This window comes from Dendrobium catenatum, unplaced genomic scaffold, assembly GCF_001605985.2.
Source record: "Dendrobium catenatum unplaced genomic scaffold, ASM160598v2 fragScaff_scaffold_621, whole genome shotgun sequence".
Classification (NCBI taxonomy): Eukaryota; Viridiplantae; Streptophyta; class Magnoliopsida; order Asparagales; family Orchidaceae; genus Dendrobium; species Dendrobium catenatum.
In genome coordinates, this window is record NW_021319083.1 from 10,139,410 (window position 1) to 10,211,498 (window position 72,089).

General features: G+C 33.6%; 3 protein-coding genes across 16 annotated transcripts; 2 read left to right on the top strand and 1 right to left on the bottom strand.

The window, feature by feature from the left end:
• Positions 1 to 30,103: 30,103 nt before the first annotated feature.
• LOC110111770 (tRNA pseudouridine synthase A 1) lies at positions 30,104 to 57,203 on the top strand. Of its 12 annotated transcripts, none has more exons than XM_028695137.1 (6): positions 30,104 to 30,260; positions 30,346 to 30,445; positions 50,384 to 50,523; positions 50,768 to 51,130; positions 51,263 to 51,325; positions 56,713 to 57,203. In XM_028695137.1, the coding sequence occupies exons 1-6, from the start codon at positions 30,192 to 30,194 to the stop codon at positions 56,950 to 56,952; spliced, it is 975 nt and encodes a 324-aa protein (XP_028550970.1). In that variant the 5' UTR covers positions 30,104 to 30,191; the 3' UTR covers positions 56,953 to 57,203. The 12 variants fall into 12 exon arrangements, with proteins under 12 accessions (XP_028550970.1, XP_020699431.1, XP_028550971.1 ...); XM_020843772.2 differs by having other exon boundaries at positions 56,716 to 57,203; XM_028695138.1 differs by having other exon boundaries at positions 51,263 to 51,313.
• Positions 40,201 to 44,265, top strand: LOC110111771. Of its 3 annotated transcripts, XR_003700830.1 has the most exons (4): positions 40,201 to 43,531; positions 43,636 to 43,707; positions 43,963 to 44,103; positions 44,202 to 44,265. XR_003700830.1 is itself a non-coding variant. In XM_028695141.1 (3 exons), the coding sequence occupies exons 1-3, from the start codon at positions 43,213 to 43,215 to the stop codon at positions 43,980 to 43,982; spliced, it is 420 nt and encodes a 139-aa protein (XP_028550974.1). In that variant the 5' UTR covers positions 40,201 to 43,212; the 3' UTR covers positions 43,983 to 44,104. The 3 variants fall into 3 exon arrangements, 1 of the variants encoding a protein (XP_028550974.1); XR_003700829.1 differs by having other exon boundaries at positions 40,201 to 43,707; XM_028695141.1 differs by lacking the exon at positions 44,202 to 44,265 and having other exon boundaries at positions 43,627 to 43,707; positions 43,963 to 44,104.
• Positions 57,204 to 59,437: 2,234 nt separating the features above from the next.
• LOC110111773 lies at positions 59,438 to 60,832 on the bottom strand. Its single transcript, XM_020843778.1, has 2 exons — positions 60,049 to 60,832; positions 59,438 to 59,505 (listed from the first exon to the last, which is right to left on the bottom strand). Exons 1-2 carry the CDS (start codon positions 60,830 to 60,832, stop codon positions 59,438 to 59,440), a joined length of 852 nt encoding a protein of 283 aa, XP_020699437.1.
• Positions 60,833 to 72,089: the final 11,257 nt, after the last annotated feature.

Genomic DNA, 72,089 nt, shown 5'->3' on the forward strand with positions numbered 1-72,089 from the left:
CTAGATGAAAGGGCTATTTTTTTACTAATAATACAAGATGATCTTTCGATCGTACTGGATAATTAGTTGTGTATAATTAAAAATTAGGTCTTCTTTTAGAGGCTCTCTATTTAAGCAATTATATTAACCCTTTAGTTAATCATTTACTGTGAAGGAGATCTGAAAGGGAGCTTTGAGAAGGAAAAGGGAGAGCTTGAGAGAGAGAGAGAGAGAGAGAGAGAGAGAGATCTTAGTGAGGGGTAGTTGTGAGGGATTCACAAAGGTTGCTCCAAGCAAGGTGTTCATTATCCTCTTCAAGTTGCTTCTTTTATAAATTGGTACTCTAGAACATGCCTAGAAAATATGCAACTGACAAAACCATGAATTCAATATCATTTTGTTAGATTTTGAAGTGACATAAAATTTCTCCAAAATACATTTTAAACCAAGGGGTTTCAGGATGGATTTGACAATGAGTTTTGTAGTTTTGAGTTTGTAATGGGTTTAGTCATTAAATTGAAATTAGATTTTATTTAGATAATAAGTTGGAAGGATTTATGATTTAAAATGCTCAAATCATTGATAATCAGGGATGATCATTAAATATTGAGAAGATGATTAGCTTACTATCATTGATACAATCAATTAATGGATTTAAAGCTTAATTTTGATTTAGGTTTTGAGTTGATCAGTGATTATCAATGATTGAAAGAATTTTAGTTTAATTTTAATCATTTCACTTACAATCATTTGGTGAATGTTAAGTGATAGATTAGATAATCACATGGCAGTCAGGGGTGATTATCAAGTGATGATTTATGCATGTTAATGTTCAACAAAATATGCTAATGCACATTATAGAGTTTAATTTAGAATTTAAAGTATGGTTCAATAATTGTTGACTAGAGAAAAAATTTGTTTTTAAATCATTGACATCTTCTAAAAATGAGGACAACAAGTGCTTCTACCAAATTTTCCTCCCCGAGTTGATCCTCCTCTCTACTAGGATCTCCTAGTTTTTTCCAACTCCTCAGTTGGATGACTTTATGTTGATCCTTACATTTTCCCTTAGGGTTTACTTCAATGGTTATAGTAAAGGCCCCTAAGGGTCATTATTGATTGAATTTTCTAGCTACCCCAATAAAATTTTTATATTATATTACATCAAGGATTGGCATTAATCCCATGTTTTTTTTTCTTTAGTCATGATATTTGCAAGAGGTTGTACCCTAGTGTATGATTTTTTTCTAATGATACTCTTCTAGTTAATAAGATTAGAGAAAGAATTAAAGGTATACTTGAATTATGGAAGTCAAACTTCGAGTCTAAAGGCTTTTATTTGAGTAGATCTAAAACTAAATGTATGGAATATAATTTTAGTATTAATGTTTCTAGTGGGGGCATTATGACTTTGATAAATCAAGTCGTTAATAAGAGTATATGTTTTAGATATCTTTGGTCTATTATTCAAAGTCATGGTGAAATAAATGGGGATATTATTAGTAGAATTCAAGTTGGATGGTTGAAGTGGGGGAGTGCATTAGGCTTGTTCTGTGATAGAAAAGTTTCCCTCAAACTTAAGGGAAAATTCTATAAGTTGGTGATTAGGCCTACAATGCTTTATGGTGCAAAATGTTTGTAATTAAAAGAGAAGGAAAATATTAAGTTAAGTGTTGCAGCAATGAAGATGCTCAGCAGGATGAGTGGATTTACTCTTAGAGTCAGGATACAAAATAAACATATACGTGAAAAGGTTGGAGTGGCTCTGGAAGATATTATTAGAGAGAGTTGCCTTAGATGATTTAGTAACATAAAATGGTGATCTTCTGATGACCTAGTTAGGAAGGTAGATGTATTAGAATTGAACTACATTAAGAAGGGTAGAGGTAGACCTAAAAAGACTTTGTTAGAAAATATTAGAAATAACCTTTCTTTATTAGATTTAAATTAGAATTTAACTCTGAACATGACACAATATAAAAAAAAAAATTATTCATATTATCGACCCCATATAGTGGGATGAGGGCTTGATATTGCTATTATTATTCTATTCTGAATGGAAGAAGTCTGGCTTTATAATTAATTCCCCATCTACAATACTAAATCCTCCAAATATGACTTCTTATCCCAAAGCTGATTACTAAAATCTAATCTTGGTGGGTAATTAGGCATAAGATTCCAAAAAGATTATTGAGGGTTGTTTTAATATCCTATATGGTTAGGTTAATTTGTAATCTAATTATTTTAACCATTATTATTAATCCAAAAAAAAATTAGTTGGTTCCTCTAACCTAGATCATATGTATATGAATGAGGGTTATTGGTTTATTACTATCATTTAATGTTTCTATCCCTTGAGTATTAAAATCACTAGATGGACTAAAATGGTACACTTCTAAAGACATAAGTGATCCTGAGTTTAAAATAACTCCAAAATTTTCCAACTAACTATAGATGGTTGCAAGCTGAGGAGACAAAATGGAACTAGAATCTAACTCATAGAGTTTGGTTCTCTTCCAAAGATTTAACCTATTTAAAGGTCAATGGAAGCTATTAGTGGCCATCACTTCAAATAAACCATAATCTTCATTAAAGGGCTTGGACATTAATGACCCAATGGTGGCAACATCTACATAATCAATCCATTATAAAATGTCTAAATAAGTAAATAGTATAGTAGGGCATAGTGGGGAAACTTTATATGCTTCTCTGTTAAAAATCTAGATCCAAGTACTATAATTTTTATGATAACAAATATAATTATTTTTTACTACTACTATTATTACATATATATTTTATTTTCCCTACTTACTAACCTTTTAGGTCCACAAGATCACTTGCAATATAAATTAGCTCAAGATCGGGTAGACTAGGGTTGAGTCTATCTATAACTTCAATTTTAATATACTTTTTTACTTTCTTGAGTTAAGTCATGTATTTGGTAGAGCCAGTGCTAAGTAACTTTGCACACACACACTCATGAGGAAAAATATAATGGGTTAGAGAATTTTTTATTTTTGGCCTAATCATACTGGATGATTTCAAATCATACTAGACGATCCATAAAAAATAGAAACCCTGATTATGACATCCATACTAATTACAAGTGACTAAATTAATCATTCAAGCATAAAACACATTTATATTTTCCATCACCTCTTCGCCTTGCGCTCGTGCTTTGGTGACTTATTGGCGATTTAAGGTTTCTTCTTGCAAGCTGCTATTTACACTCTCCTAGCATGGTTTCTTTATGATTTTCCCTTTGATCTGTTTCTTTTTTCTTCTCTTTTCTCTTTCTATGATTTGGTTAGAGGTTTTTTTCATGTTTTTTGGCTTTGGGAGATGATGATTTCATCGTCTTCTATCCCCTCATCTTCTTCATTTCCTTATGGGAAATATCAGTCTTTTAAGGGTGTTTTGGCTGGTTCTTCTTGCTCTATTACTAAGCTTCCTTTTTTCAAACTTAATTTAAGGGTTGTCCTACTTGGATGTTTGATGACTCAATGGTTTCTCAGCTGGTTGTTCCCTTTACGTTAATGTTAGTTGGCATGTTTCTTCTTAGGCAACCAAATCTTATTATTATTCACAATTTTTTTGTTAACCCAAAGCTTTTGGGCTCCTCTCATATCGATTTGCATGATCAGAGGCACATTATGATCCAACTTTCTAATAATCTTGATTATAGTCAAATGTTTTCTAGGAGATCCTACTATATTCAAGCTTGTCAGATGCGTTTAGTCAAATGGACACCAAATTTTGAATCTAAGTCTTCATTTCTTTAATTCTCAAATTTTATTTAGTTTGGCGTCTACTTTTGGTAGACGCCTTAGTTTTCTTTAATTCTCAAATCCCACAGACTAAGCCATTGCATCTATCTCTCATCCATTTGCGGCTCGTATTTTAACTAAGTTGGATATCTCTAATAAACATCCTAAAGAAATCTAGATTGGTTTGGAATTGAATGGTTATTTCAAAAAAGTTGATATTGAAAATTTGCCCATTTTTTGTTCTCATTGTAAAATGCATGGCCTAGGTTTAAATGCATGTTGCATGTTGCATCCTCATCTTCATAAAAAGAAGGAATCTTTCAAACAATCACCGAGAAATGCTATTTTTTTGGATTCTCATGATAATGAGATTCCTGATCTTAGAGAGATTGAGGTAAATATTCCTTAACCATTTGATAATATTCATGACCTAATACAAATATCCTGCATTCGTACTAAACCTCCCTTTATTAATTCATGTTCCTTTTTGTGTTCTGGAAGATAATATTAAATCAACCTCTATCTTATCTACTGGTTGTGAAAATATGGATGAGAAATGTTTGCTATCACCACAAATCAAAATATTGCTATTTCAGATTCTATTAGTCCTTATATTATTATCAAAAATTTGTCTAACATGGATTTTATGTTGCTTTCTAATAATTATAGTAATATTTATGTCCTGAATGATCAGGAGAATATGGTGGAAGTGCATGATGGCATTGACATAAGTAGTAATGAAATGTGGGGGATGGCTACACCTTAGAGGAGGATGAATTTGCTCGGGAGGCGGATGGAAAACCCTTTGTGGAAGGCAATGCTAGGATTGCCATGATTAATAAAGGTAGTGTGGAGGATGATTGTATATTTAAGTAGGGTGAATTTCCTCAAAAGGTAAGGCAGGTGGGACTACATAATGATAGTAAGCTTCCTTCTAACTCTCATTATCATAGTGATTCTTTTACTGATACGGAGGATATGGATATTGTTGTTAAATATTTTACCAAAGATGATAATGATACTAGCTTTACTAAGTTTCAAAATAAGAGAGGTAGGAAAAATAAGGACATCATTTTACGATCTACTAGGACCATCTGTTTGCAAAATAGTCGGTAAGAAACTTTTTTATTTTTAAAGCTATTATTTGGAATAATAGGATTTTGGATGCCCCTCTTTTAGGTTGAGAGTTAAGAACTTATGTCATATTTACAATGTCTTTATTTTTATTATTGCAACTCGAGCTTATGAGTTTATGTTTTTTATGATAACAAATATTATGACTCACTTTCTGTTACCTACTTGTATTTGCAATATATGTTTATTTGTGTGTATACGAATATTTCAGGAATACCATGTAACATCAAACAAAGAATTGGAGCTCAAGATTGGGTTGAATAATGTTATGTTGTAAAAGGGTTTGTAATATTCATTGATGTAATTTTTGATTTCTTAAGTCAAGTCTTGTAAGGGTGTATGCATGCTTCGTGACCATGCACACACACACACACACTCAAGGGAGTGAGATCTAATCAAATCCAGAAGATAAAGTTTTGAACTAATCATACTTGATGATTTTGGATCATCTAGGACAGTCCTTTGTGATCTTAAAAAAGAGCCGCCAATGATAATTTTGGCAAGGATTTAAGTTTAAATTTTGTTTAAATCATCCCGGATGATGAGATCGTCCCGGATGATGAGATCGTCCCGGACGATCAATACAAATCATGCCTAAATTGATCATGTGATTAGAGGACTAATTATGATTAAAAATTTTAACCCGATCATTCTTGATAATTTGTATATTGTACAGGATGATGTTTGCTGACAAACTTGATTTTCCTAAATCGACCTAGCCGAAATACCATAATTTTTCTTCTAATTATCCTGGACGATCCATAACATTGTCCTGGATAATTTGTACATTTTTTGTACTAATCATCCTGGACTCTCCTAATATCATCCAGGACTATCATGTCAAATTCTGCACATCGTACTGGATGATCCAGCAATCGTCCAGGATGATTCTGGGCGCCAAAATTGAGTTTTTAGAGTTTTTGGAAGCTCACTTTTTATGCATATCATACAAGACGATCCAGCGATCATCTTGGATGATAATATCGATATTGAAAATCTATTTAAAGACCTCTTTCTTTCTCATGAAGAGTGTATTTGGTAGCCATTATAGCTTCATTCTTTTGGAGGGAACTTGAAGAGAGAGCTTGAAAGGGAGAGAGGAAAGGATAGAGTTTTAGAGAGGGAGAAGATCCTTGGAGGTGGTTTCAAGGGAGTGTGGAGGGGGATTCCACACGGTTGCTCTGGCGAGCTTGCACCTTAGTACCATCGGATTCAAGGCTTGTCTTGAGGGAAGTTCTGTGAAGAAGAATATCTCTTTGGTGTCAAAGGACCCGGCTACTTCGCCGCACCGGGGAAGGTGGAAGTGATTTTGTAAGGGCTTCTCCGCCTAGCTGTGGGGGCTAAAGGAGAGACACTGTATTTAGTATAATACTAGGAGGGTGCCTCAGAAGAGTGAACGTAGGTCAAGATTTGATCGAACAACTATAAATATGGTGTGTTCTTTCCATTATTATTTCCGCATTTAATTTCTTCATTGTATTTTCTTTGTGGTGAATTTCAGTTTAGTTTGGCTTTTTTATTGTGAAAGATTTTTTAAATTACAAATTCACCTCTCTCTTAATTAGCCTTGGGCTAGTTCATAAGGGCCTAACATCCCTAACAAACTTTCAAGTGGAATTAGAGTGGGATTCATAAAATAAGTTTTTGAAAGCTTTTGAATTTTGATCCATGGCTAATTTTGGTAATCGTAATATTATAGAAGGTTATTGTATCCCCAGACCACCTTTATTTGAAAATATTTCATTTGATTTTTGGAAAATTTGCATGTCTACTTTCTTTCAGTCTATTGATTTTCAAATATGGCAAATGATTTTAACTGGTTATTCTGTACCGTCATGTATTATAGATTGAATTAAAACTGATTTTCCTTTCAATCAATGGAGTAGAGAAGAATAAATCAATTCTCAATTACAATCTAAATCATTGAACTATTTTTTCTGTGCTTTAAATTCTGAAGATTTTATATTTGTTTTCACATGCACTACTGGCAAGAAAATTTAAGATAAATTACACACTATATACAAAGGCACTAGTGAAATCAAGCAATCCAGATTAAATATTTTAATGCATAATTATGTATTGTTTTGTATAAAACCTTATAAGTCGATCCTAGACATGTATACTAGGTTTATTCAAATTGTGACATCATTGCATGCTTTAGGTAAAGAATTTTTAAACTTTGAAAAAGTCAATAAAATTCTACATTGTTTACTTGACAAATTTGATGCCAAAGTTGTTGTTATTTGTGAATCAAAAAATTTGAATGAATATTCTATTGATAATTTGATTGGCTCACTCATTGCCTACGAGCAAAGTTTGGGTTAAAGACTTTTGGATGCAGGTGAGATGATAGTGCTAAATGCTGAAGACTCGGAGAAAAGTGGCTTAGTTGGTGACAAAAGCGATGACTTATCAAGCAAATTAAAAAGCCCACCAAAGCATAAGCATCAACAAAAGTTGAATAAAGATAAAAATGGTAAGAATGTTAAGATTCCTTCTGACATTGTTTGCTTTAGATCTAGCGACACATGAAAAATTAGTGCCCTAATTTGAGAACTCTTCCTGCAAAAGAAAAGGGCAAAGCAAAGCAAATTATAAAAACATAATATAATGAAAAGAAAAAAATCTCCTGGGTAGACCTAGCTTTTGAATCATTAGACTAGGAGCAAGATGATGTTTAAATCATTATTTATGTATTTATTTTTCTGTGTATGCATATTTTGTTCGTTTTTATTTTTTTACTGTATTTTTTCTTTGGATTTATTTTTCTTTCCTTTTTCTTTTCCTCTCTTTTTGATTAAATTTTTTTTTTAATTTGTATTCTATTTTTTTTGTGAAATTCTCTCTGATCAACACACATGTTCACCTTTCTAAAAATGAAATTATATCTTCTATTTTTCTTGAATTCTTACGTATGGCTGCTCTAAAAATAGTCAAAGGAAGGAAACTCATGATTTTGTCTCTCTATATCTTTTCTTAAAAAGGTTATTTTACTTTTGATTCAAAATCTTCATCATATTATAAGTTGGATTTTGAAACTGATCTTTTATATCTCCCTACATATTGTTTTTCGCATAGAGATCCTTTGCAAGTTGTTGAATCTTCCTCATAATTTTCTTAATCAAGTAGTTCGCTTTATCAATAGAATGGGTTTACTTTTGTTTTTAAAAAATTTAGAAAGGTAGCATATTTAATTAAAAAAATGGCCAATAATGCCAAATCAAAAAAGTGGCTAATGATCTCAAATCAAAAGATGCATAATGATGATAAATTGAGAAAGATACACAAAGTGTATCAAAAAGTAAAAGATGTGCAAAGTGCACCAACAACTGACAAGAGGCATAAAATGAGCCCACAAAGAGCTTATTTTTTCTGTATTACTTAAAGCTTAAGAAAACCCTTGATATTTTCGTTACTTGATGTTGAAAATCATGATTCTTGATTCACCAATTTCTGCATTAATCTTCTATTAGATATGTTTTATAAAAGGAGTTTTAAAAAATTAGTGTTTCTTCTTCTAATTTATTCCTTGATTTAGATATTAGATTAAAAAGTTTTTGAGCCTTTAAAAGAACTTGAGATTGGATTAACAATTTCTGAATTTCTAATATTTTCTGGATTATGTATTGTCAATCCATTCCTTACTAAGTTTTTGAATAAAATCAAGAGGTAACTTTCTCATTTTGAGAATATTTGATTTTTTTATTTTCACTAGATCAGGAATTGTTTTGGTTTTTATTTGTTATTCTGATTGTTTTGTGCCCCTCCTCTTTTTGATAATGTCAAAGGAGGAGAACATACTGTTGTATTTGCATATATTTTCTATTTTTAAAAAATATAAATATAAAAATAACAAAAATTTTGACTTCTCCTATTTTTAAATTTTTATTCTAGTGAGGGGGAGATTAGGAGAAAATATTTTAAATTTTGCAAATTCAATCAGTAATATTTTCCATCATAAAAAAGGGGGAGATTATTGTAACTCGAGCTTAGGTGTTTATTTTTTTTATGATAACAAATATTATGGCTCATTTTTTGTTGTCTACTTGCATTTACAATATATATTTATTTGTGTGTATACTAATATTTCTGGAATACCATACAACATCAAATAAAGAATCGGAGCTCAAGATTGGGGTGAATAATGTTATGTTGTAAAAAGGTTTATAATATTCATTGATGTAATTTTTTATTTTTTGAGTCAAGTCTTATAAGGGTGTATGCTTTCTTGGTGACCATGCACACACACACTCAAGGGAGTGAGATCTAGTCAAACCCAGAAGATTAAGTTTTGAACTAATCGTACTGAGCGATTTTGGATCGTCCAGGATGATCCTTTATAATCTTGGAATAGAGCCGCCAATGATAATTTAGGTAAGCATTTAAGTTTAAATTTTTGTTCAAATCATCTCAGATGATTAGATCGTCTCGGACGATCAATACAAATCATGTCTAAATTGATCCTGTGATTAGGGGACTAATTATGGTTAAATTTTTCAATCCGATCGTCCTGAACGATCTGTATATTGTACAGGACGATGTTTGCTGACATACTTGATTTTTCTAAATTGTCCTAGCCAAAATATCATAATTTTTCTTCTAATTGTCCTAGACGATCCACAACATTATCCTGGATGATTTGTACTTTTTTTGTACTAATCATCCTAGACTATCCTAATATAGTTCAGGACTATCAGGTCAAATTCTGCACATCATATTGGACGATCCTTCGATCGTTCAGGATGATTCTAAGAGCCAAAATTGAGTTTTTAGGGTTTTCTGAAGCCCTCTTTTTAAGCACATCGTATGGGATGATCCTGCAATCATCCTAGATGATGTTTGGCACCGAAATTGAGTTTTTAGGGTTTTTGAAAGCTCTCTTTTTATCCATATCATATGGGATTATCCAGCAATCGTCCTGTATGATAATGTATATTTTGCAAATCTATTTAAAGACCTCTTTCTTTCTCATTAAGAGTGTCTTTGGTAGTCATTGTAGCTTCGTTCTTTTGGACTGAACTTGAAGAGAGAGCTTGAAAGGGAGAAAGCTTGAAAGGGAGAGAGGAAAGGGTGGAGTTTGAGAGAGGGAGAAGATCCTTGGAGGGGGTTTCAAAGGAGTGGAGGGGGATTCCACACGGTTGCTCCGTTGATCTTGCACCTTAGTACCATCGAATTCAAGGCTTACCTTGAGGGAAGTTCTGGGAAGAAAAAAATCTCTTTGGTGTCAAAGGACCTGACTACTCCGCCGCACCAGGGAAGGTAGAAGTGATTTTGTTAGGGCTTCTCCGTCTAGCTGTCAGGGCTAAAAGAGAGACATTAGGTTTAATGCAATACTCGGATGGTGCCTCCGAGGAGTGGACGTAGGTCAAGATTTGACCAAACCACTATAAATCTGGTATGTTCTTTCCTTTATTATTTCCACATTTTGTTTTCTTTATGGTGAATTTTTGTTTGGTTTGGCTTTTTTATTGTGAATAATTTTTTAAAATACCATTTCACCTCTCTCTTAATTACCCTTGGGCTAGTTCATAAGGGCCTAAAATCCCTAACAAACTTTCACTTATTTTTCTTGAACCTCTTATTATTATTTCTAAATTACTTAGTACTACTAGATTTTTGGGATTTAACCATTCTTTTTCAAATTCCTCCAATAAGATTTGGGTGTTTTAGAAGGATCATATTTGGATTGATGTTATTGGAGATTTCAATCAAGCTTTGCATTTTAATATTGAATTATTAAAATATAATTATTGTGTCTCTTTTATCTATGTTGCCTCTTCTCTTAATACTAGAAAAGTGTTATGGGAGCAATTAACTAATATTCATAATATTTCTAACTTGACCTGGCTTGTGGGTGGTGATATTTTAACACTATATCTAATCCCTCTGAGCATATTAGGAGTTCTACTCCTAACTATCATTCTATGGAGGATTTTAATAATATGATTTAGATTGTAATTTAGTTGACATTGGATTCTTTGGTAATAAATTCACTTGGAACCATGGACGTTTATGGAAACGGTTGGATCAAGTTTTGTTTAATGATATTTAGCTTAACTCTTATAATTATATTTATACTGAGCATCATAGCAAAACTCTTTCTGATCACTCTCTTATTTTGGTTACTCTCAAGACTAGGAATATGAGTTCTTTGCCTCATTTCAGATTCCAAAACATGTGGTTGCTTCATGATTTCCTTCGGTATGTGGTTCAGGAAAATTTGCATGCCCCTTTGCATGCTGATACTTTTGTTCTTGGCATGAAGAGACATTTGTTCAAACTAAAAAGACTTAAACAAATCATCAATTGGTGGAATCAAAATATTTTTTAAAATATTTTCACTAATATTTTGATTACTGAAGACAAAGTAAACACAATTGAGTTTAACTATCAATTATTTCCTTCTGATGATATATTCAGCTTGCTTAGGAAGGCAAAAGATTATCTTTTTAAATTACAAGCTCATGAGGAAGTTTTTTGGAAATAAAAAGTGGTTGTGAAACACCTTATTGAAGGTGATAATTAATACTAAATATTTTCATGTTTTGGTTAAGAGGAAACGAGCCAAAAACTCCATTAATAAAATCAATCATGATAATGGTTCTATTACTGAGGATGTTGAGGAAATTACTAACTTGGCAGTTCAGCACTTTCAAAACCTCCTCAATAAGGATTTTTCTCTAGGCCATACTGATAACCCTTCTATTATCTCTAATCTCATATCTCAAGAGGAGAATGATTTTTAATCTAAAACCACTTCTTTAGAGGAAATTAAAGAGATTGTTTGTGGCATGAATGGTGACTCTATGGATGCGACGGATGGTTTTACCACTAAGTTTTTTTATAAAGCTTGGAATATTATTAATTCTGATCTTTACTTTGTTGTTTTTTATATTTTTTATTGGGCACAATATCCCTAAATTTTTTACTTCTACTTCTATTGTTCTCATCCCCAAAAGCAACTTTATTAGTAGTTGGAATGATTTTAGACCTATTAGTCTTTGCATCTTTTTTAGTAAGTTGATTTCTAAAATTCTTATAAGTCACTTATCTTCTATTCTTCCTAAAATTATTTCTTCCAATCAAATGGGTTTTTGTTTAAGGTCGGGCTATTGCTGATAATATTCATTTGGCTCAAGAATTTTGTCATGACCTCGATGTTAGGGTGATAGGTAGCAACATTATCTTGAATATTGACATCTCTAAGGCTTATGACAACATTTATTGGAATTTTTTTTACAATATTTTACATTTATTTGGCTTTAATTAAGTTTTTATCAGTCTTATCAAAATTTGCATAGATGGGTCCTATTTTTTTATTATCATCAATGGAAAAGCACTAGTTTTTTTAGGTCCTATCATGGCTTAAGGTGGGGTGATCCATCTCTCATACCCTTTTCATTATTACGGCTGAGTATTTATCTAGAGGCCTTTCAACCTCTTTGAGAATCACCCTAGCCTCTATTTTAGAACCTTGGGTGGATTTTCTATCTCTCATTTATGTTTTATTGATGATTTTATTTTTTATGAAAGCTTATTTAAATAAGATTAATAGACTTTTGGATTTTTTCATAATTTTGAAATTGTTAGTGGGCTTTCTTTGAACAAGCATAAGTATTATTTTATTGCCTCCAATAAAGTGCCTAACGCTCATATTGTTTCCATCAAAGCCCTGACTGGTTTTGTTCAAGCTCACATGCCTATTAAGTATCTTGGGGTTCCCCTTTTTAAATGAAGAAAGAAATCTTTTCTTTTTGATGATTTGATTACTTTGGTGCATAACAAGTTTTTGTCCTATGGTTTTAATTTTTTTTGTTTTAGTGGTAGGCTTATTCTCATTAGAAGTGTCATTTTCTCTCTCCCTATTTATACTTTCCAAACTCTTCAACCTACTCAAACGATTTGAAATAGAATTGATAAATAATCAATAATTTTTTTCTCGGAAGGGGCTAATAGCAATTCTAAAATTATATGGTCCTCTTAGGACAAGTTTAGTGGTGTGTTGAATGAGGGTTCCTTGGGGTGTAAGAGATATTTAATTTGTCCTATGCTTTTTCTTTCAAGTTGTCGTACCCTTTTCGTACTAAAATGAGACTTTGGGCTAAGTTTATATTTGCTAAATATTGTATGGATAAACGCCACACTATTTGCTCTTTTAACAAAGGTGACTCTAAAGTGTGGTGGAGACATTGCAAGGTTAAATGGATGGTGGAGCCTCATCTTTCTTGGGGGCTTGGTGGTGGGAATAATTTATTTAGGAAAGATCATTGGTTTGACCTCACTCTATTGATTCCATTACTAATACTTCTTCCATAGTTGTGGTTAAGGTGAATTTTTTCATTACTGAAATTGGTTGGAATTATGATAAACTTGAAAATGTGATTCATGACTTTATTATTCAACAAATTTTTAACCTTACCTTAAATATTGAATTGGAGGATTTATTATTATGAAATTTGTCCAAAGATTGTGCTTTTAGATTAAAGGATGCTTGGCATGCTTTTAGAACCAAGAATGATGTTTCTATTATTTTTTCTATGATTTGGCAAAAAAAGTATTCCTTCCACTATCGCTATTTTCATCTGGAGAATTTTGCATAAGTTCATTTCTACTGATGATAATTTAATTCATAGAGGTTTTATTTTGATGTCCAAATGTCCATGTTGTTACCACATGGAGAATATGCATCATATTTTTCTTTCTGGTTCTTTAGCTATTAAAACTTGGACTTATTTTGATGATATTTTCAAATTAAATTGCTTTAATGCTAAAATTTCTATTAATGCTATGTTTAATTCTTGGTTTGTCAAGTCTAAGGGCCATATAAGAAATGTTATTCCTTCTCTCATTTTGTGGTATTTATGGTTTGAGAGGAATAATTCTCTTTTTAATGGTGTTGGTATGAACCATCATAAGATTATCAGTAATGTGAAAGACAAAGTTTTGAGACTTTTTAATGTTAATTTGCTTTTTGACAAGAACATGAAGAATTATTACTTTGTGTCTTATGACTTAGGTCTCATGTTGGATGATAATCGTCTACCTTCTAAACCTATGATTGTTTATTGCGTCAAACCCCCTAATAATTATTATAAACTAAATGTGAATGGTGTTGTATAAGGTTCCATCTCGGGGTGTGTTGGATTATCAGGGACAGTTATGGGAGCATTGTTATGGCTTTTTCGGGTCCCATAGAGAATTATGATGTGAATTTTGCTTAGCTCTCGCATATTCTTTATTCGATTAAATTTTGTATTTCTCTTGATATTTCTAACATTGGAATCAAAGTGGATTCTACTTATAGTATTAAATGTTTAAATAATCTGGATGATTATGTTTGCGATCTTTCTCTTTTTTATCTTGTAAGGGATATTAAACAATTATTGATCTTGGTTAAATCCTTCTCTCATGTCTGTAAGGAGGGGAATGCTTTTGCCGAATGGCTTGCTAATTTAGGGTGTGATTTGGATTGTTTCACTGATCTTTTTGCTATGAACTTACCCGTTCCTTTAAAAGGGCTTTTAAGATTGGATAAAATTTGTATTCCTTATGTTAGAGTTTAATGTGGTTGGGTGGATGGAGATTATGTTTGGCTTGAGGGATGCCTCTTGTTTGGTTTGCTTGAGGTTTTTGCTGATGCGGTTTTTTTGGAGCATTTCTTTTCTTGATGGGTTTTGTGGCCCCAATTTCTGTATATTTGGCTTTCAGGTGTTTGGAAGCCCTATTTTTCAAGTGGTGTATTGCTTGGTCTTTTGGTTTTGTTATCTAGTTCCTTTGAGCTAGGTATCCTTGCTGTTTGGGTTTGCAATTTAGGGTATTTCTTACCTATCAATTTCCTTTTTATGTACTTTTTTGGTTTGTCAATTCTCATATGTGCTTCTCAGTGACCATTTTAAGGATTTTCTTGGTTGGCCTTGATGTGAGGTTGGAGGGTTTTTTCTGGAGCTATATTATTTTGGACTTGGTTGAGTGGTGTGGTTCTAATTTTTTTAGTTTTATCCTCTATGTGATTGGGGTCTTTTCAATTGGTCTTCCTAGATCTGTTTTGATGCCATCATTACTCTTCTTAGTTGCTCATCTTATCCCAATTTTTTTGGTGTAAGTGTGGAGGTGTGACGGAGGTTTTATATGTTTCCTTGTTAGTTCTACCTATGCATTTTTGGGGGTGTGTTGGAGGTTCTTTCTTGGCTCTTCTCAGCTTGGATGTTGGATAATGGTAAGGATGTTTGTGGGTTGGTTTTCTGTATCCTATTGTAGGGAATTTTTTGGGGTATGTTGGTGGTTTTAGCTTGGCCTTACTCGGCTAGGTTGTTCGGTGATGGTAAGGTGTATTGTAGTTTAATCTTTTGTAACTTGTGGTTGGTTTACTTTGGGGTGGTGCTGGTGGTTGTTCCCAAGTGGCATGATGTTCCTGGGACTAGTCTGCTGAGTGTCTTTGGTTTTTTGTGGATTTTGGCCTCTAACATGGACTACCAGGTAGGGTATTTCTTAGCTTCTTCTAATCACCTTTGCTGGTTGGGCTTTCTGCTTATTAATTTTCTTGCTCATATGCTTTGGATCTATTGCTATTATTTTTGGTTCAATGGTGTTTGGTTGTATTAGTTTCCTAATGGTAGGCCTATCTCGCTAAGGTGGAGGTGAACCGGTGCTGGGATTCTTTTACTATTTTTAATGTTTTTTCTAAGTTAGATTATGGGGCTATTGCTATTTTTTCTCATTGCTTAGTTGATAGTGGTTTGGTTCTTGCCATTGCCTATTATTTCTTCCTTTATATATGTCTTATGAATATTTGTTGGATTTATCAACCTACCACATTTTGTGGTTATTTATGCTTTTCTTATCTTGGGCTTCATCCTTTTTGCAGAATGTTCTTAGTGCAGGTATTTGTTGTGATGCCATTTTGGATGGGAAGCTGGAGATGAATGCTGGTTTTTGGTGTTTTCCTTATTTTTTGATGCTTGTTCTTATGCACCATAGATTGTACATAGGGTTGTATGTAACTTTGCTTAGTAGGGACCTCGAGCTCTTAGGTTTTTTTGCTTTCTTTTTGTAGCTCTTCTAAGCATTAGCAAGTTTGAGGGCCCTTTAAGGACTGTAATTTTTTCCTATATTAGCATGTAGGCCTCTCCATGGGGTTTTCCTAAAAAATATAAGTGATTAAAGTAATTGTACTGGACGATCCCTATCATCCAGGACGATCAATTTAGATGATGAAAAATAGCCGCTAGTCATAATTTAGGCAATATTTCAATTTTCAAATTTTATACTAACCTTACATGATGATGCACATCATCCTGGATGATTTAAGACAATCATGCCTAAATTAATATCATTATTAAAACCATATTTATGGTAAAACATAATTTGATATGATAGTATAGAGGGATTAGTGACGATATTACTGGATGACAGAGAACATGTTTGGTACGATAAGGAATTGCCACATATCATATTAGATGAACACCATAATTTTTTAACCAATCATCCAAGATAATAAACCCATATCGTACTAGACGGCAGAGAAGTGCATGGGATGATAAGGCATCTACGGACATCGTACTAGATGAAGTTTAATAGTTTTATACTAATCATCCAACATAATATTTAAATCGTCTGGGATGATTAGACTATTTCTCTTGAATTAAGCGTATAAAGCAATGCAATTCATCATGGATGAAAGGGCTATTTTATACTAATCATACATGATGATATATCTATTATATTGGACAATCAGTAGCACAGAATTGAAAATTAGGGCTTCTTTTAGAGGCTATCTATTTAATCAATTATATTAACCCTTTAGTTAATCTTTTGCTGTGAAGGAGATCTGAAAGAGAGCTTTGAGAAGGAAGAGGGAGAGTTTGAGAGAGAGAGAGAGAGAGAGAGAGAGAGAGAGAGATCCTTATTAGGGTGAGTTATGAGGGATTCACAAAGGTTGCTCCAAGTAAGGTGTTCTTTATCTTCTTCAACTTGCTTATCTTATTCCTTGGTTGCTTTGGGGAGATCTTCATTAGCATTAGATTAAGTTTCTCTGCCTACTCCAAGAGGGAGTAAAAGGATTCCGAGTTTCTCTTCCTTCACCAGGTGGGAGAAAAAGAATTTAGGTTCTCTACCTACTCCAAGAGGGAGTAAAATAAATTCAAGGTTCTCTACCTCACCTGGTCGATGGAAATATTTTGTAAAGGCTTCTCCCAAAATATGATATTGCTCTTTACTTAAAATCTATTACTTATGAAAGTTGGTTATGACATAGGAGGTTGTCTCATGTAATCATGAAAAACCTTAAGAAAATCACCCAAAAAGAATTAGTGAGAGGAATTCCCAAACTATAGTTCACAAAGATGACTTGTGTGATGTCTATCAATTAGGGAAAGAAGTAAAATCTTCTTTCCATTCAATTAAAAACATAAACACTAGCAAACTCTTAGAAGTCCTACACATGGATCTCTTTGGACCTATCAGCACTGCAAGGTTAGTAGGGAAAGTCTTTGGGTATTGTTGATGATTATTCAAGATTTACTTGGGTTAGATTCATATCTCATAAAAGGGAATCATTCAAAGAGTTTAAGTCTTTTTCCACTTGGATTCAAAGGAAGCTAGGTTATGAAATTCTAACCATTCATAACGATCACGGTGGAGAATTTGATGATGAAAATTTTGAATCTTTCTTTAAGGAGCAAGGGATAGATCATAATATTTCAACTCCTAGAACCCCTTAGCAGAATGGGGTGGTTGAAAGAAAGAACAGGACCCTGGTAAAAGCCACTAGAGCTATATTAGCTTAATACTCACTTCCATAATACTTTTGGCCACAAGCAATGAATACAACCTATTATGTTCTGAATAGGATGAATGTTATATCCAAACTAAACAAGATACCCTATTAAATTCTGAATGGTGGGACACCCAACCTCTCTTACCTTCATGCCATTCGATGTAAAGTGTTCATTCTGAATAATGGGAAATCTTTACAAGGAAAGTTTGACCCAAAATTTGATGGAGTGTTCCTAGGTTAATCAAGTGTTGGGAAATTATATATAGTTTTCAATAAAAAAACACTGTTAATTTAAGAGACCACTCATATTGTATTTAATAAATCTGATAATTTTGAAGGGTCTAGGATAAAAGAACAAAAGGTTATAGAAGTCACCCAAGGAGTAGAATCTACAAAACTGGAGGAAAGGGTAGAACTTGAAAACACTTATCATTGAGAATAGAGATATTGTTTGAGCCATCCAAAAGAACTGATCTTAAGAGATCCATCTAAAGGTGTTGGAACTAGGCATGGACTTTAAAAAGAAGTTAACCACTCTACCTTCATTTCAATCACTAAACCCACCAACATAAATCAAGCCCTATATGATGTATTCTGGATCCTATCCATGCAAGAAGAGTTAAATCAATTTATAAGGAATGATTTTTTGGAACTAATTAAAAGACCTAAGGACTGGAGTGTGGTTGGAATAAAATGGGTTTTCAAAAAATAAAAATGATTATAGTGTAGTTGTGAAGGATAAGGAAAGATTGGTAGCTAAGGGGTATAACCAAATAGAATAGATTAACTTTGAAGATTTTTTTGCCCTTGTTGCTAGATTGGAAGCCATTAGGGTGCTACATTTGCTTATTTTAAGGGATTCAAACTCTACCAAATGGATGTTAATAGTGTCTTTCTAAATGGGGTGATAAAAAAAGATGTGCATGTTGAACAACTCCTAGGCTTTGAAAATTAATAATTTCTTAATCATGTGTTCAAATTAAAAAATGCATTATATGGATTAAAATAAGCACCCAGGGCATGGTGTGAAAGGCTAAGCATGTTCTTACTTTAAATAGTCATTGTTAAGGGGAGCATAAACACCACCCTATTTTTAAAAAAGGTAGGATATGAATTATTCATTATCTAAATTTATGTTGATCATATTCTATTTGGATCTTCTGGTAAAAATCTATGTAATGAAATATAAAAAAAAAATGAGTAAAGAATTTGAGATGAGTATGATGAGAGAACTGACTTACTTTTTGGGGTTTAGATAAGGTAGAAGGATGATGGAACTTTTATTAGTTAATTAAAAAAATTAAGGACATCCTTAAGAAATATGAAATAGATAAATCTAAGCAAATCAACACTCCCATGAGTTCCACTGTTCAGTCAGACAAAGATTTAAATAGAAAATCTGTTGATAAAAAATATAGAAAAATAATTAGATCACTTATTTACTTAATTGCTAGCAGAGCTAATGTTATATTTAATGTTTATCTCTTACTAGATTTTAGGGTGATCCAAAAGAGTCCAATTTGACTGATGTTAAGAGAATTTTTAGGTATCACATAGGATCCCCTAACTTAAGAATATGGTATCCTAGATATAACACCACCTTTGAAAGTATAAGATATTCTGATTCAGATTTTGTGGGATGTGGATTTGATAGAAAAAGCAATTTTAGAACTTTTCAATTCATAGGATAGTTTTTAATCTCCTGGTCCAGTAGAAAATAAAACTCAATTGCACTATCCACTACTGAAGTTGAGTACATAGCCTTAAAAAGTTATGTGGCCCAACTCCTCTAGTTAAATCAATAAATTCTGGATTTAGGAAAACTTGTAGGCATAATTTTAATCCTTTGTGATAACACTAGTGTCATCTGCATTTCAAAGAACCCAATCCAATACTCAAGGACCAAATACATTGACATAGGGCATCACTTCATTAGGGGCCATATTATTAAAGGAGACATAGAACTACACCATGTAGCTACTGAAAACCAACTTGTTGATTTCTTTATAAAAACAACAGACATTTGAAACTTTCAGCATCTTAAGAACTAGATTAAGTGTAAAAGATATTAATGCTTGAAATTATTATTTTCTATATTATGATGTTTTTGTTTATGTTTTATTTGCATGTTTGTTTCTGTTTATGTATTCTATTTTATGATTTTCATTTTTTTATTTTTTTCTTAAGTATGTTTCTAAAAGAATCAGATCAATGGACACTATTATTATTGATTTCTTAAATAACATCTTGATTTTGGTTTTAAAAATTAGTAAGCAGTGTTTAACTTCCCCAAAGAAGTTAAGGGAAGAAATATTTATAACTATCTCTCTTCCTCTAACTCCGTTAGTTGTATATTTTTGTTTTTGAAGCAAAATCTATTTCAAATTAAAAGTTAGACATTGAAATTGAGATCTTTATATCTTCTTACAGTAATCTATCTCATATGAATAATTCTTAAAGTCATTAAATCACATTAAAGTTTTCTTGATTAGATTTTTGCATTTATCATATGAATATGATTCTATTTTGTGATTTATTTCTCCTTATATTAGAAAGTGAGTTTTCTTCTCATATATTTGGAAGATAATCTCACAACTAAGAGTCTTTAAAGGTTTTGAAATGAAGTAAGCTTACAAAAAATTGGCAAGAGGCGCAAAATGAGCTCAAGAGAAAAATGAAAAAAATGCATAATGATCGCCAAGTAATTGTAAGATACACCAAAATGTATCAAAAATAAAAAGATATCCAAAGTGCCAGATAACTGAAAAGATGCACAAAATGAGCCCATAAAGAAATAAGCTTCCTTATCTTTCAAATCTTTAAATCTTAGAAGAATTTATATGCCACTTCATATCTTCAAACACTTGAACTTTGAAAATCAGGATTTTGGTTTATTACATTGCACTATTAATCTATTAGATATTTTTTTGTGAAACAAAGTTTGAATATATCACTTTTCTTAACTGATTTCTTTTTTGAATTAGATTTTATTTTAAAAAGATTTTTAACTTGTAAGGAATCCGAGCTATGGTTAACAAAATCGGTTTTCTACCTTATCTAGATTTTAATATTGTAAATTTATTTCTTATTGATTTTTAATCCACTCACAAGGAATATTTATCATTTTCTAGAGTTGATCGATTAAAAAAAATTGATGTCTGCCTAGTTTTATGTTAGATTTTTTTTTGTTATTTTATGTTTTTAGTATTTTTTCTTATTTTGGAATACTCCTGGTCATCCCAATCCATCTCCTAAAATTTTAATTTTTACTCATATTATATAGGACGATCCACATCATCATATACGATATTAATAGAATTTCCAATCACCTCTCACCACACATCTAATAGATGGTTTGTGTCAATTACTAGCAATCATATTGGACAATTCTCATTTCATCCTATACGATCCATGTGGTAGTAATGGTTGGACGATTTTAATGCTGTTAGGTTACCCATCATCATGGATGATCGATGAGTTCGTCTTGTATGATCTGTTTAGTCAATGATCATACAAGATGACTACTCGAAATGATCGCTTATGTCTAATCATTCTAGATAACATCATACCATATTGGATGATACGACCAACTTTTTTGACCAATTGTCTTGACAAATTAATTACACCTGATCATTTTGGAAAATTGAACTATTATCCTGGATAATATGGCCAATTCTATTTAAATAGACCCAATCTAAGGTATTCTTCACTCCAATTATTCAACACTCCTTCCTTCTCCTCTAAACTTTGATCCTTACAATGGTTGGAGGCAAGCGATCACAACAAATTATAGGTAGTTCCTCTCGACATCAAGGTGATCCATGATTTACTGAGGTAGCTGATGAAGATGCTTATAGCAGATATAAGGAGGCTTAAATTACACCCTCTAATATCTTAAATCAGGAGGAACACAATTTTTTAAGTATTACCCCTTTTTGCTCACACCACTTTGAATTTCATTCTTACTCTTGCTTATCCTTTTTATTTTGAACTACTCCTTGAGTTCTTTGCAAGCCTACGAATCAATAATGAGTGTAATATCATTCCTTCATATGTCAATATGCGTCTAGTAGAAATCACTTACCAAGACCTTAATGCTTTTCTACATCTATCCACTAGTGATGAAAAAGTTTATATTTTAGCTGAAAATCCTAAATTCGATTGGACCCCTGTCAACACTTTAGGTCAGGATGCATGCATCGTCTAGTATATACTTAGAAATTCTATCATTCCTAAAGCTCATGATCGACTCAACATAACTCCTATCCTTCGTCTTGAAACTTATTTCATAATGGCTAAGATAGACTTTAATGTAGCTCATCTTCTAATTTGTTATCTTTCTAATTTGACATGCATTAGAGATGCCAAACATAAAATAATTCCTAATCTAGCCTTAGGACACGTCATAGCATTTATCATAGAATCCAAGTATAACTTCCAATGTCCTACTCCATGGGATTAGTTCCCAGTATTCTACTCTGATACTTCCTTCCATGTTATTCAAAGTGCTTCTCGTCACCAGCCTCACTACCAAGAAGTAGATGAACACGATGAAGGTCCAGCACCTGTTCCTGCACTTACTTCTATCCATCAGCAGTGATAGATTGATCAGTTAGTTGAGAGGTTTAACTAGTGGGAGGCTAGGTTTGACTCATATGTAGCTACACATGAGCAGCAACATGTAACAGATATTGCTAGTTTTGAAAACTATGTCACCTAGCATCAACAGCATGACTAGGATATGGTCTGGTTTGGTGATCAATTTACTTCTCTTCACAAATACTTTTATCCACCATCACCTCCACCTGATTAGGGTTCATCTTTCTTTTAGTTTGTTAGTGTTTATTTATATGTTTGTACTAGTCCTGTTTTTATATTTTATGCAATTTAGTGTTTTTCGTTTCCTTCTTTTTGTGATGTCAAAAGGGGGAGCAGTGTATTTTTTGCTTGCATTTTTAGTGAAATTTTCATTGCTTTATTTTCTTTATTTCTCTTTTTTTTCTTTAATTAAAAAAAATTCCCTTTCTTAATCTAAAAATTTTAACGACAATATTTTCCAACATAAAAAAATGGGGAGATTGTTACAAATTTGGATCCAAATACTATAATTTTGATGATAACAAACATTATTATTTTTTTCCACTACTATTATTGAATATCTATTTTGTTTGCCTTGCTTACTAACCTTTCAGGCCCACAAGATTACTTGCAATCCAAATCAGCTAAAGATCGGGAAGACTAGGGTTGAGTCTATTTATAACTTCAATTTTAATTTACTTTTTACTTTTCTTGAGTCAAGTCATGTATCTGGTGGTCCCCAAGCTAAGTAACCTTGCACACACACACTCAGGAGGAGAAATATGGTGAGTTAGAGAATTTTTTGTTTTTGAACTAATCATATAAGATGATTTCAAATCATACTAGATGATTCGTTAAAAAGAGAAACCCCAATTAGGGCATCCATTATAATTATAAGTGATTAAACTAATCATACTAGATGATCCTTATTATCCAAAATGATCAGTTTAGATGATAAAAAATAGCTATCAATCATAATTTAAGCAATATTTAAATTTTCAAATTTTGTACTAATTATATAGGATGATTTACATTATCCTAGATGATTCAGAACAATCGTGCCTAAATTAATCTATTGATTAAGAGAATAATTATGGTAAAACATATTTTGATACGATCACACAGGATGATCGGTGATAATTATACTAGATGACAGAGAACATGTTCGGTATGATAAGGAATTGCCACCCATCATACAAGATGAATACCATAATTTTTAAACTAATTATCCATGATGATAGACTCATATCATATTGGAAAACAGAGAAGTGCTTGGGACGATAAGGCATCATCGGGCATCATACTAGATGAAGTTCAACAATTTTGTACTAATCATCTAGGATGATATTTAAATCATCTGGAATGATCAGCTTATTTCTCCTGAACTAATCATACAAAGCAATACAATTTGTCTTAACTGAAAGGGCTATTTTGTATTAATTGTACAAGGTGATCTTTCAATCATACTAGACGATCAGTTATGCAAAATTGTAAATTAGGTCTTCTTTTAGAGGCTCTCTATTTAAGCAATTATATTAACCCTTGAATTAATCTTTTACTATAAACGAGATCAGAAAGAGAGCTTTGAGAAGGAAGAGGGAGAGCTTGGGAGAGAGAGAGAGATCCTTGTGAGGGGGAGTTGTGAGGGATTCACAAAGGTTGCTCCAAACAAGGTGTTCATCATCTTCTTTAGTTGCTTTAATTATTCCTTGGTGGCTCAGGGGAGATCTTCATCAGCAATAGATCAAATCTTTCTACCTACTCCAGGAGGGAATAAAAGGATTCAAGGTTCTTTGCCTCCGAGTGGAAAGATTATGTAAAGGACACTCTGCCTTACTGTGGGAGCAAAAGGAGGGTCACTTCTATTCAACACAATGCTAGGAGAGGGAGTCTCTAAGGAGTATATGTAGGTCAAGTTGACAGAACCACTATAAATTTTGGTGTGTTCTTTCTTTTTACTCTTATGAATTTAATTTTTGCATTATTCTATGATTTTTTCAGTGGTCAAAATCTCTAATCTTTGTTATTGTAAAATTAGTTTTTCTTTCACATAAATCTTTTGTTTTAAAATATTAGAAAAGATTTCAAAAAGATTTTCTTTTTCATTAAGAAAATTTTAAATATTTAATTCACCCCCTCCCCCTCTTGGTTAGCCTTGGGACTAGTTCTTTAGGGTTTAACACAACTTATAAACTTTTAATCTCCTTAAATCTTTCATAAATTTAATATCTATCAAATTTAGTAAATTAAATAATATCATTCTTAATCTTGGTTATCTTCGATGGAGGGAAATACTTAGCAAGGAATTTGTGTGCAAAATCATTCCAAATGTTTATAGAGCTTGGGTATGGAATTCAATCACATTTTCATATTATCCAATAAAGAAAAGGTGAATAAATGAAGTCTAATGGCATCACGAGAGACCTTGTTATACTTGAATATAGTATAGATATCTAGAAAGCTAGCTATGTATAGGTTGGGTTCCTCAGCAGGAGTTCCACAAAACTAAGAATTTTAAACCAATAGAATGATTGCAAGTTTAAGTTCAAAGTTATTGGCTTGTATGGTTGCCCTAGGAATGCTCTAGTGAATACCCTCTACCATGGGATTAACATACTCTTTAAGATGTCTAGGTTGATTAGGTTCCTGTGTGGGTTCATCCATTTCTAAAGCTTGGGTCATTTTAGTTTTCTAAGTTTTACAAGGGTCCATTCTATTTCTAGGTCAAACAATAAGGTTCACAAACTAGATCTATAATGCATACATAATTATAAACCATAATGTAATTATGAAATGCGAAGCAAAAGTAAATTGACACCACTTAAATAAATCACAAGATCAAGCAAAATTTAAAGTCAAACTTAAAAAAAAAATAAGTAACACAAAAAACAACAAATGAAATACAATAATATTAAATATGCAACTCTTTAACCAGATAGAGTAATAAATAAGATAAGAAAAACTTCTCCAATATTGTGTCAAAAACTTGACAAGCTCTTAGCATGCATTATAAAGCTTAGAAAAGAATTAAATTTAGGCAATTCAGTGAGATATGCATGTATACATGTTGTACAAGTAATAATGTTAAGGGTAAAAGTGTTGATCATATGAAGAGCTTACTATAAAAACCCAAAAAATTTAAAAACTATTTTAAAATAAAAAATAAAAAAAATTTGAATTTTTGTGTGAATTGGAGCGCTGCAGCACTGATCATGTCAATGCTATCATGTTGTTCCTATGAGTATAATGGTGCTAGAAATTACTATCGTTACATTGAAATGCTTTGTTCTATAATATTTATGGATTCAATGTGTGGTACTGCAGTGCTGGGTAGGAGCGCCATGGTATCAGGCACTAAAAATACTTTTATTTTTTTATTTTTTGTTTCTCTAAATATCCGTCCCCACCACCTGTCCCCTCCCTCATTCATGGTTCTTGGCTTAGAGAAAGAAAAAGAGGGAAGAGAGAAAGGAGAAGATGAGGAGAGAGAGAAAAGAGAGGAAGTTGCTTCAAGTAAATTTTGCCCATCATTCTTATTACAAATTTTATTTTATTTGAAGTAACTAAAGTCTTAATTTTATTTTTGATTATTTTGATTATTTTGATTTTTATGAATTTTATCTCTCCTAAATTTTCGAAAAATGCATTATCTCCTTATTTTATAAACTTTCACCATGTAACTTTTGATGTGTTATATATTTAATTATTCTAAATAATTGAATATGATATTATTGGATTTTTACCAGTTAAATATGTGTATGATAATTTATATGTGAAATAAGTAGGAAAAATGTAAATTGAGAATGGGTGAGAAGTGATGTTTTATGATTTGATATGATAATGGTGAAATGTAACATGTACAAAAATGATTGATATGATAGATATATACATAAATGTAATATTGATACTAGTATGAATTATATAATAGAATATTTTGTATTTCTGTATAGAATTGGGTAACTAAAATGTTAATATAGAACACCATAAAGTTTGTGAAAAGGTTTACTGATTGATGTCTAATATAAATGATAACCTCCCATAATACTTTCAAGATCTATGTTATTCACTAATTGGGTGTCATATGAAGCTAGAGACTAATTGGGAGTCATAAACAGTGGTAGTGATAAATATAGTGATTAATTGATTGAGAGTCATAAGGAAAAGAGCAAGATTAAGATACCCTCATCTAAATATCTGATAAATGATAGAGTACTTATATATGATAGATGGTACTGATATATGATAAAAATATTAATACAACTACTTTACAAATAACTAATTGACTGAACAGATTGTATGAATGATAAGATTGACTTATTGAGTGATAAAGACAAACAAACTGGTTAATTGACTAAATGAGATTAACTCATCATTAGAACTGATTATTGATAGATTGAGATGTGAAATGTAATATATACTATAAATTTATACATATGACTGATACAAATAACATATATTGATTCAAGGATTTTCTTATATGATTTACAACATATTATTTCTCTTTTACACTTGCATTAATTTATGTGGTATGTTATGATTATTTGCTAGGCTATATGCTCATTATGTGGTTTTATATGATTTCAGATAAAGATAAAGAGAGTGCAGTGTGAGGCTATATAGAGATGCTATAGTTTAGTTTTATTTGTAGTTCTTAGGTTTTATGTAATCTTTTATAGCTTATAGTATCTAATGTATATATACTTTCTAAACTTTGAAATTTTTAACAAAATATAAATATTGATAGTAGCAATCTAATTATATTTTTCTTGCCATTTATTTGTTTTTTAATATAATTAATCAACTCTAGATGTCAAATTAATTTGGTTATAAGAAATGATTATTGGTTGTTAATTAAAAGAAATATGAATAGAATGAATTAAAAAGATAATAAAAAATAGGAAATAAAAGAAATTCTTTCACTTTAGATCTTTTGGTGCTATAATTAGTATTAGAGCAATGTTTAGTGGATGAATTTTCTTGTAACTGTAACTTCATTAATGATTGAATTATTTATTAATTAAATATGTTTATAGATTTATTTTATCTTGAAAAATTTATTATTTATTTATTTATTTTATTTTGAAAGATTTATTTTGTATGTAAGATTTATTTATTGATCAGACAAATGGACATGAAAGGGAAGAAGTCAAAACCTTCTATGTACTAAAGTGTTTTTAGTGACATATGAGAATATGAAAAAAAAATTCTAACCTGATTAGCAAAATATTTTTGACAAAGTTTTATGGAATTAAGTTAAAATAGTAAGAAAAATATAGTAATGATTATCAAATCACATACCACCATAATGTATTTAGTGTGGGAGGATACATGTGGCATGTGAGACACTGTTATAGGGTGATCAGATAATTCTTTAGGTGTGGTCATTATGGGAACTGAATGGTAGAATGCCAATTTCCTTGACTTCGGTAAGGATAATTTTACATTGAAAGTAGACTGTCATAACCAATGATAGAGGCTCCTGAGGTGTCTGATTATTCGACTAGTATGGTTTTGATTTACTTTATAAGTTAAAGTTTTATGATGATTTTAGAAAAGATTATATTTTCATTTTTATCTGACATGGATTCAAGATTTTTTAACCCACTTGATTTTGTGTGGTATGGATTTAGTTCATTTTAAGTATATACTCACACACACACTCTCTCATACTGATAATGAAATGTCGAGGATTATATTTTTTTTAAGATGGGTAGGTTGTTGCAACTCAAAAAGTTTAAAAACTATTCTAAAATTAAAAAAATAAATAATTTTTTCAATTTCTATTTGAATTCAAGAGCTACAATGCTAATTATATAAATGTTGTGCATGTGAGTGCAGCAGAGCCAAAAAATTTCATCATGACATTGAAGGCTTTGTTCTATAGTAATTCTAGATTCAGGATATGACATTACATCACCGAGTAGGAGTACTACTGTGTTAGACACTACAATTGATTTTTAAATATATTTTTTCCCTAAATTTCCCTTGCCACTATCCATCCCCTCCCCTCCCTCATTATATTTCTTGGCCAATAAGAAGTAAAAATAGGGAGGAGAGAAGGGACAAGAAGATGAGAGAAAGAAGAGAGAGAAAGAAGAGAGAGAAAGCTGATTCTTGTCATTTTTCATCCATCATTATTGTTACGGATTTTACTCTATTTAAAGTAAGTGACTAAACTCTTACTCCTATTTTTTATGGTTTTGATTTTTACAAATTTTATCTCTCCAAAATCTATCAAAAAATATTATCTCCTAATATTGGGAGATTTCACTATGTAAATTTTGATGTATTATAGATTTGACCATTTTGAATAATTTAATATGATGTTATTACATTTTCAATAGTTAAATATTTGTATGAGAATTTCTATGTGAAATGAGTTGGAAAAAGGGACACTAATTAAGAATGGGTCAAAAGTGATGTATTGTGAATTGATATGATAATATTGAAATGTAACATGTGTTGTAATGATTGATATGATAGATATGTACTGGAATTAAAAAAAAAAAAATAGATATGTACTGGAATGCAATATTGACATGGGTATAAATGGCATAATATAACATTTGGTATAAGTGCATTGAATTGGGAAGCTGAAATGCTAATATGAAATACCATAAGGTGTGGTGAAATGTTGTACTCATTAATATCAGCTATATATGATAACCCTATGTGATAACTCCAAGATCTCTATGATTGATTGATTGAGAGTCATAAGGAGTTGGGGGTGACTAATCCACGTGATTCACTAATTGAAAGTCATAAGGGAATGGGCAAGATAAAGATACTCTCATCAGAATATCTAATAAATTATAAGAGTATTTACATATGATAAATAATACTTATAAATGATAAGAATATTGATATAACTACTTTATAAAAAAAAAACTAATTGAATGATGAAGATAGAGTGACTATTTTGATTGACTATATGAGATTAACTCAGCATTAGAACTGATAATTCATAAATTGAGATGTGATATGTAATATATGTGATAAATTGATATATATGTCTGATAAAGATAACATATATTGATTCATAGATTTTTCTTATATGATTTACAACATACTATTTCTCTTTTTCCATGCATTGATTTCAGTGGTAAGTTGTGCTTACTTGCTGGGTTATATGCTCATTATATGGTATTAAATAATTTTAGGTAAAGGTAAGGTGCATGCAAGAGGCTAAATAGAGATGCTAGTTTAGTTATATTTTCAGTTCTTGGGTTTTATGTATTCGTTTGTGTAGCCAATAGTGGCAATTATATATATGCTTTTTAGCCTTTGGATTTTATAGCAAGATGTACATATTTATAGTAGTAATGTAAATATCTTTTTCCAACTATTTATTTATTTTATTTAATTCAATTAATTATCTCAAAATTTTAAATTGATCTGATTATAAATAAATGATTATTGTTTGTTAATGAAAGATAAAATTAATAGAATGAGTTGAGAAGATAATAAAGAAAAAAAAAAAGAGAAAAAAAAAAGAATTCTTTCACTCTAGATCATGGAGTGCTATACTTAGAACCCTAGTATCGCCTGAGTTTTGCCTGCTAACATTGTAATAGTTTATCTTAGTAAATCTAAAATGGAAACTGTTTCCTACAAAACTATTGCAATTGCATGAAAAGAAATTCAATAAAAGACAATGCTTTGAACTTACGAGGGTAAATGATATGATACTTTCATTTGTTAACTTTATAAATGTATGTTGTGAATCAATATGTAATAACTCTTAGGTCTTTGTCAAGCTTAAAAGTGCTTCAAGTAAAGCTCTCACCCTAATTATTTCAAAATCCCATTTAAAAGAGCTTAAAGTAAAGTTCTCACCCTAAAGTAAAGTGGTTATATATCCGTAGATTTGAAAATCCTATTTATCATACTTAACTTAAAACCTAGTGTGGTCTAGTAACGCCTGAAATAGCCACGGTTTTCATCTTTTCGGTCTGCAAATGGCTCTTGCCGTGCTGGGTTTTTCTTATTCGCCAAAACGACTCTCCTTATCTTTTGCAAAATGCTTGGTACTCTCTCTCCCTTTCTCTCTCTCTCTCTCTCTCGTTGTTCCTGTTCTTTTGGTTCTGCTATTAGATTTCCTCTCCATTCTAGAGACACAGAGATGATGGTTCGGATTTGGCGACGTTATCGCGTCCGAGTTCTCCTCATAAGTGGCGTGTGGTCATTGCATACGACGGAAAAAAGTTTGCAGGTCCGTATACCCAAAGCCATTGCTTTTCTCAAGAAATTTCCGGATTATAGATTTGATTATGCATTATTTCTCTGTTCAACCCTATAAATTCTGATCTGGGTGATGGTCATATGTTTTTCCTTTTTTTATTTGTGGAATTCCTAACTTAGAGCATCTCCAACCGAAAATATCATTTTTCACTCTAAAATGCCATCAAACTACAAAATGCCGTGATTCATCTCCAATCGAACTCCATTTTTCATCATTTTGCAGGTAATGGTCGCCTCTTCTTTCCCACGACAAGTTCGGTAGAGAGATAAAAATGACGGAGATGAACATTTCAACGCCAATATTGGCGTCCCAATGTTCACCCGCAACCAAATAGTTGAAATTTTGCCGTTCGGCTGGAGCTGGTCAGGGACGCTATTCAAGCGTTTGAAGTTCGGTCGGAGATGCCCTGAGCTTCTCTAACCGAAAATCTCATTTTTCACTCCAAAATGCTGTGAAACTGCAAAATGCCATGATTCATCTCCAATCGAGCTCCATTTTTCACCCTTTTGCCGGTAACGGTTGCCTCTTCATTCCCGCGACAAGTTCGGTAGAGAGGTGACAGAGATGAACAGTGCAACGCCAATATTGGCGTCCCACTGTTCACCCGCAGCCAAATAACGGAAATTTTGCGGTTCGGCTGGAGTTGGCCAGGGACGCCATTCAAGCGTTTGGAGTTCGGTCGGAGATGCCCTTTCTGATATATCAAGAGAGTGATAGTTATATGCTTATTGTACCTGAAATTTCAGTCAAACCCAGTCTATAAAAAAATATGAATACTTTAGATGGAAATCTCCGGAGGGAAAGTCACTGGATTTTAAATTTTAAAATACAATAGTTATGAATAATACTATAGAATGTGTCCACCTCCTAGTAGTGGAAGAGACGCAATGAAATATTTCCTTTGAGAAAGTCCATCTAAAGATGGATGCATCTAGAGCTTGTTTGAACATTGGCACTGTTAGCTACATATGTCATTGGGACATAAAACGCAACACCCTGATCCATAAGATGTATAGGAGACATCAACATTAATGTTTGTATTCCCATGTAGCATTGACTCAATAGCAATGGCCTTGGTTTAGCTGTGGGTGGATACCTATAATAGATTTATGATGAGTTTTGGCATCAACTTTGACAAAAATTTAGAGATAGTCACTCCTTCGAGCACTATAGTCACAGCAGAAATCTTTGTATGCGGCAATTGGTGACTTCTGGTAATGAAACATTAATGTGCGTTAACATCAGATATGGCAAAATTGTACATTTTAAAATTCCTTCAGATATGATAGAAATTTATAATGATATCAGTGGACAATAGCTAATGATACGCTATAAATATTATTAAAAGATATGCAGATTACGGATTTGTACATAAGTGTATGTGTCTCAACATAGTAATAAAATGATAAGTTAAGCATCGTTCCTACGATGATTAAATCAAATTTAATTTGAAAAGATGATTACTAGTTTTGCAAACCACTAAAAGCTATCTTGCCAGATAAAAGTGAACTAACAGAAGTAAATCTACCCTACAAAATATTTTTGGAGTTTTTATTTTAATAAATGTATGAAATTTTTAAACTAGTGATGTTCTTAATTTTTTTCAAATAAAATATATAGATTACAATTAGTTATGTGGATCAGAGCAATAGTTATCCTTCACCTCTGTGGAGTTCGTTCAGATTCTAATTACTATTATATTTTTAAATATACTCTTAAGACCCCAATTATTAAATTAGCCTATATCTAGGTCTAATTAATACTTGTTCTGATTTTCTTTGTTGATTCATTATGCTTTCGTCAAAGTTATAGATCACACTTGATTTTAAAAGATGAGGGGCCAACTAAACAGTTAAATTAAGCATAAGAAAATATGAAACATAGTATAACATATTTTACATAGGTATTCTATTGCTTTAACACACATAAAAATCATAGCACAAGTAGTGTAAAATGTATATTTAATTACTGAACATGCTTGAAACAAATACAATTTTTTTTGCTGCACATGAAAACCAACACAAATATAAGTTCTAGGGATAGAAACAATATTGTTCAGAGAGGCTACTAAAAATTAGATATGATCATATTACCCTTCTCTCTCGCACACTTATAACACACAAGAAAGAAAAAGAAAATATACTCTCATTGTCCACATTCTACCATAACATGGCCCCTTATATGAGAAATGATCCACCTATTTATATATTTTAGAAATAACTACACTAGCATTGAACTTTGTGGCATTCTAGCACTGAACTGAATCGACCTGTTGGCTCGCACATGGTTTAAAATTGCGCAATATGAGGCTCGCCTTGAGGCCCGCCTTTGTGCAATTCCAGTAAAAAACGCCTCGATGCTTACGCCTCGAGTTTTTTTTATGAGGCTTGCGCCTCAACTTGGAGTTGAGGCCCGCCTCGCCTCACTGGCATGAGGCTTGCGCCTCACGCTATATATATTAAAACTTACATAAATCTTGAAGTAAATGCCCGACATTGGACTCTATAGGAGAGGAGGGAGCGGAGAGAGCAGTTCACCATAATGATGATTCAAATGAAGAACCCCTTAGTGATGACAATGCTGATGACTTATGAGTTCTTATGTGATATGTCATTGCTATTTATTTTTGGAAATTAGAATTATATGTAATGAAAAGAATACTGGGATTTGAGAAAGATAGAATTTTGAGTTGAACTATATTTCATGTTGTCTTATTATTAAGATATTTTGATTTCACTTCATATCTTTTGTTTTTTTATGTTTTATATTATTCACTCATTAGTATATAAAAAATTTATCATTTTATATTTACGCAATCTTTTGATTTTGAGGCTTACGCCTCGCCTCACGAATGAAAAACGCCTCAATACCCGAATACGCAATTTTAAACATTGGGCTCACGTATCGTCTCATCAGTTCATCGATTTAACTATCATTAACTATCACCGCCGAGGTGCTGCAGCAACGATATGGTGCTGCTACGCTGGTATCTTAAGCTTCTCGACGCCTTGCTCTCTATCTTGGATTCTGTCCATCTCAACTACAGCACTATTTATAGCACCGTGGCACTGCGACACTTTGATTAGTTCTATTGTGGAGCTCCTTCAATCATGATTCTTGTATCACTATTTTCCTACACAAAAAAGATAGATTTATGTAGTATTTTCATAAAAAATAATTGTAGTTTGGAGTATACATTTTTTCCATAATCAAATTTCCTAAATAAACATTATATCTCAAGTAATTCATTTTACACTTGAATCATCAATTTTCTTTTGTTGGAATATAATATTTGAAAATGATAAAATCAATAATTGAAGTATATTTACAATAATATAGATTGAAATTTTTTTCGAATGAAATAATTCATAACATCCTATTCTTTCATTTTTAATTAATATTCCTTCTAAATCAAACTCGTAAGGGTGATGTGACAAATGTGGCGTTGTGTCACCATTCATATTTCTCATTTTTATATTAGGAAACAAAATCTAAAATAAAGCAAGGTGAATACAATCAAGATAATAAACACATAATCTAATCTAGCTAAAGTAATAAATAGATAAAATCTTTTGGATTGCCTTTCAACAAACGCTAAGTTTATAGTCTTCTGTCAGACTATGTCAAATCTTATTCAAGATGATCTTAAGCTAAGATACTCCTAGATCAGTTTATATCCTCACCTAGATATGGTTTAAGTCTATGCCATTAATTTTAAATCAAAGGGCCATCTTTTTATCCTGAATTTATACAACTCCATAAAGATGTACTCTAGTAATAATGAATGAACTTGACCACCTAGACTTTAATTTTTAATGAAACAATTTTAATTTAGAGTTATACAACAATGCTTCATGTCTAGGTGAAAATTCTTTCTGATGATCCTACAATCTTGTTATTTCTTACATTGCTCTTTATTAATCCTAACATTTTCATGGGCATCCAATCTAAATTCCTCAAATTTATTCAATTGTATCAGTTGCTTCTCCATAAGATCCTTCCTTAAGATTGTAATTTATTTTTGTAACAACCCAATAAGTTTTATATTCTAATTTTACTGTCAAGTGACAAGCTTTTCTAAAACCAATCTATAGAGAAACATTCTAATAAAAGTTTTAAATGCAGTCTTATAAGTTCATAAATCATCATCCATTCTAATATATTAGTTTTTCCTTTTTGGTTTATAGTTTATTCTAATCCCTGTTGCTAATTTCAACTTGTCCATTAGTCTTAGGGTGATGAGCAATTGCTTTTTTGTGTTGAGTACCTAATTTGGAGATTACATTTCCTACTTTTCTATTTAAAAAATGACTTCCCGCATCACTAGTGATCACTCGAGGTGTTCCAAAAAAAAAAAAAAAAATACAGTTCTCTTTAAGAATTTAATGACAACCTGGACATCATTTGTGGGGCAAGTTAAACCTTCTATCCATTTAGAAACATAGTCAACAACTATATAAAAATACTGATTACCCAATAGCTGAATAAATGGTTCCATAAAATCTAACCCCTAAACATAAAATAACTCAACTTCTGATATAAAACTCATAGACATTTTATTTCATTTTGTAATGTTACCTACCTTTTGTCATCTATCATATTTTTTAACATATTCATTAATATCCTTAAAGAGGGTAGGCCAAAATAATCTAGATTGCAGAATTATGGATGCAATTTTATATCCTCCAGAATGCTTGCCATTATAAGAGTCGTGACACTACTAATAATCTTTTGCGTTTCAAAGGGACACACTGAATGATTTGATCACTACACCTCCTAATAGCTATAGGTCATCCCAAAAGTAATATTTAATATTTTACAAAAGTTTGCGTCTTTGGTACTACAACACATCAAATAGTATAATACCACTAACAATGTAGTTTACAATGTCTGTGTACCAAGACACAGCTATGCCATGCACTGCAAAACTTTTCATGAAGGAAAAATTCATTAATGTCAACATTATTATGGATAGAATCCTCCACTTTTAATCTAGATAAATTACTGGTCGTCAGATTTTTAGATCATTTTCTCTCTAAGATCTCTACATTAAACTCCTATAGAAATTAAATCGTTCTAATCAATTTCAGTTTAGAATGTTTTTTTAGTTGATAGGTATTTAATAGTAGAGTGATCAATGAAAACAATATAGGTGCAAATCAAATATTATCTAAATTTATGAAATGCAAAGACTATTGCTGGCAATTCTTTTTCAGTTGTGATATAATTAATTTGCACATCGTTCAATGTTTTACTAGCATAATAAATAACATAAAATTTTGTATATTCTGTCTTAACAATAGTCCAAAGACATAATCACTAGCATCACACATCTTTTTTAGTTGGCAGGTAAATAAGCACTTCTTAAAATTTTCAATTGCAATTAAACATTCTATATCGAACTCAAATGGTACATCATTTTTTAGTAAATGACTTAAGGGTTTCGTAATCATCTAGGGGCTGTTTGGTTGCCTGAAAAGAAAATGCAGTGTAAAGTAAATTCAATATAAAATAAATATAGTGCATTCTGAATACTTTGAGACTGTTTGGTTGTCTGCAACATAATCGCAGGAGAATTGTTTCCCTTGTTTGGTTAGATAGAATCAGAGTAAAGTAAAAGCGGCTTTTTATATTAATTTATTTTGGCATTATAACTAGTGTATTTATAAAAGTCGTGTATTTATAATAATACAAAATAATAAATAAATTAATTATTATTTGGTCATTTATCAAGCTAATTAAACAATAATTTAAATTTATTTAAATTAAAAAGATAAATTATTTATGTTAATATTTTTAATTTATTAATATTAATAATGCTGATTTAATTTTATCTATTAATTTATTTATATCTGATTTATTTTATTACATACTAACAATTTAATTAATGAATTTTTTTTATCAATGATGATTGCACTAATTAAATCATAATTTGAATAATGTAATATTTTTACTTTATTAATAACAAATTTATAAAAGTAATTAACAAAAATATTTTCATTAATCAAATTAAATCATAAATATATTAACTTAAGTTAATATATTTTGCTTATGGTCTAAAACACCTTTATATTTTGAATTTTTAGGGCAGTGGATAAGGACTCCACTCTCCTATGGATTTTTAGTACTGTCACATCCATTGCTCTCTTCTTCCTCTTCCTGGAAAGCAACGACCTTAAAATCCGAACTAAAAAAATCGAATATTTGCTCCTCCTAGTTTATCTTTAACTTGTGGATGGAATGATTAATATTTTAAGTAGAATATTACATACTAACAAATTTATAAATATCTAAGCATATTTGCAGTGCAGTCAAGTATGCCTTAAGTCGTAAACTCAAAGAGGAGGCGTTGCATCCACAGATACATTCTCTTCCAGCTTCCTCCCCTGCTCCGGCGGCGGAGCGCTTCCACCGTTAATATGCTCAAGACCTATCAGCCTCCTTCCGCCAGCAAACTACGGAGCCTCTGGCGCGCAAACTTCCTTAGACTGCCAGAAGCTGTTTATCTCCACCATTTCCCGACGTTCAACCTTTACTGCACACAAGTTAGGAAGGAAAACTTTTGTAAAAAAATAGACAAATATAATAATTAAGCTCAACTAATGGTCAACAATACTTAAATTAAAAAATATAAAAGGATAAAAAAATGAAGATTTTGATTCTTTTCTCAATTGCAAAATAAGGTCACTTAATCATTATAAATGAGTAGCTTCACCGGCCGCAAGTTGAAGTGGAGGTTAACTACTTTGGGGCAACTCTGGTAGCACTCCGGCGAGTAAAGCCGGCTTATGAACCGCCTGTCGAGTAACAAATCCCTAGAGATGCCAAACGTCTCTCGATCTAACCGCATGCTGCGACGCGCTCATTGGTCTCCACCCAACCGGCGATCCTGGTCGCCACCACATTGGAACTGCAGCACGTGTGATCCTCCTTCTGTCCACTCCCTTGCGCATGCTTCTCCAGCACGCAACTTAAACCGGAGGAAGACACAGCGAAAGCACACGCGCTCATTTACATCCTCGGCGCCGAGAACTACGTTCCCGCCGGTCAGTGGCTTTGCGCGAGAGGATTTCTAACCCGCTCAATTTGAGTGGGTTTCGAAGTTGCACGAATGCCCTCCTGTAATACACCGCTAATACTTTGGAGGAATTTCTTACTTTCAGCTCAAAACCAACCAAACGACATAATTTATGAAATGCGTGTAAATAAATTACTTTACCCTCCTAATTTTGCATACCAAACAGCCCCTAAGTCTTTAATAAATCTTCTATAAAAATTGGTATGACATAAAAGTTTTAGGATTCCAATAATAATGGCAGGAGGTGATAAAGTCTCAATCTTTTGGATTTTTGCCTTATCGACCTCTATGCCCCTTTTAAAGATTTTTTGTTCGAAGATAATGCATCGTTAACCATAAGTTGGTATTTTTACCAGTTTAGAATAAGGTTAGATTTCTCGCATCTCTTCAAATTATTAATTGCTAAATGATCCAAGAAAACATCAAATATCATTAAAAAAACAAAAAAAAAATCATTCATAAAGATTTCAATGTCTTGCTCTATTATATCTAAGAGTATAGATGTCATGCACTGCTAAAATGTTACAAGAGCATTGCATAATATGAAGGGCATTCTTTTAAATGTGAAGGTTTCAGAGGGACCTATAAATGTATTATTATCCTGGTCTTCTCATATAATATGAATTTGATGATAGCCTGAATAACCATCTAAATAATAATAGAAAAGATACCATGCTAATCTATCAAGCATTTGATCTATTAAGGGTAATGCAAAATAATCCTTCCTAATTTTTTATTTTACTTTCCTATAATTTATAGAAATCCTCCATCTAGGCCTTGTTTGATTAGATTTATTTTCTACGTTTCCATTTGAATAAGTTTTAATCACTTCGTCATAACTGTTTGGACTACAAATTTAACCGTAATTACTTTTTATTAAACCACGTATTTTGGGTGGTTACAAAATTTATTCGCTGTCTGCTTATTCGTTTAGACAACACAGTTTCCCTACCCAAATGTTCGAATTAACATTCCGCGTTCTCGCGTCGACCCACGAAACCACGAAACTACCTTCTTCTTCTTCAGCGGATAGTGAGACAAAAAAAACTGTCATTATTTTTTTAGCTCCTCCATCCGGACTCCCGATTCCTCACCATTTTGCACGCAAGGGCTCACCATCTCCACTCCTCTTGATCGACCACAGTAGCCACCATCCTCGCTGACGTTGATCTGTTCAGCCGTCCCGACGCCAGTCCGTCTTAGCATTGGCGACCTTTACTCATCCCAACCATTGACCAAACTTCACAGTTGCTGCGATCCCAAGCCCACGCTATTCCTAACTAGACCAGACTCGCTTCCCTTTAGATTGGCAATTACTTTCAAGGTACCGTTGTGCCCTAAGGATTTTTATGCTTCTCCTTCATCTACCTCATGATTTCTTTTTTTTTTTTATAGTTTTGTTGCTAATGTACCCAAATCACCTCTTACATAACAAATAATTAAAGACATATGAAGAATCATAGCGATTTTGATGACATTTGATTTGCATGTAAGTTAGAAGAGATTATTTATACTGTAGCACAGTCTTTTAATGAAGTTATAATAGCATTAGCTTGTGCTTATAGATTGTTTTAGTGACACACAATGCTATCTCTGATTCTTCTTAAAAATGACTTCCTTTCAAGCATAACAGGCAATGCTTTTGCCTATTGATGTGTTTTTTTCAAAACGCGAACTGAACGTCCCCCATGCCGATATGATGAACATCATATTTACAACTTCATAATTGTTAACCCATTACTGCTAAGCCATATCATTACCCCTCACTTTCTAATGAAAAAAAAATAAATTAAAATTCTTCAAATGTTATCATCAGGCATAATTAAATCAAATGTCACTCCTTTCTCTTTATTAGTAGTCCTAAAAAAAAAAAAAAAACGGCATCTTGCTGTTTTGTTTAGATCACGCTTAAAGGATGTACATTACATAAGATCTTGTATATTACTAACATATTACTATGTTTTTAACTTCTAGATGGGAAATAAAAAAAAGGATGTGCACCTACATCATGGGACATAGATATTATTTTAATATATTGTGATATATGTATAAGAGAAGTAGAACTGGGAAATAGATCAACTACGCATATTACTAAAGAAGGTTGGAAAAATCTACTTAAAAATTTCAACGAACGCACTGAACGAACTTATGACCGAAACCAACTTAAAAATAAGTGGGACCAATTAAAGAAAGACTGAAAGCTATGGAAAGATTTGTTGCGAGGCGAGACTGGAATTGGTTGGAATCCAATTAAAAAAACAGTTGATGCTTCTAATGATTGGTGGAATGAAAAATTGCAGGTATCTCTCAAATTTAAAATCATTCACTTTATACTCTAAATTCAAACCAAATCTTACGTAATATAACGCATGATTCATAATTAATCATTTGTTGTACTTTAGGTAATGCCAAATGCTAAGAAGTTTCGTTTCAATGGAATACCACCAGAGTTGGAAGAGAAGTTGGATCTTATGTTCAGTCGTATTGTTGCAACTGGGGAGAATGTTTGGATTCCTAGTTCTGGTGTACTTCCCCCAGAACTAAATGACAATCACGCAATCTCATATGAAGAAGAAGAGTACACTCAAGATGAACAAACACATCTTTCACATGTTCCTACAAATGAGCCTACAAGCAACTACGATACATAAAGATCACAACAGAGTGCCACATTATTGCGTAAAAGAAAAAGAGTTTGATTTCCTAAGTCGGGTACTAGAGAACTTTTTCTAAATCATGTTGAGGACCTCGTGGATGCTACAAAATATATAAGTTCTGCCATAAGTATATCAAATAAAACTCGTACAACAATTACTATCCTAGAGATTTTAGAAGAGATATCTAAAATTCCTGATATATTTGACGATTTTGAGTTATATTGCTTTGCCTTAGAATACTTTAAAGATAAGGATAACCGGGAAATATTCATGGGAATACCCATGGAAAGAAGATTATGGTGGCTTCGAAGGAGTTTTGATAAAACTTTCTTTTAACTGCCCATTGAAGAAGAAGGAATAAGCAAGTACCTAATAGCTCCATCTCTTCAAAATTGAAATCAACATTTACACCATGTTTTATGTTCTGTTCTTGTAGTTGTTGTTTTTGTTTTTAGTTAGGTTAATAACTTATTTCCTTTGTGTTTATTTAGGTTGTTGCTTATTTCTTTATACGGTTCTGGATATAATTATGTTTTGTTACTTTACTAATTCTTCATTCTACTTTCAGTAGTGGGACAAAGGCTTGTTCTTTTTGTTCTTGGGAGACACTTTCTTTCCTTGAATGTCAAAGAAGCTACCTTTATTATACTCTCAACTTGAGAATTTGAATATATCTCTACAACTTCATGTGTTTTTATACTATTTGGTTAAGAAGCTGGTTAAACAATTGTGATTTCCACATGAAAAAACCCACCAAGATGCATATTTGAGCTAGGCTTACAGCATTGATCTTCTTTGAATGTTGTTCTGGTGTTAGTTGAGTTTGATAGTTAAATCAATCTATTGACTCAACGACCTTGATCAAGTGTGAGAAATGAGGTGTCACTATGAATGCTGAGATCAGTTGCTCTACGCAGTTTGTATGCATGGGATTTGTTTATTTTCTTTTTTGTGGTTAAATCATTTGCTTGTTAATGGGGTTTTAAAATGAAATTTTAATCTTGTTGGTTTTATCAATTGCTTGAATGATTGTTGATTTACAATGATTCACTTAAGTCTATGGGATGTACTATTTTGATATTTTCTCCTTAATTGCTTGAACCCTTATAAATTGTGAAAACTTCAACAACAACAACAACAAAAAATTAATCTCCTAAGATGGATTGGATGAAGTCAAGCCAGCTAACAAGCTAAGCTCGCTTTGGATTGAATTTGAATTGAGCAGAACTTGAATTTCCAAGGTTTAATTACAGGATCTCCCCAATGATTGGAAGTTCAGATAGCTCGAAAAAATAATTACAAGATCTTTCTAGCCCATAAAAAAAGTTAATTACTTATTTTCATAATCTAATGTTGAAAAAGTTCTGGCACCACACATTTAACATCTTATTTAGAACATCCTAATATTGGATTACGGGAACTTTTTGCTTGCTAGACCTTTTCGATGTGAAGAGTTTCTATGCTTCATTTTCTTTATTTACTACTCAGTATAAAAATTAGCATTTATCCTTTTCAAAAATCTTGTTTATTAACATGGTAAAATTGTTACCTATACTTAAAAAAAAAAAAAACTATTTTATTTGTATATGAGAGAACAAAGTAGAGTTTTACTCTACCGAACAACCATATCCCATCGTACTTGATCAGCTATGCTTTGATGAATGTATCACAAATGGTCCATAGGAAGCACAAACTTGTATTTTGAGGAGAAGACAGAATTACATAAAAGAAAGCACAAGACCTTGTGCACTGTTCTATACTTTCACAAGAGGGAGGGAGGAAGAGAGAGAGATGAAAAGTACCGGTCTAGTTATTCAGTTCTATTAAGTCTCTGCTTCTTTAAACATTTTTCTTTTTTGCTTTTGATTTCAATGAGTCAAAGGGAGGACCAACATGGAATGTTCCAACCGGAAGAAAGGATGGCATTGTCTCCAGAGCTTCAGAGGCCTTAGAAAGCATTCCAGCCCCTACTTTTAATATTAAGTTTTCTTCAAAAAAATTTTTACAGAAAAGGGCTAAACATCACCGATCTTGTATTATTATCTGGTAAGTTCAACAACACTAACTTGCTAGCATTCTTTGAGCAAGTTCAACATCACTGATATTGTATTATTGAGCAAGTTCAAACTTAGTAGAAGCTAGGCTTACAGCATTAACCTTCTTTGAATGTTGTTCTGGTGTAAGTTGAGTTTGATAGTTAAATCATTCTATTGACTCAACGACCTTTATTCAAATTCTTCATTCAATGGCCATCAATCAACGCCGGACAGTGCTACATATGAAATCCTTTTAAGGCAATCTTCATGAGGCCATTTATATGAAGCAGCATATTGGGGATGTTGTTTAGGGGGAGAGTAAAGTATATTCTCTCTTCTTCTTATCTAACCAATCATTGAGAAGGGAGTACTATTAGGCTTCACTGTTAATATTTCTGCTTTTATGTAATCAGCTGAATGATGTCTTCTATTTTTTATTAGTAATAATCACTAAATTATTATATATCATTTAGTAATTTGTAGTGTTTGTACTGTTCCAAATCAATAATGGCAGAGGATTTGTTAAATTTTATGGAAGACGAAGTACTTGATGATATGTCAGAAGTTAATGAGCGTAAAGGAGTGGCAGAATTTACTCATATAATACTCACAACGACATGTGCAATTCATGATTATTATGCATTGTATGTTTGCAAGAATCCTTGCATGACATCAGCTCAAACGGGAGATAAATGGTTGTGTGAGTTGTTGCATGGCCATCCAAATAGATTTCATAACATGTTCAGAATGTCACAAGTTATTTTTATGGACTTAGTTTCTTTGTTGGAATCATCATATGGTTTACATGAAACTCGGAGAATTACTACTCGAGAGGTACTTGCAATAACTTTGTATGTTTTGGGACATATTGAGCGTATTAGATCAACATGTGAACGCTTTTAGCACTCTACAGAGACGATTAGTAGGTTTTTTTATAATGGTTTGCAAGCATTAGTTTGATTATCAATGGAGATTATTGCACCTGGAGATAAATTTTTTCATGATATTCCTGAAAAAATAATTAATGACACACGGTACATGTCATACTTTAAAGATTGCATTGGTGTTATTGATGGCACACACGTTGATGCACGCATCCCTGTTGAAGAACAGGCCGCTTATATTGGACGCTATCATTCACTGACACAAAATGTGATTGCTGCATGTGATTTCAACATGTGTTTCACATTTGTTTCACCTGGTTGGGAGGGTTCGGCACATGCTGTGCGTATATTTAAACATGCAGTGATGGATCCGAAATATAATTTTCCTGCACCACCTCCAGGTATCACTAATTTATAGAATGAAATTATTATATTTATAAATTAGGTTATGTTGTATACTAATTAACAAATTTATGAACATGAAAGTTTTACTTAGTTGATGCAGGTTACCCTCTACAAAGGGGATATTTGAGGCCATACTTGGGAACCAGATATCACATACCAGATTTTAGAAGAGGTAGTAGATCTATTGTAGGACATAAGGAGCTTTTTAATAGTAGACATTCCTCACTAAGAAGTGTAATTGAACGTTCCTTTGGTGTATGGAAAAAGAAATGGGGAATATTAAGAGATATGTCTAATTATAGTTTTAAGAAACAGCGTCTTATTGTTGTTGGTACCATGGGATTACATAATTATATTCGACGCCATATATCACGAAATGATCCAGATTTCATAGACTGTGACGTTGATGAAAATTTTATTCATCCAGGGCATATCAATGCAGAGTAGGAGAGCAAATTGAAGAAAGTAATGTGTTATATGCTGAAGTAGAGTCTGGTGATGATGATGGGGTGAATGAAATGATTGAACTGAGAGAGAAAAATGCATTTGAACTATGCAATTAGAACAGGTATAATGAATATGCAAATTGTTTTTTTTGTAAATATGAATTTCCAAATATTTTAATACAAAAAAGCTGAAATATTTGTTTAAATGTTTTTGTAACAGGAAACAAATTCAGTTATCATCCTGAGAAGGAGATGATGACATGGTTGCTTATGTTTTAGTTAGGAAAGTATTTGTAATGCTATTTGTTTATACCTTTGATGAATAATTGTTGAAGTTTTATTGATTTAATATTTTAGAACAATTTTATGTGTAAATTTCAGAATTTGTAATCATTTTGTCTTTATCATGAAGCCCATGTTATTTCGTACTATCTTGTTTGGTTAACTTGCACCGATGCCTGTGACTCTCAAGTTTTATACTATGAATGATGAATTTTGAAGCATCCAGTGGTCCATGATAATATAAAATCATTATGAATATATGAAAGGTTCTATGGTCTATCTCTTCAGAGTGTAATTTAGTTCAATTGTATCTATAATTTAAAAAAAATTGTTTATGTCTGATGTATTTAAAAAAGCATTGAGCTGACTATGAAGTAGCACATGTACTGGTTATGATGTTTCAAATCAGTTTTGGCTTGCTTATCGTATCCTGGTTATTAAAAGTTACGTAACTCATGTAGAATTCGAATTTTGGAGGTGATGTTACTCCATTAGATCTTTCAAACGTTTTTTAATAATATGATGACTGATATTTCTTCCTAAATAATGTAGATATTTCAATTGGTTTGACAATGATCACTATGTTGACCTTTCAACATAAATTTTTTTTTAGTTGAAGTTGAGTTTTTTTAATAAAAAAATTAATGACGAAATATTGTAACTATAATAATAAATTAATTTGATTTAAATTTTATCATATTTGTAATAAAAATTATGTTGTTTGTTAAAAATTTATGAGTTAAAAATGAAAACTTTTGATATTATAAATTAGTAGATAATTAAATATTTCTTAGAAAGTTATATATTATATATATATATATAAATTACGTGTACATAAATTTCATTGGCAATTTTGTCTTTTATAATTAAATCTCAAAAGCAGAACTTCTAAACAAACAATTTAAATTTACTTTCAAGTATTAATAAGCACTTTAAAAATTATTACTCAAATATATATCATTATTGAAACTCCATTTTATTGAACGGCTTTTTCTCAACCTCCTTTTCTAAAACTCCTTTTTATGTAAGCATAAACTCATAGTTCTTGTCAAAATGAGTTAATTCTTCTCGTTCGTGACTACAGTTAATCATCCTTTCTTATTCACACAATGAATTGGGAATCCATTCATTATAAAAAATCCTACGCCTAACGATTTAAGCATTTCCTTCTTCACTACTTTATGGATTGGTTCAACCTCTTATGTGAGTCAATTTTGCATTTTCAATCTTGATCTAGTAGGATCTTGTGCATGTACACTGATGGACTTATCCCTTGAATGAATTTTATTATCCATCCTAAAGCTTTTCTATGATTTCTAAGAATTCATCCAAATTAGCATATATGATAACCGGTAATGTTGATGAGTCATCCTAAAATATATACTCAAGATGGCTATGCAATGTTTGAGGTCTAAGGTGGGTGCTTCAAAAATAGATGGCTTCAAAGGTTTACCTAACACTGAAGTATCTAAGGTCTCATATCTCTCAAGAAAATTTCTAACTCCTAGGAGGATAGTAATATCACTCATACTTAACATCTGATCCAACGCTACAAAGCCAACATATCATCTAAAACATCCTCTACACACTCCTTTACCACATCGACTCTATAACAATTGTTTTCGCTATCATTGTTTGGGAAATTTAGATTCTCCAAAACATTGAATGTTACTTCTTCATCTTAAACTCTCATTGTTAATTCCCCCTTCTTGATATATATCATATCCCTACTAGTAGCTATAAAAGGTCGACCTAAAATACTTGGTATTTCCCTATCTTCCTATAAATCTAACACAAGGAAGTTTGTTAGGAATATAAACTTGTCTACCTTAATCAATACATCCTCTATCAGCCTCTTATGGTAAGTAAATAATCCATTGGCTAACTACAAAGTGATAGTCATGCGTTGTACCTCACCTATGTCTAATCTCTTAAAGATATATAAAGACATAAGATTAATGCTTGGTCCTAGATCACACAATGCCTTTCCACAAAACTTCTCCCCTATAGCATAAGGAATGATAAAGCTACTAGGGTCTTTCATCTTTTTAGAAAGTTTACTCTTTAAGATTACACTACATTCTTCAGTAAGAGCAACAGTCTTATAATCACCTAACTTCGGATTTTTGCTAAGGATTTCCTTCATATACATGACATAATTAGGCATTTGCTCAAGGGCTTCAGCGAAATGAATGTTAATAGTTAACTTCTTAAAGATATCTAAAAATCTAGAGAATTTTTTATCCAAAATTTGCTTCTATATTCTATGTGGGTGTGGTGGTGGTGTTCTCTCTATAATTTTTCTAATTGGTTTATCAAATGCGATATAAGGTTTAGATTGTTCTAGAGATAAGCAAGGATCTACTGATGTTTCTTTGGTTTGTACATCTACTGGTACTTCCTTGGTCTGTCTCATCTTTTCTCTCTATCTCTTCTCACTCCTTACTACTTCTAAGCCATTGCCTTACAATGCTCTATCCCCTTCTACTTTAGAACTGATTTTTGTGTTACTAGGTGAAGTTCTTTGGGGTCTATTATTTCGGAGAATTATCTAACTACCCTAATTATTTTTTTTAGATTTCTAATGGGAGCTACTTGGCTTTGAAACTAGGTGTCTTATTGGAAATACAGGAGTTCGCAAGTAAACCTAAGGGTAATACTTGAGTTTGCAAACAAACCTAGCAATAATTGGTCAAAACAGCGAGAAAAAATAGAAAATTTGGAGGAAATCAACTTAGGAACGATAGATTGCAATAGTAGGAACAAAGCCAAAAAAACTCCAAGCAAGATACAATTGATCCTCATCTTCTCTCCCAAATCTCTAGATTGTGAATCTAGAGCCCAAGACACCAAAGAGATTCCAAGAGAACAACTCAAATCATGCATGACCCTAACCCTAAATAAGTCATACTATTCATACATTAATTCCCTAATTCAAACATCCCTAATTCAAAAATTCCCTCTCACCCTAGCCACCCATCCCTCTTTCCTTAATTTTCTCCTAGTGGGGCCACTACTTTGGGCGGCAAAAAGAAAGGGAGGCGACACATCTCCTCTATATCTTTATACATCCCCTTCCAGTAAAACTCCAAAGCTAAGCTCTTGTATGTCTTCTGCACACCTGAATGGCCCCCAACAGCACTTCCATGAAACTCCTGGAGTAAGTTTGGGATGTGGATCGAGATATGGGGCATCACAAACCTCCCTTGATATAGTAGTTTGTCACCCTCCAATGAGTACCCATGGTGGCTACCCTCTTCCCTCAGTAATTCTGCCATGATCTTTCCCAAATCCTCATCCCTAGCTCTTTCCTCTCTATTGGCCTCCCAATCTAACATCAAAGGAATAAATAGTGCCACTATCTGCAGCTCTCCCATACATTTGGACAAGACATCTGCCACCTTGTTCTCAACTCCTGGCCTGTACTGAATCTCAAAATCATATCCCAACAACTTGGACAACCACCTCTGATGCTCCTCTGTCACCATCCGCTATTCTAGCAGGTATTTCAAGCTCCATTGATCTGTCTTGATAATGAAATGCTTCGCCTAGTAGGTAGGGCCGCCACTTCTGGATGGCCAAAATGATGGCCATCAACTCCCTCTCATTGATTGACTTCAACCTGACTCTAGCAGTCAACACCTGACTGAAATAAGATATATGTAAACAAGAAATCAAATAATGCCAGTGTGCAAATGAAAATTAAATTTATTAAGATAATGAAGAGTTAAATTCCGTTCTCAGTAGAGATTTGTTATGATTACTTTTATCATAGATTTCTAGATCTATTTACACCTTGTTCAATCACTTCAAGTCTCCTGTAGTCATGCTTCGGATAATGTTATCTTTGTCGTCAATATTCTCCTTAGTTTTATGCATGTAGAATGAATGTAGTTTTTTTGTTTTAAAAGGTACATGGTTGTCTTGAGGGTGTCCCATATGGCCAACTTTTATGTTTTTTTCTCAGTCTTTCATATTTTAGGGCATTAAGAAATATATTTATATTAAGTGCAGCATGTAATAGAATCGTAATTCTAAAAAAAAAAAGAGAGATTTGTTTGATTTTTCCTTATTTTCTATATGTTTCAGTAAGATTAATTTAACTTTATTTGTGTCCCATTTGCCCTTGATTTATGTTGGTTAATTAGATTAATTAAAAATATCATCATATAATATGATGCACATTGTCCAATACAATTAGTTTGAATTTTTAATTATTCTAATTAAGGAAACTATTTTGGCATTTTAGTCATTTGAAATATTGATTGTATTGTACGATTAGTCCAATTTTTGAGATCATATAATTAATGCAAATTGATCTTAGCATGAAATCCATATTAAGGCATATTACATGGTAAAAAAGATCAAAAATTTTCATCGACTCTTTATGACATCTCAAAATGATCCCCAACTATATTATTTAGGGGATCATTTTGATACTTCAAGTCTTTAAAAAGAATTAAAATAATTTTGTTGTGGGATTATTATTATTATTTGTCTTTAAGAAGTTAAGGGACTAAAATGATCTTTTAATATAGTTAGGATTATTTTGGTCTTTCATAAAGAGTCAATAGATCATTTTGATTCTTTTCTCCATATTATATAGTACGAATCAGTTTTGATCAATTTGTATTAATTAATTTTGATAAGTCTAATTTTGTTTTTAAAACTGTCATGTATGTGCTGTCTTTTAATCTCTAAATCTGATTACATATGACAAAAACCCAATACAACAACAACAACAACATCAAGCCTTTATCCCACTACGTGGGGTCGGCTACATGAATCCTTTTTCTCCATTGTGTCCTATTAAAAGTCAAATTCTCGTTTAAATCTAATAAAGAAAGGTCATTCCTAATATTTTCTAACCAAGTCTTTTTAGGTCTACCCCTACCTTTCTTAACATAATTCAAATCTAATACCTCTACTCTCCTAACCGGGTCATCGGAAGGCCGCCGTTTTAAGTGACAAAAACCCAATAAAATTGAAAAATAAAAATTTTATTTCGGTTCTTGTTGCTCCGTGTATGATTAAGTCTGGCTTGAGCTACAAACAATCTTCGAGTTTTGTACGTCTTGGTTGAAACATACCTGACATTGTAAGTTTTCTTCTAATGTGCACTTTCAATGTTTGTATTAAACACCTCCGAATAAAAATGTATTAGTAAAAAAATAGGTCAACTTAAATTATGTTTGGGATTATCAAAATACACAATAGTCATGCTCTAACATGCTGTCAACATTGGATTGATGTTTTAATCAGTGAATTTTCAGAATAATTTAGGAAAAAAAAAAAATCATCTGTTTGCATTAATTCGTTACAAAAGGGCACCAAGGACCAGAAATTTTTATGGTTCTTCTTTCCTTAAACGGAGTGTTTAGAGTGTCAGAGGTGCACTAATTCAGAGAAGTACCGGACTTTTGGAACGAGATGGGCATGAATGGGGGCAAGCAGCAGCTGCCATCCTGTGAGAAATGGGATTCTTGTTCGGTCTTTTCGGTTGCTTCAACTGTCAACTGTGCATCAGTAGTTTCACTTAATCTGATGAAGATTTTTATGGTCTTTAAAATTTTTTTAATACAATTTCAACAATGTGTGGTGTTTGTGTTAGTAGAAAATGGCAATCTCAACAAAATATGTTTGCGTGAAAGGCCTTTTGTTTCTGTATGTTGAAGAAATTTATATGTTGTTCCGTTTATTGAATTCTTTTCTGCACTTCTTTTATATTGATGTTTTCTGTTTATAGAAGTTAAATTTACCCATGTTAGGTTCTTATTAATAGCTGACACTAAGGCAATAATGTTAGCTTTTGCCTTGTTCTTCCGTTCCTGTTCATTCTGATATTTATAGGAAATCAAGTAAAATCCGATTATGTCAGAGTAACATGCTGTGCTCATTATGCTGAAATTTGATAGAGATTCAGATTCATGAACTGTTTATTTGGACGACCATAGCACTAACTAGTCGATCATTTGACCAGTATTCTATTTGCTTCATGCTTATAGATCATTGAACTGTGAAGTGAACTGATAACTACTTTATAATCAGAGCTTGCTGCAGCATATTTTTATTCTCTATGATCTCTCATTCTCTCTGAAGTTCTTTGAATTCTATTTACAGGTTGGCAATACCAAGAATCACCACCAACAATACAGTGCCTTATAGAAAAAGCCTTGACGCGTATCACAAAACTTGATCGCAAACAGCTTCATTTGGTTGGTGCAGGTAGAACTGATGCTGGTGTTCATGCGTGGGGTCAGGTTTGTAGTTTCTTGAGTGGAAATTCTAGAAAATGATGCTACAGAATATTTCTATATATTATTCACTCTGATGCTACAAAAGTTTTCATGTTTCTCTTCTCTTACTGTGGAAACAATTTGGATCTTTTCATCCATTATTCTATATTAAATTCTTGAAGAATGCTTTATGAATCTCTCGATTTATTCTGATTTGAAATTTTGGATAACACTATGTTGTGAATATGCATCCATCATGTTATGCCAGGTTGCCCACTTTATCACTCCTTTTAATTATGATTGCTTGGAGAGCATTCATGCTGCACTTAATGGCCTTCTTCCCTCTGAAATCCGAGTGAGGGAAATCAGTCCTGCATGTCCTGAGTTTCATGCTCGGTTCTCCACAATTAGTAAGTTATATCATTATAAGATCTACAACGGTCTGATCATGGATCCATTTCAAAGTCGTTATGCCTACCATAGTGGTTATAAACTGAACCCAGTTGTCATGAGGGAGGCTGCATCATATTTTGTTGGTAGGCATGACTTCACCTCTTTCGCTAATGTGTCACACAGTGATGGATTGGTCAATCCTGTTAAGGAAATCTTTCAGTTTCATGTCAAAGAAATGGTATTTCATGGAACCACATATATTTCTATGGACATGCTTTTTTGTTGTATAAATATTTTTTTTATTATTATTTTTGCTTCTATTGATTCCGTTATCAATCCTTCCTTTTTTATTGCCACATGTTATCTGCAGGATCATGTTTTTCAAATTGAGGTTGAAGGTACAGGTTTTCTATATAGACAAGTAAGAAACATGGTCAGTTTTTGTTTTCACGATGACACTTATCCTCACAATTAGATTTATTTCATTTACATTCTGTCATCAGTTACTTCAATATTAAATTGAAATTCTTCATGGATTTTAATAGTGAACATTCCCCAGAATATTCTTGACATGTTTGCTTTAATTTTAACTTTTTTTTTTTTTGACTTAAAACTTGTTGATGGATGATAGATGATTAATGCATGTTATATTGAACATAGAAATTCCCCTTGAGCAATAAAGAAATGCTTCTAATGTGATGCTTTAATTTGATTATTTCTATTGGTGATGCTTTAATTTGATTATTTCTATTGGTCAATTGGTTGGTATGAACTGAAATACACAAGGAAGATAAAGAAAGTTGATGCTGTCAAGTTCTTTGTTAGAGTCAATAATAAGTTGTTTACTAAACTACAATAAATCTATCCATATTGAGGATGGATTGTGTGCTGACTTTTTGAGGATATTTGGCTACTTATTTGGGATCATTTTTTCTTGATGTGTTTTGGATTGTTTTCTTACATGAAAGAATGATAATTACTTCTTACCTCAAAAATTTATGTCAGGATGCTACTCACTGAGAAAGTTTGAAATGGTTTTCATATTGCACGCACAACGATTACTTGAATTGTTGTATCATATATTTGACAATGTTAACCACAAGGCTGTGACTCTCCACGTCACCGTACTTTCTTTTATTGCCATTAAATATACTTTCTTGTTGTTTATTCTCTGCCTTCATCTATATATAGGACAGTATATCCTGTAATTAGATGATGAAAATATAGTGGAAAAGGCACTTTACGTTTTCCTTCTCTTATTTCTTGCTGTTCTTACCGTGTATCTTCTTCTACATGGTATCAGAGCCTTGATCCTACCCTCCCTTCTCCTTCCCAATGAATTCTTCTACACCAACATCTTCAACCAACCAATCTAACGCACCTCAACCAGGCGATGCCATCACTTCACCAGAAATACCATCCTCCCTCAAATTCTTGATGAGTAACATCAAGAATGTCATCGCTCAACCTCTCACCGCCGAGAACTACCCTCTTTGGCTATCCCAAGTTCTCAAACTATTCCGCACAAACGGCTTCGAACGGTTCTTGGACGGCTCAACTACGTGTCCACCCCAATCTACTCCCACCTAAGATGGCCAGCTTCATCCAAACTCCCGCTCCATCAATTGGATTCTTCTTGACTAGAATCTCGCAGCGGCACTCTACTCCGTCATCTCACCCGCAATTTTACCCTACATTCTTTCAATTGATCACTGTGTCGAAATTTGGTCTACAATAGATCGGCGACTTCAATCCTCAACTCGTTCAAGAATCATTCAACTCAAGAACAAGTTACATTACCTGTCTATGAAAGACAAATCCATGACGCAATACCTTCTCGACGTCAAAGCGAAGGTTGATGCTCTCGCCGCTGCTGGCGCTCCGGTCTACATCGAAGATGTCATTCATTATACACTGAATGGTCTGCCACCTCTCTACCAAACTTTCAAGATGGCTATCCGAACAAATCTTCGTCTGATCACCTTGGACGAATTATACACATTGCTATGCAGCGAAGAACTCAACCTTGCGCATGAGACTACCAAAGAACTTCACTCATTACAAATCTCTGGCAGGTCAATGGCTTTGATGGCAACTCGTAGACGTGCTCGCAGTAGATCTTTCTCCTCTCGCAGTCGATCAAATGGCCACTCATCAAACAACTCAAATGCATCTCGCAGAGGCAGAACCCAATGATCCACGGTCACTTTCCAAATTTGCGGCAAGAATGGCCATTCGACCATCAAATGTTGGCACCGACATGATGAACAATACAACACAGACCCACCATCTGCACTCTTTACCTCTCCGCCTTCATCCACACCGCCTGACTGGTTCCTTGACAGCGGCGCATCCATGCACCTCACGTCCGATCCAACTCATTTGCAAAATCCCCAAATCTACAATGGCTCTACATAAGGCGTTCTCGGTAACGGTCATCAATTATCAATACACACTACTGGTAAAGGAATGCTACCTACACCTACAGGTAGCCTTAAATTAGCAACCGATAATAACTTTCTAATCACTTTTTCATCTTATGACTATCAAATAAAGGACAAGACGACCAGCCGCCTTCTTCTCAAGGGTTCGTGTATTAACGGCCTCTATCTGCTCCACAACAGTCTTCACAAAGATTCCACAACATCTCAGTTAGCTCTTCTCTCCATCCAAGCCGTTCAAGACTTATGGCACTGTCAGCTAGGACACCCGTCCTCGGTGTCCTCCCACACTCTCTCCATCATAGCTAAACACCAGCCAATCATTTGTATTCCCAGTAAATCCAACATATATAAAACCTTTCAAATGGCAAAAAACACCAGTTAGAATACATTAATTCTCAAAGTGTAACTACGTCCCCCCTTTCTTTAGTTCACTCTGACATTTGGGGCCCTTCCGCAATTAATTCTACTCAGGGCTATAGGTATTACGTTCTATTCATGGACGGTTTTACCAAATACACTTGGGTGTACCCTCTAGTCCATAAATCTGATGTGTTCAATAAGTTTCTTGAATTTCAGAGAATGGTCGAAAGACAATTTCCATACAAAATTCTTAAACCGCGTACTGATGGCGGTGGGGAATTTATCAATAACAAAATCAAGACCCTTCTCTAGCATTGTGGCATCATTCACCAATTCACCTGTCCTTACCATCTCAAAATGGAGTGGCAGAACGTAAACACCGTCACCTACTTGAAACAACTCGTTCTCTACTCATTGAAGCCTCTCTCCCACAACACTTATGCGTGGACACTCTCTTGACAGTCGCTCACCTAATCAATCGTCTACCCTCTCACAACACCATCAATAAATCTCCCTATGAAATTCTCCTTCAAAATTGACCAAATTATAGCCATCTTCGAGTTTTCGGATGCCTTTGTTACCCTTGGCTAAAATCTTACTCCCAAAATAAACTGTCTCCTCTATCGTATCCTTGCGTCTTCATTGGGTATGCTTCCTCCCAAAATGGCTACAAGTGTCTTGACCCAAAAAAGAAATAAAATTTGCACATCCCGCCACGTCATCTTCAACAAGGCTATCTTTCCATACTACAACCAATCTACTCAACAATTGGACTCACCCTCCAATTTTCTCACAACTCCACCTCTTCTACTCGTTCCCACATCCAAACTCCCCTCATCCATCACCAATCTGAACTCTTCTCATGGGCACAATCAAGAATCTCATCCTCAAATCCCATCTACACCCACGATTATTACTTATAGCCAAAACTGCACTTCCACAACACCCAGCTCAAACTCTTCCAATAATCACCCTACGGTTCTTCACTTGGCTCAACAAAATTGTCCGAAATTCAGTGCACCTGAAGCCATTCGACAATCCTCCTTACACCCCATGATCACCAGATTCAAAACCGACTCTCTCAAACCCAAACAAATTTTCGATCTTGCTCGCGTCCTTCAGCACACTGAACAAACCGCATACAATCAGGCTGCCAAGCTCGAATAATGGCGTATAGCCATGTCACAAGAATTCCATGCTCTTCAAGCTCAAGGAACCTGGGAGTTAGTTCCACCCGCGCCAAACCAGAATGTCCTGGGATGTAAATGGACTTTCCGAAGCAAATTTAATTATGACGATTCAATCACTCGCTACAAAACTCGATTGGTTACAAAAGGATTCAACCAAGAACAAGGCATAGACTATACTGAAGCCTTCAGTCCCGTCGCCAAAATGCCAACAATTCGTATTATTATCCTCATTGCTTTACACAACAATTGGCCAATACATCAGCTCGACGAGTCAAATACTTTCCTCCACTGAAAGCTCTCGAACATCGTCTACATGCATCAACCCCGGGCTTCCATGATTCTCTTCATCCTACCTATGTCTGCAAATTAAATAAAGCTTTGTATGGTCTCAAACAATCACCCCGAGAGTGGTACTCTACTCATTCCAATCACTTGCAAAGCTTTGGATTTAACATCAGCTCGTCTGATCACTCCCTTCTCACATACAAATCTGAAATGTTCGTATCTATATCCTTATCTATGTGGACGACATTCACTTAACTGGGAACTCTACCACTGAAATTAAGACTCCTGTCTAATCTCCATGAAAAAAATCCGCATGCGCAATCTTGGGTCCCTATCCCAATTTCTCGGTATCCAAGCAATTCCTACGTCCTACGGCATACTCCTTCACCAACAATCCTACGCTCAGAACATCATCGAACACGCAGGAATGCGAAATTCCAAACCTGTATCCACACCTACATCCTGTAAAATCACCACCACTGACAAATCTCATGAACCATTCGCCATCTCTCAATTATATCTTCACTTAATTGGCTCCCTCCAATACATAACTCTCACTCGCCCAGACATCCAATTTACGGTTCATCAGCTATGTCAACACATGCACAATCCTTTCAACATTCTCTTCGATGCTCTCAAACGCCTTCTTCAACACAGGCCTACCTCTTCGCAGGGACAACCTCACTCTCCGCGGCTACGCAGATACGGATTGGGCTAGCAACAACCAAGACAGGAAGTCTATATTCGGCTATTGTAATTTTTTAAGGTAACTCTCTTATTTCCTGGCAGGTCAACAAAACAAAACACGATCGCTTGTTCTTCCACATAGGCCGAATACTGCGCCTTAGCCACTGAAGCATCCAAAGTCCTCTGGCTCCGACGACTTCTCTAAGACTTTCATCTACCTCAGATCACTCCCACAACAATCTACTACGACAACACCTCCGCAATAGCACTAGCAAACAATCCTGTGTTTCACGCCCGCACAAAGCATATTGAGGTCAATTGCCACTTCATCAGGGACTCCATTCAGGGCAAGCATCTCTCTGTCCATCATATTTGCCCTACAGATCAGCTCGCAGATGTTTTTACAAAACCGCTTACACAATAGTGCTTCAAAGATCTATCCTCCAAACTTATCGTTGATTCCTAACCATAAGTTTGCGGGGGGCTGTTAACCACAAGGCTGACGTGGACTCTCCACGTCACCGTACTTTCTTTTATTACCATTAAATGTACTTTCTTGTTTCTTTATTCTCTTCCTTCATCTATATATAGGGAAGTGTATCCTGTAATCAGATGATGAAAATATAGTGGAAAAGGCTCTTTACGTTTTCCTTCTCTCGTTTCCTGCTGTTCGTGCCGTGTATCTTCTTCTTCAGACAAAAGTAGAAATTTTACTTCCGAAGAACTTCATGTTGCTCGCTAAGGGGATTGATGAATTCAAGATCATACTGTCACAACCCCGTATATACACGTTGTGTCGTTGTTTCAGCTAGCAGACCCAGTTGTGAATTTTCTCTTTTTTTATTTTTCTGCTGCAGGTTGCTTTATTGATCGAGATTGGCCGTGAAGTACTGCCTCCTGTTGTGGTACGGGAGATCTTAGCTGCTCGTAACCGCCGAGAGCTTGCCAAGTTTGCGATGTCAGCTCCTCCTCATGGACTTTGTCTCATGTCTGTTAATTACAGTGACGATATCCTGAAAGCTCCTGCAGGATGTCCGGCTTCTAGTTTTGGCAGGCTTCAAACAGCGAGTAAATGTAGGCTCCCATTTTACTGAATTGTCGTGGTAGCATTTTATTTTGCTTCTTCTCAATTTTTATAAATTTGATAATTCATAGCTTATTTGCTTTATTCTGAACAATGGATCTCCTAAACTGCATTATTGTATATTCTTGGTGTATCGTTTGGGATTGAGCGCTGTGAGATTGGCGTCTGATTTAATTTTTCTTAGTTGCGACTTGATTTGGATAATTTTATCAGCTATTGTGGGATCTTGACATTTCAATAATCCGCCAATGGCTTTATGCATTCATGTTGCCTTGAATAGCTTGGAAATCAAATTGAAATGCTTTGAATACTTGCATCACTGTTAAAGGTTCCTGCGGTTAAAGCATTCAGTTTGAATGCTGCTTCATCGGTCTATGGAGGCGGAACCCATTTGGGCCCCATGAGCTTTGATGAAGCTTTATTAATCCATGTCTATCAAAAAATCAGCCCCAGCTATATTAAGAATATAAAGTGAAAGAGAGAAAAAAAAGAGAGGAAAGAGAGAGAAGATTTATAGCTATAAAGATTTGAAATTTTCTTAGACGTGGTATGACTGCATGAAAGTATGTGAATTGAGCTCGTCCATTGATATTTTAGTAATAGGTTTGGGTTGAGTCTTGAGCGTTATAAAGTAGGTTAAATATATAATTGTTAACAAAAATAAGATAAAAATATAATAAATGTCTAGCCCGATCGAGAAGTCCAATTTGATGACGTTGTTGGTTGAGCTGTTAATAAATCATTTACTTGTCATGTATTAATAATGATATAACTGATCAATAAACGCCTTGTGATGTTGCCTTTTTTTGTGTGGTTGTCAATGACACATCGTTGTATAAGTCGCTCGGGTCGATGGATAGGTCATCATATTTGCTCGACTAGATGAGTTCTTAGATCATAGTCGTCTAGTGAACTCGTCTAGTTGAGACAAATTCTCGTGTACGCTGACAAGTCTCTTTGGACGTTAATATGAGTAGAACTAATTAAAATGGCTTTAACTAGGAAGATTAAACTTTATCTATGTTTTTTGAATATTTGGATGTACATTTTGATAAGTATAAACATATAAGTAATACCTCTTATGCATAAGTCGGCTCGCTTGGTGTTACAGGCTCCATACTCTCTATTGTGGTGTCAAGACACCTTTTTCTTTCCACCATTTGATTTCTGCTAATTTAATCAGCATCCTTGCCTTTGTAACTAACTACTCTATATATCATGACTTATTATAATTGCTGTAGTGGGCAAGTAATCAAGAGTAATGGAATGATATTCTGAAAGACTCTCTCCAAGTTCTAATCTCTTGATTTATTTCTCTTCACCTTCTTCTGTTCTTGTGTTTGAACATTGCAGATTAAGGTGCACTAACTTTATCATGGTATCAAAGCTATAGGTGTATCCTTCTTTCAGGTTTTCTTCTCTTCTGTAATGGTCACTACATCAACTACCACCCCGATAGAAGCCTCGGGCTCCAGTTCTCCTCCTCCTGAGATCGCAATCCCACCACAACTAAAGTTTTTTATGTCCAATGTGAAGACGATGGTTATAGTTCAATTAACAACTGAAATCATCTTATATGGAAATCCTAACTCTTAAGATTGTTCACAACAAACAATTTTGATGGTCACCTCACTAGATCTAATGTAAAGCCATTGAAACAGATCATCTCTTCTTATGGTACTAGTGCGATCAATCCTCTCTATACGACATGGCTGCTCATCGACCAACATCTAGCTTTAGCCATTTATTCCACTATCTCGCCCTCCCTTCTGTCATACATACTCTATCTTGATTTCGAACATGAGATTTGGTTAACACTTGAATGCCGGTTACAATCTTCCAATCGATCCTGACTTCTTCAACTCAAAGGTGAACTACATCAACTACAACTTGGTGACAAATCAATGTTTCAATACCTCTCTGACATCAAGAACAAGATTGATTCCATCACTGTCGCTGGATCTTCTATTGATATATAAGGCTTAATAAATTACACGTTAAACAGTTTACCTTCTTCATACTAATCTTTCAAAACAACGATACACACAAATCTCAATCCCATCTCCATCGATGATTTCTATGATCTTCTCTGCAGTGTTGAGCTTCTCTTAAATGTTGACACCAGTCATGACTTATCGCCTCATCTGCTATGGATCCTAATTTTGCTCTCGCAACTACTAGAGGCTCCTTTCGTGGGTCGTCTGCTCGTGATAGAGGTTGAGGTTCATTTCCCGATCGCTCTATCTCAGGTCGTGGCTTCCATGGCCGACCACCTATTGCAAGTTTTAACCCAACATCAGCTTGAGGTGGCAGACGATCTTATTCGACTATCGAATGTCAAATACGTGGGAAATTTGGTCATTTTGCTCTCAATTTTTTGTATTGTCATGATCCCACTTATACTTCTGCACCTTAAGTTTACATCACCACAGACAAATCTCAGCAAGCAGAATGGCTTTTAGATTTAGGGGATATCAAACATTTGACTTCAAATCCTACACAGCTTCAGAACATTCAACCACACACTGGCTCATCTCATGTCCAAGTCTGCCATAGACAGCAGCTGCAAATCACAAACATAGGTCAAGGATTGCTACCTACACAACATCGTAAGCTATTCCTTTCTAAAGTTCTCCATGTCCCCCACCTCTCCCACAATCTTATTTCTATTCATAAGCTAACCACAAATAATCTCTATTTTATTTTACTTAACACTGATGGATTTTTTATAAAGGACTCCAAAACCAACATAACTCTTCTCCACGGTCCCAATCTTCATGGACTCTACCCAATTAACTCAAGACCATTAGCTTCCTCCAATACTCACTATTTTTCTGCAACAAAATTAGCTACATCTATTCCAACAATCTCTATTTGGCACTAGCACTTGAGACACCCATCCCCCTTTTTTTTTTTTTTTTTTTTTTTTTTTTGAGGAATGCAAATTGCATTAAAGGAAAAAAAGGGAAAGCCGTTACAAACTAAGTATCACATTCCTTCTTTAAAATACTATACAAGGAAGAAGGAATATGAGAGAAAGAGGTAGAATCAAAACAAAAACTATTGTTTAAAGCAAGATTAGCGCACAAGTTAGCAACATTATTACCATTTCTAGGAATATGATGAAAGATGACCTTGCTAAAGTCTTGTAAGAAAGCCATCTTCTCCGAAATCAAGTTGTTAGCTGAATTATTTGACTTCATCATAGAATATTGAAGGAGTTTAATCATATTGTAGTTGTCACCTTCAATTATTATGCCTTTACAATCAAACATCCAATCATGAAGAAATTCTTGTAAAGAAGAGATAGCCTCCAATTCAAGTTGATTAATGTCCCCATGCATCTTCTTTTTTCCAAAAGCAAGAAGAAGACGACCTTTAAAATATCTAACTTTACCACCAATGCTTGCCAAGTTAGAGTCTAATAATGCAGCATCCACATTGATTTTTAGCCAATGTAGAGGTGGGGGGTGCCATATAGAGCTAGACTCCGAGCGGAGAGAAGTACCCCAATCAACTAGCATTGGATACTTGTTCATAGTAGATGAGAGAATTATACCAGCAATGACGGAAACAGGCATGATAGATTTACCATGAATGCTATCATTCTGGCACTTCCAGAAGTAGAAAACGGCTGTGCAGTAGATTTTAACAATATTCAAGCTATTTTTCGATAAAATTCTCAGTTGGGATAAGCAATCTAGAGATTGAAAGGTAGGAATATTGAATCCCCAAGATCTCAGCTTGCTGATGATATCAGTCAAATAACTACAGTGAACAGCAGTATGAGAACAAGTCTCAACGTCATGACAACCTCTAGCACAATAGTCAATATGGCTAAGTCTTCTATATTTAAGAAATTCATTGGTTGGTAATGCAAACTTGCTCATCCTCCACCAAAAAAACTCAACCTTGGGCTTGAGTTTTAATTTCCTTAACCAGACTGAGAAACCAAAATCATCATCATAGCCTCTATTTTTAACGGAATCTTCTTAGGCCAAAGTAAAAATACATCTCCCTGAGAACTAGAATAGTGGTTCCACGATGTCAATGAAACCATCATGGATCTTACAATGATTTAAAATTAGGAAAAAAAGATACTGATGAAAGAAATGATTCAATTCTGTCATGTTCTAATGACAATCAGGAAGAATGAAATGTTGTAATATCAAGCCGTCAAGACCAATACAATCAGCTAATAAAGGCCATTTGTTAATGCACCTGTTCAATATCTAAATGTCATTTAAGACATTAATACGTTGACCATTAACAATCTTCCATTTAGTAATTGGTTTTAGAAAAGAAGCTCCATCCAGTAAAATAGACCTGTTGACCTCATTTTTGTATGAGGTCACTAGGGACCCACCCAGACTCCAGATAAATCCTGACCCCAGATCAATTTAATCTCCAAACCAATCTAGACTCTAGGATCCTCCTAGAATCCAGACCTTAGGATCCACTATAGGTCATAGGATCCTTCTAGACTCTAGGTTCTAATTCAAATGTCAAGTCAATTCAAATTTTCAAATCAAATCTAGACTTATAAACTTATCCAGACTTTAAACCTATCCAGATCTCAATATCAAGTTCAAACCTAGATCCTATCTTTGATCTAGCCTGACCCTATCCTATCACTTATGAGCATCCAAATGATCATAAAAGATATGGATAATTCAAATCCAATCATCCAAACTCAAAATCTAGATCAAATCTAAAAATCCATACTCAAATCCTAGGTCCAAAGACCCTGTCCTAGAGGACTTTTCTAGGGATTTTTTCAAACACTTTAAAACCTAATCAAAATACCTCTGATTCAGAGTCTATCACTTGAAAAGTGATAAGACATGTCTCTAGAGGTAACCCTCCAAATTTAATCCCATTCTGAGGTCTCTAATCCCAGAAACTAAATCAAAATCCAGAGGCTATAAAACTTTCAAATATTTACAACCTATGCCACTAGACTTGCCACCTAATAGATCCTGACCTTGGAGCTTTCTACAAAGCCTCCAATCACTTCTAAACCCTTAATCCTGACCTATTGAACATTAAATTGCACTTTGGTAGACCCATCTTGACCCCTAGTTCACTAGGGGTCAAAATGACCAAAATGCCCTTTAAGGGCAATATTGAAGTTTTCTTTAGACTTCAATATGAACTTTTCAATTCAAACCCCAAAACCTCTTCCAATGCATCCTAATCACATTAGGAATACATTGGACTCAAACCCCGACCCTGGTCAAGCCTGGTTGACCAGTTCGACCCTTTGACCAAAATAACCCTTAGGGTTTCAAACATCAATTTCAAACCAAATGACCTCTGAATTTCTTCAAACCACTTCCAGCAAGTTTTAAATATTGAACCAAACCTGTTGAACCCAAATTCAGACCCTGTGTCAACCTAGGTTGACCAAGCAGGCCCTTAAGGGTCTAAATGGGTTATCTTAACCCATTTAACCATTTCAAACCATTCAAGCTTTCAAACTCATTAATTCCATAGTTCAAGTATGATCAAATTGATTTAGAGTCAAGTGAAAGGTATTTTGACCAAGTCAATGTTTGTAAATTTGGTCAAACTAGCTTAAATCCTTCTCTACTCTTCCAAGTTCAAATCCTTAAGTCTCAAACACCCTTCAACTTGTCACTTCAGAAGTTTAAAACTTATTCCTTGCCAACTCAGCACTCCCACTTAACTGTTGACTAGTCAACTTGGTCAACAAGAGTGCAAGAGAGGGTTTAGATGGCCAAATCTCCATCAAATTTTGATCCCTCCCTTAAATATTAAATCAAAGGCATCACATCTGCTCTCTAAGGCCATATGGGTGCCACCTCAGTAGTCCACCTGGACTTTGACTGGTCAAACAATCAAAGCAAGGGTTTAGAGGGGTTAACCTTGGTCAATACCCCTCTAAAATTTAATCTCATTTATTCTAAACCTCTCCAGCTGTTTGGAGAGATTCCAGAACCTTACTAGAGGCATTTTCAACGCTTGGATTAGGATCAAACAACCCTAATGATTCCCCCATGTGTTGAAAAGGACAAGGCAACTTTCCACATCATATCCTTTGGTCCTTTTTGATTCCTCTGCCTCCCACTACCCTAGGGCAGATGGAAAGCATCAAGGGAGTCTTCAAACAAATCAGGGCCGTCTACAATGGCCTGAAGCGTTTTGAATAGGGCAAAGTATCCTAATTAAGCATATTTGAACCTTAAGCCTCTCTCACCAAATCTCTCATCCCCAGAGCTAATTTAGCCCCTAAAAACTTTCAAAAACATTCTCCATGCCTTCCCCTAGAATGTCCAAGCCTTCCCCTACCAAATTCTGGCCTCCAAAGCCTTATTTGGTGAAGAGAGAGAAATCTAGAGAAAGAATCAGGTTATTCACAAATACATTCAAATCCAGCTAGATCTAGCTACTGATATCTTTTACAAAGTTTAAGAGGATCTTTGTCGCTTTCCATCAAGCCCAAGAAATCGAATATTCGTCGGTTGGATTGTAAGTTATACCCATTTGAAGTTTAAATTTCAATTTGGAACCATAGCAAATCTACAATGCATGGAGCCTCCAAACTCCAGGCATTGTTAGATTATATTACCCTCTAACTACAGTTCAAATTTTGTACAATTTTGTTGAGAATTTTGGGAGATATGAGCATTTGAAATTTCATAAACAAAATCAACTAGAGAAGATCTGGACCATCCGATCAAAGATCGGACAGCCAAGATCGCAACATACCGCGTGTCTTCCTCCAGATTCAAATGCGGGTGCTGACGTGGTTAAGTGGCGGGCCCCATCTCACCACGTGTCCCATTCTCATTGGGCGCCTCCATTCCGGTGCCAATCATTGGCGCCGATGGTCAGTTTGACCAAAAATGGTCAAAATAATTCAGAAAAATGTCAAGATCTTCCAAAATTCATAAAAAATCTAATTTTTCATTAAATTGGACATTTTTGGCCTCGTTAGAAAGGGCATTTAATGTAGTATTTATTAAAATTAAAATTAAGTTAATTTGATCACTGTGTTGTTAGATATTATTTATTAATTGAAATCAGTGTTTTAAGAATTTCTCATAATCCAGTGGTCAATTGAGCCCCAAATTTTGGTGAAAGATTATTTGATATCTTAGGCATGTTCACTGATTTTTTTAGGGTCAGATACCAAATGGATTTCTGTGATGTGAATTTTCGAGCTTTCACTGGATGTTGATTGTTAGCTTAGAATTGATTGACTGTCTGTTTATTTATTTACTACACTCTGTTGAACATTTAAATTTCAAATATATAAACTGCTTGAGATTAATTATAACTGTTTAGGATTATATATAACTGCTAATTATTAGGATAACCCTTTAGAATCAAGTCTAGATTTTTTAATTTTAATTAATGTAATTTGATATAATTTGAGGTGTATTTAAAGTGATTTGAGTTTGGTATATTTAATCCAATTTGAACTCCAAAGAGGAGAAGACATCCCTAAAGGGGAAAGTCTTTTTCCTTTTGGAATTCAAATTAGGATACTCTTCAAATATCTAAAGAGGAAGGATAATACCCCGTTTAAGGGGGAGTTTCTTTCCATTTGGATATCCAGACCCGATGATCCAAGAAATAGCAGAAGGTTGAAGAAGTGGATAACGAGAAGACCCATTCTCAAAGTCACTTGAGTCTTAGTATTAGAAATTCGGGTTGTTGTTAGTGGTGCCCGACCACTTTACTTTTCTGCAAATTTTGGGATGTAATAATAAGTGACACTTGTCATATGGACTTTAAATTTGATATTGATTTAATTTAATTGATTTATTTATTGATTGATGTGTTAACTGCGATTAGGATTTGCCTGCTTTTTCTAGTTTTTTTGCGATCTTGCATGTCAACTTTGATTTAGCCTGGAACCCGATCGTAGGCTCTTAAGGACTTGTCAAAATTCTTCTACTTTAATTAAATAAAATTTTTAAGATAAGATAGAAACTCTAACGATTTAAGAAATAAGCCCGGGACCACCGGGAGTTCTCATTTCATAACTTCTTCTTTTCAAATTTAAATCATTGAATCGAGTCAATCAGCATGCATTTCATTAGCAACAAATTAAATAGAGTCTAAATTTTTAATTGCATCATTAGCTTAAATATCATACCTAACATAAGTCAAGGGGTCAATGAAGGATCTGTTCTAGATGTCGACCCCATTCTTTTAAACTTGTCTAAACAACATCCCGACCACTCAACATTAAAAGACTGGACTCATAATTTTAAAGCGCCTAGGTGGTTTAGCTGGGTCACCAATCCAGGCCTGGATAAGACTAGATTTGCACTGAATTAGCTCGGTTTGGGCCACTTCTAAGTGCCCAATTTAGACTTAGGTTCGAGGCTGGCTCGAGCCATAAGACCTCAACCTCCGGGAATTGAATCCTGACTTTCTAATAAAATTGAACATTCAAACTTAAATCACTTTCAATCAAATTCAAGCCCAACACTTAGGATAGACTCAGGTGTTTTTGAAGTAATTTAGAATCCCAAAACACCTGTTACCCTTCTTCCTTTGACTCCAGAAATAGATGTTCAAACTCGAACCAATCCCGATTGAGAATTCAAACTCTTACCTCCTTTGACATCGATATTTGAATTCTTAAATGAAATTTCTACCTCTATTTTAATCGAGAGTATTCGTAGGAAACTCCAGTTTACTATGATGTAATTACCTACGAGGGCTTGCGCCCGTAGGAGATTTAGAAACCCAGACCTGATTTTCAAAATCAATTTTTCAAAACCTCTAATTAATTAGCTTTGGGAATTCAAACAAAAAAAATTAGCGATCATTATCGTCATATTAAAATAATCGGTAATATGTAATATCATCTTTCTTTGGGAAGATATATTATTTTATTATCATTATTTTGATTATAAAATTAATGATCTTTTATTCGAATTATTATAGTTAAATAATTGATTGAACGTCATTTTGATCTTTCGAGATTATATGTTGTTCCCCCTTGAGTTTGACTACGATAATTCAGATAATTTAAAATTCTGAAATTTGAACCCATTAGGGAATGATATGATCACCTCCTGAGGCGATATACTGTTCATAATGACATGTTCAATTTTAAAAATCAAAATTAAATATTTCCCAAAGAAAATTAATGTTTTCAAACTACATTTTTCAATCAAATAAAAGATGATGACTCCGCTGGGGATAATTCTCACTCTCCAATTTTAATAGCGGTATAAATTTTATTGTATCGGTAGTTTTGACTACCTTTCTCTCTGTTGGTCCCTCTACCCATTTCTCCATTGGGTGAGTGTGGCCAACTCAATTAAGACATGTCAAAATAGAGATGAGTGTAGAAAACATCTTTCAAGTTGGGCTTTGACATTTTGCCTCCAAGTCAGTTGGTATAGCAAAAGAGTCAAACCAAATCCTTCTTATATGTTGAAAACTTGCATACGAATAAATATCTAGCATGCTAAGTTTCACAATTTACTGAAGACCCTTCAAATTCAAAATCAAAATTTTAATCCTTTAAGCAAAATTCAATCTCTTTCAAATCCTAATTGATTCATATATTCAATCACTATATATAGAATTGTAGCTCTTATAATTTAATATGTGTGAAAAATATAAACACCTTCAAATTCAACTCAAATGATTAAACTTTCCGGCAAAGTCAAGCTTTGACATTTCATTCCCAAGCATTCGTTGGGATTAAAGAGTCGGGTCGACTTTTAAGAATCTTTCCTGCAAATTTGTAAACCTTTATGCTCAATGCAAATTCAACACATTGAGTTTCAAAATAGGGAGTTTCAAATTGAGTTTCCAAGATTCAATATCTCTTTCAAATCAACTTCAATCATCGTTGCCATGTGTCTTTTATAATATTCTGTTGTTGTTGAACACATGCAACACAAACCCAAAACTCTCAAGTCAATTCTAGATTTTGACATTTCACGCTAAGGTAGCAGTGTAGTGAAAGAGTCAAATCCAGGCCTCCAGATTTTCTCTTAATTTTTGTTAACCATTATGTTGAAAATAGAACTCAACATTTTGAGTTTCAAAGTAAAGGAAAATCTTTCAAATCAATTCTAATTGTTCTTGCCATGTGTCTTCTACGACGTTCTGTTGTAGTTGAACATATGCAAAAATTTAGAACCTTCCAGTCAATTCTAGCTTTGAAATTTCACCCCTGAATTACTTAGTGAGATGAAAGAGTCAGGCCTAATTTCAATGTCTTGAGTTTCAAAATTTAAAGGAGATCCATTCAAATACAATCTTAAGTTAAAATTCAAATCAAACTTTGATTTCAAATAAAATTTCAACCTTAAGTTTAAACTTATTTTCCACCTCAAACTTAAGTTCAATTTTGATTTCAAATGCGAGTCCAAACATTGATGTTTTTCCCCAAGTCACTTGGTGTAGAGAAAGAGTCAAGTTTAACTCATCAATTTTATAAACCTCCATGTTCAGTGTAAACTGAATACGATTGAGTTATAAAATTTTAAATAAAATTAATCAAACTCAAAACTCATATACCATTTCACAATCACTAATTCAAATCATTTTCTTAATTCTAGAAAATCAAGCACTCAAATGGCTGGGAAACTCATCTTCTCACTGAATAGAGATGTGCCTGTATAAGAAATTCTTAGGGGAAATTTAATTCAGTATGAGATGAAATTTCAAAACCTCAAGATTTCAGTTAATGGAGAAACACTGATTGATTTGTCTGCCACGATACTAAGAAAGTCTCCTTTAGTTGAGATTACTTTAGGGTCAGGAGATGTCTCCCCCATCTCCAAGATGGAGGTCGCTGTCAGCCCTGTACCCACTGTACCCTCTACTCAGGAGGATCAAAACCAAAAGTTAATAACGACGGAAGAGCTACCATCTCAATCTGAGATTGGGTCAAGTTCTAGCACTCCTTTCATCGGTAAGAACAAGGGAAAGAATTCCCTTCGAAGAGTTAGAAAGAAGGTTGTTAAGGCCAGAATATCTGCTGAGTTGAAAACCTTTGAGAAAGTCAAATTTGAGGTCAATCAAGAACCCGTTGCTCCTTCTACGTACCATCTCCTTGCACAAAGGAGGGAGGTTGTAGAGACAAGAGTGCGATCTTCAATACTCCTTGACTACTACACGAAAGACTCAGACAGGCTGAAAATGAGAAAATCCTAGCACAAGGCCGTTGGCCCCCATTTGAGGGTTACAACCCGTCCACCTACTAGAAGATGTTAAGACGCGTTACTACACGTGTCCCACTTCATCATCTACAGAGGAGGAGTAAAAAACACTCGGGGTGCCACTCTCTTAACTACTAGGCCACTAGTAATGTGAGAGGAGGAAATAATCAAAGATTGTATCATATAGTGATACCGTCAAAATTTAAATTTTGAACGGGGTCTTATTGCGATAAATCTTTTGATTATAATGTTGCCACATTAACTAGAGATAGTACAGACCCTATAACAGTCTCTCCCTTTAAGAAGATTATAGGAATTTAATTCTATTTTAACAAGGGTCTTGCCACCTAGACTTGCAACCTTTAAGGAAAACTTACCAATTCCTCAAGTGTACCTGGTCCGAATTTTCAAGATAGTTGATTCCTCTTTTTTAATGAAAATTGACCTCTGCCTTAAGTCTTAAGCTAGAGAGAGTTGTAGTTGACTCTATCAAATGTTTGAATACACCTCCCTCCCACCGCTTCAGTGGGGTGATTTAACTATTGAACTAAAATCAATATCGAACTTAAGTTGACCTTTGAAATGAAAATTTTTTCAATCTTCTATCTTAATAGGTGATTCTAGCATGTCTAAAATCTGTTCAATCATTTTTAAAAGTCAATCCAATACCCTTTTCAAAAAGGTTGGATGTGCTTTGAGGATTTTTCTTCCTTGTATAAGAGAACTAATTTTCTTCTCTAATACTTGAGATATAATCCCAACATTCAAAATAAGAAGATCAATCAATTTAAGGTGTTTGAAGGAATTGAAGCCTCTTCTCAATATCAATGAAAAAGTAAAAAAACGTGCAAAGTGTATCACAACTCAAAAGATGAGCGAATGCTCAAAAAATCAAAAGATGTGCGAATGCGCCAAAAATCAAGAAATGCACGAAGTGTACCAAAAGTCAAAAGATACACAAACTGCGTCACTAGAGAAAAAGAAAAGGAGTAAGATGGCTTCCTTCCTTTAAATCCTTAAATCTCAAAATACCCGATCACCTTTAAATACTTGACTTTGAAAATCTTGAATCCAGATTTTTCATCATGCATAAATTATCTATCATATAGAAGAACATCGTCCAAGAGAATTGAAAAGATTGAATTTCTCTCTTCAACTTAAATCATTTGAAGTTGATTTTAATTCAAAATTTGTTTAAGGGAGACCCCAATTTAGTTTTTGTGAAACTTGGTCTGGATCAATAAAACTTAAATCCTTTCAATTTAGTTGGAGTCGACTCTACTTCTCTTTGCACTTGTAAACTTGTTCCCGCTTGTCGTTCCGACAGGGTCCAAAGAATTAGAGGAAATTTCTAATAAAATGAATGAATCTTCTACTCCTGAAAAGAATTCAAATCCTGTCCTTGAGGAATATGTGTAAGTCCTTACATAGAGGCATCTTTTCATTTAAGGTCTTCTTAATAAAATTACACTTTATAATGGGTCCAGGATTAGACCCACTAGAGGAGTATTTTACAATGCTGGGAATTGCCGTTCAAAATCAATCCACAACTGAGCAGAGTGTCCGACTCCAATTTGAGGAGCTCGAGGCCTTGTTGAGCTTTGTCTTTAAGGCTCAATAAAACTCAGAATCATACAAAGCCTGAGTAGCTCAAGTTTGTCATAAGATAGTGCAACTTAGTACCTTCTAAGTAGGATATATGGTTTAGGTTCTTTGGATGCCTATGTTAGCCTACCGAGAGATCGGCGGAGGAGTTTGAACCGATACAAGAATATTCTCTTGTTGTAAAGACGATATTTGAGAAAATTTTAAACATTAATTGATTAACCCTGAAGGATGCCACCCGATATTTTTCAAACATCGGGGCGGCTCTTCAAGAAGTACCATGCCAGATGAGTGTCAAAACTTAAAATCAAATTCAAAAAAATCTTCAAGCTCTAACTAATCAAATTAAAACCATTGAAAGTTGCAATCATTCTTAAAATCAAACTTTAAAAAAACTCTTAAAAATCAAACCAAATCAAATTCAAACTCTTCAAATTCAAACAAATAAAAATCAATCAAATCAAATCTCCAAATTCAAAATCAAACCTCAAGTTCAATGATCCTTCAAAATCAAATTAAGTTTCAAATTCAAATTTGTTAAATAAAATTTTAAAGTTAAACATCCTTAAACTCAAAACCAAATCAACGAATCTTTGGGAACGTAGATATTTTTTTTAAACCTCATTTTTAATTTTGAATAGACTTGTAGAATGTTATTATTATCTTTTTAGATAATATAATATTATACTTGTTATATTCAACTTTAGAAATGATGAATTTTATAAAACTCATTCTCGTTTTTGGATATCTTGAAGAATGTTATGTTCGTCTTTTAAGATGATATAATATTTTTCTTGCCATATCTAAATAAAAGAATGAATAAACTTTTTCAAATAACTTATTTCTATTTTTAAACATATTCTATAGAATTTCATGTTCATCTTTTGAGATGATATGTTATTCTTTGAACTATGTTTGATTATAGAAATATCAATTTTCAAAACCCTATTTTGATATTGAATCCATTGTAGAATATTGTGTCGGCCTCTCGAGACCGTACTTTATTCTCAATGCAGTATTAGATTACAAAATAGGAGAAATCAAAATCTGCGTGGTAAGACATAATTTTTCCCACCACATCATAGTTCCAAATTCTAGATTTGATCTTTTGTGCATAGATAATTTCCTCTCCACATGATTGTCCTTTAGTAATGGAATATGCCCTCTATGGCACCATCCTAAATTCAAAATCTAGATTCAATTTTTTGTTGGAAGCAATGCTTCCTTCCCATAAGATCTTCCAGTCTTCTTTTCCTTTGGTTAGATGTGAGTCCTAGAGCTTCCTTTCCTTTAGGATTAGATCCTGTAGTGATGGAGCACACCCTTTATGGTACTATCATAGTTTTAAAATATAGATTAGACCTTCTATGGGAAGCAATGCTTCCTTCCCACAGGGTCCTCTAGCTTTCTCTTCCTTAGGGTTTAGGTACTCCCTTCCCTTAGGATTTAACCCACTAGTGGTAGAGTACGCCCCTCGTGGCACTACCCTAGCATCAAATCAAATTTCAATCTTCTAGGGTTATGTATTTTTATTCCCTTAGAATCAAATTCCAAATTAATTCCTCTAAGGTTAGGCTTCCCTTTCCCTTCGAATCAAATTCAAACTCGATCCTCTATAGTTAGAAATTCCTTTTTCCTATATAATCTTCCAGGCTTTCTTTTTGTTAGGGCTAGATATTCTCTTTCCCTTAGGATTAGACTCCCTAGTGATGGAGTATGCCCTCTATGGCACCATCGTGACTTTAAATTTCAAATTCAAAAGAAATTCTAACTTCAAACACTTTTTCCCTTAAGGTGTAGAGTTTTCCTTCCCTTAGGATCAAAATTCCAGACTTGACATTCCAATTCGGTCAACACCAATATGTGCAATAGAACTTCATTCTATTATACATATTGGGGGTCCATTTCTTGACCTCATTTTTGTATGAGGTCACTAGGGACCCACCCAGACTCCATATTAATCCTGACACCAGATCAATTTAATCTCCAAACCAATCTAGACTCTAGGATTCTCCTAGAATCCAGACCTTAGGATCCACTATAGGTCCTAAGATCCTTCTAGATTCTAGGCTCTAATTCAAATCTCAAGTCAATTCAAATTTTCAAATCAAATTCGGACTTATAAACTTATCCGGACTTTAAACCTCTCTAGATCTCAATATCAAGTTCAAACCTAGATCCTATCTTTGATCTTGCCTAACCCTATCCTATCACTTATGAGCATCCAAATGATCATAAAAGATATGGATAATTCAAATCCAATGATCCAAACTCAAAATCTAGATCAAATCTAAAAATCCATACTCAAATCCTAGGTCCAAAGACCTTCTCCTAAAGGCCTTTTTTAGGGATTTTTTCAAACACTTTAAAACCTAAT

Excerpts from the sequence above, each read along its gene's own strand:
- LOC110111770 (XM_028695133.1), top strand. The coding sequence starts at position 30,192 with ATGGCTCTTGCCGTGCTGGGTTTTTCTTATTCGCCAAAACGACTCTCC. Across the intron at positions 30,446-50,383 it reads CGACGGAAAAAAGTTTGCAG|GTTGGCAATACCAAGAATCA; the intron begins GTCCGTATACCC and ends TTCTATTTACAG. Across the intron at positions 50,524-50,767 it reads GTGTTCATGCGTGGGGTCAG|GTTGCCCACTTTATCACTCC; the intron begins GTTTGTAGTTTC and ends ATGTTATGCCAG.
- LOC110111771 (XM_028695141.1), top strand. The coding sequence starts at position 43,213 with ATGGAGATTATTGCACCTGGAGATAAATTTTTTCATGATATTCCTGAA. Across the intron at positions 43,532-43,626 it reads TTTTCCTGCACCACCTCCAG|TTGATGCAGGTTACCCTCTA; the intron begins GTATCACTAATT and ends AGTTTTACTTAG. Across the intron at positions 43,708-43,962 it reads CATACCAGATTTTAGAAGAG|GGCATATCAATGCAGAGTAG; the intron begins GTAGTAGATCTA and ends TTATTCATCCAG.
- LOC110111773 (XM_020843778.1), bottom strand. The coding sequence starts at position 60,832 with ATGAGCAAGTTTGCATTACCAACCAATGAATTTCTTAAATATAGAAGA. Across the intron at positions 59,506-60,048 it reads TCATCATATTCCTAGAAATG|CTGCTGTCTATGGCAGACTT; the intron begins GTAATAATGTTG and ends TGTGATTTGCAG.